General features: G+C 45.5%; 2 protein-coding genes across 2 annotated transcripts; both read right to left on the bottom strand.

Moving 5' to 3' along the window:
- Positions 1 to 25,078: 25,078 nt before the first annotated feature.
- LOC109751644 (serine/threonine-protein kinase-like protein CCR4) lies at positions 25,079 to 29,601 on the bottom strand. Its single transcript, XM_020310525.4, has one exon. The coding sequence runs from the start codon at positions 27,690 to 27,692 to the stop codon at positions 25,302 to 25,304; it is 2,391 nt and encodes a 796-aa protein (XP_020166114.3). The 5' UTR covers positions 27,693 to 29,601; the 3' UTR covers positions 25,079 to 25,301.
- A 7,290-nt stretch (positions 29,602 to 36,891) lies between these two features.
- Positions 36,892 to 41,022, bottom strand: LOC109751639 (splicing factor YJU2). The gene is made up of 8 exons (XM_020310519.4): positions 40,642 to 41,022; positions 39,389 to 39,538; positions 39,160 to 39,294; positions 39,016 to 39,081; positions 38,792 to 38,857; positions 38,613 to 38,702; positions 37,711 to 37,792; positions 36,892 to 37,403 (listed from the first exon to the last, which is right to left on the bottom strand). Exons 1-8 carry the CDS (start codon positions 40,837 to 40,839, stop codon positions 37,192 to 37,194), a joined length of 999 nt encoding a protein of 332 aa, XP_020166108.1. The 5' UTR covers positions 40,840 to 41,022; the 3' UTR covers positions 36,892 to 37,191.
- Between the last annotated feature and the right edge of the window lie 31,067 nt (positions 41,023 to 72,089).

Genomic DNA, 72,089 nt, shown 5'->3' with positions numbered 1-72,089 from the left:
TATTCTCCGGTCGTTTTCTTATCCCAACGCAGCCAACACAAATGCACCAACAAAAAGCACAACAAAAGTGTACTAGTATGTTTCTTTGGGTACATGTACTACGGAGTACTATAAGTCTATAACATAGTATATAGCGATAAATTATGAGTGGATATGCAGCCACACGAGGTCGATATCATGCCCATTCATTCCCATGTGATTCGTGCAACTTTTGTACTACGAGCATGTATAGCGATTTATGCACAGGGTGTCAACGTGGTATAGTTTTAGTATTCCACAATCAATAAGTGAGTATGCCCACCACACAATAACTACACTCATCCCATGCTATTGATTAGAGGAGAGAATATCTTATTTATTTGCAGCATACATCCAGGAGCGACCAACACCATCACATGCATCTTCTCCCCATTTCTTGTCCATTGCATAGCTCCTCTCTCACTCTGCTTCTCTAGTTCTTGCTCTCTATTCATGCCATTGCTAGCCAGAAGAAATACATGAAGATGAAGAGTTTCTTTTTTTTGAGATAGGGCATTGTTGATGTATCGTCCATCTCTCTCTCTCTCTCTCTCTCTCTCTCTCTCCCCTCCAGCGACACCCATTGCAATGAGGTTGCTCTACTCGTAGTAGTCACCATAAGTTGAGGTTCATGTGGATCCTCTACATCCTCAAGTGTTGTTTTCAATGTTTCCCTTCCATGGCGATCCTCTTTATTATTATTTTTCAAATGGATTTATTTGGAACCCTTTATTGTGAAATACTATCTTTGAAACATGTACGGTGGGATTGGGTGAGCATGTACCAGTTGCAAAAACTATTAGTGTGATTCAGTTGGATCGCCATCCAAAGAAAACTAAGATAAGTTGCTTTGATTCAGAGAACCTTGATATTGTTATAATGTTGTTGCTGATGAAATTTCAGCAACAGGTTGAGGAGCATTCATTATTTGGAACCTGCTCCGAGAGAATTAGTCTCCAGCCAATATGATGATAAGATTTAGCGCCGTTCAAATCATCTCCTGGGCACAGATATCACAAGTTCAGAACCAACTCCTGCTAGCAGAACAAATTCGGAACCAATATGATTTGTCCAGCCCATCTGATGTCGGATACATCTTTTGCTAGCACTAGTTCTTCTTGCCCTGGAGAACAAGTCTCCAGCCAATCTGTGTTTAAAATGCCGGCTTCGCACACCCCATTCCATTAACTAGTACAGGCTGCGTTTAATTCACTGCAAAGACCGACATGCAGGCCATCAAATTACCCAGCACCAATTTAATTCAACACATCAACGAATGTACAGGGTGCCAGAACTCAACTAGCAGGCAATGTTGTACCACACGAATTTAAAGCGTCATTGCTGAAGGAAATATGCCCTAGAGGCAATAATAAAGTTGTTATTTATATTTCCTTATATCATGATAAATGTTTATTATTCATGCTAAAATTGTATTTAACGGAAACTTAGTACATGTGTGAATACATAGACAAACAGAGTGTCACTAGTATGCCTCTACTTGACTAGCTCGTTGAATCAAAGATGGTTAAGTTTCCTAGCCATAGACATGAGTTGTCATTTGATTAACGGGATCACATCATTACAGAATGATGTGATTGACTTGACCCATTCCGTTAGCTTAGCACTTGATCGTTTAGTTTGTTGCTATTGCTTTCTTCATGACTTATACATGTTCCTATGACTATGAGATTATGCAACTCACGAATACCGGACGAACACTTAGTGTGCTATCAAACGTCACAACGCAACTGGGTGATTATAAAGATGCTCTACAGGTGTCTCCGATGGTGTTTGTTGGGTTGGCATAGATCGAGATTAGGATTTGTCACTCCGTGTTTCGGAGAGGTATCTCTGGGCCCTCTCGGTAATGCACATCACTATAAGCCTTGCAAGCAATGTGACTAATGAGTTAGTTGCAGGATGATGCATTACGGAATGAGTAAAGAGACTTGCCGGTAATGAGATTGAACTAGGTATTGAGATACCGACGATCGTATCTCGGGCAAGTAACATACCGATGACAAAGGGAACAGCGTATGTTGTTATGCGGTTTGACCGATAAAGATCTTCATAGAATATGTAGGAACCAATATGAGCATCCAGGTTCTGCTATTGGTTATTGACCGGAGATGAGTCTCGGTCATGTCTACATAGTTCTCGAACCCGTAGGGTCCGCACGCTTAACGTTTGGTGACGATCGGTATTATGAGTTTATGTGTTTTGATGTGTCGAAGGTTGTTCGGAGTCCCGGATGTGATCACGGACATGACGAGGAGTCTCGAAATGGTTGAGAAATAAAGATTGATATATTGGACGACTATGTTTGGACTTTGGAATGGTTCCGGGTGAGTTCGGGCAATTACCAGAGTACCGGGGGGTTACCGGAACCCCCGGGGGAGTCTAATGGGCCATATGGGCCTTAGTGGAGAGAGAGAGGGGCGACCAAGGCAGGCCGCGCCCCCCTCCCCCTTGGGTCCGAATTGGACTAGGGAAGGGGGCGGCGCCCCCCTTTCCTTCTCCCTCTCTCCTCCTTCCTTCCTCTCCTACTCCAACTAGGGAAGGGGGGAATCCTACTCCCGGTGGGAGTAGGACTCCCCTTGGGGCGCGCCATGAGAGGGCCGGCCCTCCCCCTCCTCCACTCGTTTATATACGGGAGAGGGGGCACCCCATGGACACACACGTTGACAGTTGTCTTAGTCGTGTGCGGTGCCCCCTCCACAGATTCCACCTCGGTCATATCGTTGTAGTGCTTAGGCGAAGCCCTGCATCAGTAACTGCATCATCACCGTCATCATTCCATCGTGCTGACAAAGCTCTCCCTCGACACTCAGCTGGATCGAGAGTTCGTGGGACGTCACCGAGCCGAACGTGTGCAGATCGCGGAGGTGTCGTACTTTCGATACTAGGATTGGTCGGATCGTGAAGACGTACGACTACACCAACCGTGTTGTCATAACGCTTCCGCTTTCGTTCTAAGAGGGTACGTGGACAACACTCTCCCCTCTCGTTGCTATGCATCACCTAGATGGATCTTGCGTGTGCGTCGGATTTTTTTTGAAATTACTGCGTTCCCCAACAGTGGCATCCGAGCCAGGTCTATGCGTAGATGTTATATGCACGAGTAGAACACAAAGAGTTGTGGGCGATAATAGTCATACTGCTTACCAGCATGTCATACTTTGATTCGGCGGTATTGTTGGATGAAGCGGCCCGGACCGACATTACGCGTACGCTTACGCAAAACTGGTTCTACCGACGTGCTTTGCACACAGGTGGCTAGCGGGTGTCAGTTTCTCCAACTTTAGTTGAATCGAGTGTGACTACGCCCGGTCCTTGTTGAAGGTTAAAACAACACACTTGACGAAAAATCGTTGTGGTTTTGATGCGTAGGTAAGAACGGTTCTTGCTCAGCCCGTAGCAGCCACGTAAAACTTGCAACAACAAAGTAGAGGGCGTCTAACTTGTTTTTGCAGGGCATGTTGTGATGTGATATGGTCAAGACATGATGCTAAATTTTATTGTATGAGATGATCATATTTTGTAACACAGTTATCGGCAACTGGCAGGAGCCATATGGTTGTCGCTTTATTATATGAAATGCAATCGCCATGTAATTGCTTTACTTTATCACTAAGCGGTAGCGATAGTAGTAGAAGCAATAGTTGGCGAGACGACAACGATGCTACGATGGAGATCAAGGTGTCGCGCCGGTGACGATGGTGATCATGAAGGTGCTTTAGAGATGGAGATCAAAGGCACAAGATGATGATGGCCATATCATATCACTTATATTGATTGCATGTGATGTTTATCCTTTATGCATCTTATTTTGCTTAGTTCGGTTGTAGCATTATAATATGATCTCTCACTAAATTTCAAGGTACAAGTGTTCTCCCTGAGTATGCACCGTTGCGAAAGTTCGTCGTGCTGAGACACCACGTGATGATCGGGTGTGATAAGCTCTATGTTCACATACAACGGGTGCAAGCCAGTTTTGCACACGCAGAATACTCGGGTTAAACTTGACGAGCCTAGCATATGCAGATATGGCCTCGGAACACCGAAACCGAAAGGTCGAGCGTGAATCATATAGTAGATATGATCAACATAGTGATGTTCACCATTGAAAACTACTCCATCTCTCGTGATGGTCGGACATGGTTTAGTTGATTTGGATCACGTGATCACTTAGATGATTAGAGGGATGTCTATCTAAGTGGCAGTTCTTAAGTAATATGATTAATTTAACTTTAATTTATCATGAACTTAGTACCTGATAGTATTTTGCATGTCTATGTTGTTGTAGATCAATGGCCCGTGCTACTGTTCCTTTGAATTTTAATGCGTTCCTAGAGAAAGCTAAGTTGAAAGATGATGGTAGCAACTACACGGACTGGGTCCGTAACTTGAGGATTATCCTCACTGCTGCACAGAAGAATTAAGTCCTGGAAGCACCGCTAGGTGCAAGAACCGTTGCAGGAGCAACGTCGGACGTTGTGAACGCCTGGCAGAGCAAAGCTGCTGACTGGTACGTCTCCAACGTATCTGTAATTTTTGATTGTTCCATGCTATATTATATTCTGTTTTAGATGTTTATTGGGCTTTATTATACACTTTTATATTATTTTTGGGACTAACCTATTAACTGGAGGCCCAGCCCAAATTTTTGTTTTTTTGCCTATTCCAGTGTTTCGAAGGATCACATCTGGTGACTTTTCGTAGTGGCCAACACTCTAGCCAGATTGATTTCATCCTCTCGAGAAGAGAAGATAGGCGTGCGTGCCTAGACTGTAAGGTGATACCTGGAGAGAATGTTGTACCCCAGCATAAGCTGGTGGTTGCTGACTTCCGCTTTCGGATCCGTGTCCAGCGGGATAAGCGTGCCAAAGTTGCTAGAACGAAGTGGTGGAAGCTCAAGGGGGAGGGAGCTCAGGTGTTCAAGGAGAGGGTCATTAAGGAGGGCCCTTGGGAGGAAGGAGGGGATGTGGACAATGTGTGGATGAAGATGGCGACTTGCATTCGTAAGGTGGCCTCGGAGGAGTTTGGAGTGTCCAGGGGAAGGAGAAGCGAAGATAAGGATACCTGGTGGTGGAATGATGATGTCCAGAAGGCGATTAAAGAGAAGAAAGATTGCTTCAGACGCCTATACCTGGATAGGAGTGCAGACAACATAGAGAAGTACAAGATGGCGAAGAAGGCCGCAAAGCGAGCTGTTGGTGAAGCAAGGGGTCGGGCATATGAGGACCTCTACCAACGGTTAGGCACGAAGGAAGGTGAAAGGGACATCTATAAGATGGCCAAGATCCGAGAGAGGAAGACGAGGGATATTGGCCAAGTCAAATGCATCAAGGACGGAGCAGGCCAACTCTTGGTGAAGGACGAGGAGATTAAGCATAGATGGCGGGAGTACTTCGACAAGCTGTTCAATGGGGAGAATGAGAGTTCTACCATTGAACTGGACGACTCCTTTGATGAGACCAGCATGCGTTTTGTGCGGCGAATCCAGGAGTCCGGGGTGAAGGAGGCTTTAAAAAGGATTAAAGGAGGCAAGGCGATGGGCCCTGATTGTATCCCCATTGAGGTGTGGAAAGGTCTCGGGGACATAGCGATAGTATGGCTAACCAAGCTTTTCAACCTCATTTTTCGGGCAAACAAGATGCCAGAAGAATGGAGACGGAGTATATTAGTACCAATCTTCAAGAACAAGGGAGATGTTCAGAGTTGTACTAATTACCGTGGAATTAAGCTGATGAGCCATATAATGAAGCTATGGGAGACAGTCATTGAGCACCGCTTAAGAAGAATGACAAGCGTGACCAAAAATCAGTTTGGTTTCATGCCTGGGAGGTCGACCATGGAAGCCATTTTCTTGGTACGACAACTTATGGAGAGATATAGGGAGCAAAAGAGGGACTTGCATATGGTGTTCATTGACTTGGAGAAGGCCTATGATAAGATACCGCGGAATTTCATGTGGTGGGCCTTGGAGAAACACAAAGTCCCAGCAAAGTACATTACCCTCATCAAGGACATGTACGATAATGTTGTGACAAGTGTTCGAACAAGTGATGTCGACACCGATGACTTCCCGATTAAGATAGGACTACATCAGGGGCCAGCTTTGAGCCCTTATCTTTTTGCATTGGTGATGGATGAGGTCACAAGGGATATACAAGGAGATATCCCATGGTGTATGCTCTTTGCAGATGATGTGGTGCTAGTTGACGATAGTCGGACAGGGGTAAATAGGAAGTTAGAGTTATGGAGACAAACCTTGGAATCGAAAGGGTTTAGGCTTAGTAGAACTAAAACCGAGTACATGATGTGCGGTTTCAGTACTACTAGGTGTGAGGAGGAGGAGGTTAGCCTTGATGGCCGGGTGGTACCTCGGAAGGACACCTTTCGGTATTTGGGGTCAATGTTGCAGGAGGATGGGGGTATTGATGAAGATGTGAACCATCGAATCAAAGCCGGGTGGATGAAGTGGCGCCAAGCTTCTGGCATTCTCTGTGACAAGAGAGTGCCACAAAAGCTAAAAGGCAAGTTCTACAGGACGGCGGTTCGACCCACAATGTTGTATGGCGTGGAGTGTTGGCCGACTAAAAGGCGACATGTTCAACAGTTAGGTGTGGCGGAGATGCGTATGTTGAGATGGATGTGTGGCCACATGAGGAAGGATCGAGTCCGGAATGATGATATACGAGATAGAGTTGGGGTAGCACCAATTGAGGAGAAGCTTGTCCAACATCGTCTGAGATGGTTTGGGCATATTCAGCGCAGGCCTCCAGAAGCTCCAGTGCATAGCGGACGGCTAAAGCGTGCGGAGAATGTCAAGAGAGGGTGGGGTAGACCGAATTTGACATGGGAGGAGTCCGTTAAGAGAGACCTGAAGGATTGGAGTATCACCAAAGAGCTAGCTATGGACAGGGGTGCGTGGAAGCTTGCTATCCATGTGCCAGAGCCATGAGTTGGTTGCGAGATCTTATGGGTTTCACCTCTAGCCTACCCCAACTTGTTTGGGACTAAAGGCTTTGTTGTTGTTGTTGTTGTCAGTGTTTCGAAGGAAAACGATATCAAACGGAGTCCAAACGGAATGAAACCTTCGGGAACGTGATCTTCGGAACAAACATGATCCAGAGGACTTGGAGTCTACTTAAAGTAATCAACGAGGAAGGCATGAGGCAGGGGGCGCGCCTACCCCCCTGGGCGCGCCCTCCACCCTCGTGGGCCCCTCGTTGCTCCACCGATGTACTTCTTCCTCCTATATATACCCATATACCCTGGAAACATCATATACGGAGCCAAAACCCTATTTCCACCACCGCAACCTTCTGTACCGTGAGGTCCCATCTTGGGGCCTTTTCTGGCGCTCCGCCGGAGGGGGCATCGATCACGGAGGGCTTCTACATCAACACCATAGCCTCTCCGATGATGTGTGAGTAGTTTACCTCAGACCTTCGGGTCCATAGTTATTAGCTAGATGGCTTCTTCTCTCTCTTTGGATCTCAATACAAAGTTCTCCTTGATATTCTTGGAGATCTATTCGATGTAATCTTCTTTTGTGGTGTGTTTGTTGAGATCCGATGAATTGTGGGTTTATGATCAAGTTTATCTATGAACAATATTTGAATCTCCTCTGAATTCTTTTACGTATGATTGGTTATCTTTGCAAGTCTCTTCGAGTTATCAGTTTGGTTTGGCCTACTAGATTGATCTTTCTTGCAATGGGAGAAGTGTTTAGCTTTGGGTTCAATCTTGCGGTGCTCGATCCCAGTGACAGTAGGGGAAACGACACGTATTGTATTGTTGCCATCGAGGATAAAAAGATGGGGTTTATATCATATTGCATGAGTTTATCCCTCTACATCATGTCATCTTGCTTAAAGCATTACTCTGTTCTTATGAACTCAATACTCTAGATGCATGCTGGATAGCGGTCGATGTGTGGAGTAATAGTAGTAGATGCAGAATCGTTTCGGTCTACTTGTCTCAGACGTGATGCCTATATACATGATCATACCTAGATATTCTCATAACTATGCTCAATTCTATCAATTGCTCGACAGTAATTTGTTTACCCACCGTAATACTTATGCTATCTTGAGAGAAGCCACTAGTGAAACCTATGGCCCTGGGTCTATTATCCATCATATTTATCTCCCAACAACTAGCTATTTCTGGCGTCGTTTATTTTGCTTTCTTTACTTTTAGTCTTTATCATAAAAATACCAAAAAAATTATCTTATCATCTCTATCAGATCTCACTCTTGTAAGTGACCGTGAAGGGATTGACAACCCCTTTATCACGTTGGTTGCGAGGTTCTTATTTGTTTGTGTAGGTGCGTGGGACTCGAGCGTGGCCTCCTACTGGATTGATACATTGGTTCTCAAAAACTGAGGGAAATACTTACGCTACTTTACTGCATCACCCTTTCCTCTTCAAGGGAAAACCAACGCAGTGCTCAAGAGCTAGCAAGAAGGATTTCTGGCGCCGTTGCCGGGGAGTCTACGCACAAGTCAAGACATACCAAGTACCCATCACAAACTCTTATCCCTCGCATTACATTATTTGCCATTTGCCTCTCGTTTTCCTCTTCCCCACTTCACCCTTGCCGTTTTATTCGCCCTCTTTTTTCCGTTCGCCTCTTTTTTGCTTGCTTCTTGTTTGCTTGTGTGTTGGATTGCTTGCTTGTCACGATGGCTCAAGATAATACTAAATTGTGTGAATTTACCAATACCAACAACAATGATTTTCTTAGCACTCTGATTGCTCCTCTTACCGATGCTGAATCTTGTGAAATTAATGCTGCTTTGTTGAATCTTGTCATGAAAGATCAATTTGCCGGCCTTCCTAGTGAAGATGCCGCTACCCATCTAAATAGCTTCGTTGATTTGTGTGATATGCAAAAGAAGAAAGATGTGGACAATGATATTTTTAAATTGAAGCTATTTCCTTTTTCGCTTAGAGATCGTGCTAAAGCTTGGTTTTCGTCTTTGCCTAAAAATATTATTGATTCATGGAATAAGTGCAAAGATGCTTTTATCTCTAAGTATTTTCCTCCCGCTAAAATCATCTCTCTTAGAAACGATATCATGAATTTTAAGCAACTTGATCATGAACATGTTGCACAAGCTTGGGAGAGGATGAAATTAATGATACGTAATTTCCCTACACATGGTTTGAATCTTTGGATGATTATACAAAAAAATTATGCCGGATTGAATTTTGCTTCTAAAAATCTTTTAGATTCGTCCGCGGGAGGCACTTTTATGGAAATCACTTTAGGAGAAGCTACTAAACTCCTAGATAATATTATGGTTAATTATTCTCAGTGGCACACCGAAAGATCTACTCATAAAAAAGTGCATGCGATAGAAGAAATTAATGTTTTGAGTGGAAAGATGTATGAACTTATGAAATTATTTGCTACGAAAAGTGTTTCTTCTGATCATAATGATATGCCTTTGTCTACTTTTATTGAGAATAATAATGAATCTATGGATGTGAATTTTGTTGGTAGGAATAATTTTGGTGACAACGCGTATAGAGGAAACTTTAATCCTAGGCCGTTCCCTAGTAATTCCTCTAATAATTATGGTAATTCCTACAACAATTCTTATGGATATTTTAATAAGATGCCCTATGAATTTGAGACTAGTGTTAAGGAGTTTATGAATTCGCAAAAGAATTTCAATGCTTTGCTTGAAGAAAAATTGCTTAAGGTTGATGAATTGGCTAAGAACGTTGATAGAATTTCTCTTGATGTTGATTCTTTGAAACTTAGATCTATCCCACCTAAGCATGATATCAATGAGTCTCTCAAAGCCATGAGAATTTCCATTGATGAGTGCAAAGAAAGAACCTCTAGGATGCGTGCTAAGATAGATTGCTTTGTGAAAGCGTGTTCTTCTAGTTTTTATAAGAATAAAGATGAAGATCTAAAAGTTATTGATGTGTCTCCTATCAAATCTTTGTTTTGCAATATGAATCTTGGTAATGATGGGACTGGAGATGAGTCACCTTTACCTAGAAGGCGTCCCAAAAATTCGGAGTTTTTAGATCTTGATGCAAAAATTGATAAAAGTGGGATTGAACAAATTAAAACTTTAGATATCAATGAACCCACTATCTTGGATTTTAAGGAATTTAATCATGATAATTGCTCTTTGATAGATTGTATTTCCTTGTTACAATCGGTGCCAAATTCTCCTCATGCTTATAGTCAAAATAAAGCTTTTACTAAACATATCGTTGATGCTTTGATGCAATCTTATGAAGAAAAACTTGAGTTGGAAGTTTCTATCCCTAGAAAACTTTATGATGAGTGGGAACCTACTATTAAAATTAGAATTAAAGATCATGAATGCTATGCTTTGTGTGATTTGGGTGCTAGTGTTTCCACGATCCCAAAAACTTTGTGTGATTTGCTAGGATTCCGTGAATTTGATGATTGTTCCTTAAACTTGCACCTTGCGGATTCCACTATTAAGAAACCTATGGGAAGAATTAATGATGTTCTTATTGTTGCATATAGGAACTATGTGCCCGTAGATTTTATCGTTCTTGATATAGATTGCAATCCTTCATGCCCTATTATTCTTGGTAGGCCTTTCCTTAGAACGATTATTGATATGAAGGAAGCGAATATTAGATTCCATTTTCCGTTAAGGAAAGGCATGGAACACTTTCCTAGAAACAAAATAAAATTACCTTATGAATCTATTATGAGAGCCACTTATGGATTGCCCACCAAAGATGGCAATACTTAGATCTATCCTTGTTTTTATGCCTAGCTAAGGGCGTTAAACGATAGCGCTAGTTGGGAGGCAACCCAATTTTATTTTTATTTTTTTATTTTTTCTTCTGTTTAGGAATAAATATTTGATCTAGCCTCTGGTTAGATTTTTTTTATTTTTTAATTAGTGTTTGTGCCAAGTGAAACCTATAGGATCTTCTTGGATGATAGTTATTTGATCTTGCTGAAAATTCCAGAAACTTTCTGTTCACAAAAATAATTGTTAAAAATCACCAGAACGTGATAAAATACTGATTCCAATTGCAGTAGATCAAAAAAAATTGTACATGTCTTCCTATTTTGGTAGAATTTTTTTAGTTACAGAAGTTTGCGTTAGTTACAGATTACTACAGACTATTCTGTTTTTGACAGATTCTGTTTTTTGCGTGTTGCTTGCTTATTTTGATGAATCTTTGGCTAGTAAAATAGTTTATAAACCATAGAGAAGTTGGAATACAGTAAGTTTAACACCAATATAAATAAAGAATGAGTTCAATACAGTACCCTGAAGTGGTGTTTTGTTTTCTTTCGCTAACGGAGCTCACGAGATTTTCTGTTATGTTCTGTGTTGTGAAGTTTTCAAGTTTTGGGGTAAAGATTTGATGGATTATGGAACAAGGACTGGAAAGAGCCTAAGCTTGGGGATGCCCATGACACCCCAAGATAATCTAAGGACACCAAAAATCCAAAGCTTGGGGATGCCCCAGAAGGCATCCCCTCTTTCGTCTTCGTCCATCGGTAACTTTACTTAGAGCTATATTTTTATTCACCACATGATATGTGTTTTGCTTGGAGCGTCTTGTATGATTTGAGTCTTTGCTTTTTAGTTTACCACAATCATCCTAGCTGAATACACTTTTGAGAGAGACACACATGATTCGGAATTTATTAGAATACTCTATGTGCTTCACTTATATCTTTTGAGCTATATAGTTTTTGCTCTAGTGCTTCACTTATATCTTTTAGAGCACGGTGGTGGATTCGTTTTATAGAAATTATTGTTCTCTCATGCTTCACTTATATTATTTTAAGAGTCCTACAAAACAGCATGGTAATTTGCTTTAATTGTGAAATTAGTCCTAATATGCTAGGTATCCAAGATTAGTAAAACTTTCTTATGAGTGTGTTGAATACTAAGAGAAGTTTGATGCTTGATAATTGTTTTGAGATATGGAGGTAGTGATATTAAAGTTGTGCTAGTTGAGTAGTTGTGAATTTGATAAATACTTGTGTTGAAGTTTGCAAATCCCGTAGCATGCACGTATGGTAAACGTTATGTAACAAATTTGTAACATGAGGTGTTCTTTGATTGTCCTCCTTATGAGTGGCGGTCGGAGACGAGCGATGGTCTTTTCCTACCAATCAATCCCCCTAGGAGCATGCGCGTAGTGCTTGGTTTTTGATGACTTGTAGATTTTTGCAATAAGTATGTGAGTTCTTTACGACTAATGTTGAGTCCATGGATTATACGCACTCTTAACCTTCCATCATTGCTAGCCTCTTCGGTACCGTGCATTGCCCTTTCTCACCTTGAGAGTTGGTGCAAACTTCGCCGGTGCATCCAAACCCCGTGATACGATACGCTCTATCACACATAAGCCTCCTTATATCTTCCTCAAAACAGCCACCATACCTACCTATTATGGCATTTCCATAGCCATTCCGAGATATATTGCCATGCAACTTTCCACCGTTCCGTTTATCATGACACGTTCATCATTGTCATATTGCCTTGCATGATCATGTAGTTGACATCGTATTTGTGGCAAAGCCACCATGCATATTGTTTCATAGATGTCACTCTTGATTCATTGCCCATCCCAGTACACCGCCGGAGGCATTCATATAGAGTCATACTTTGTTCTAGTATCGAGTTGTAATCATTGAGTTGTAAATGAATAGAAGTATGATGATCATCATTCATAGAGCATTGTCCCAAAAAAAAGAGAAAGTCCAAAAAAATAAAAAATAAAGGCCCCCAAAAAAAGAAAGAAAATAAAAAGGGGCAATGCTACTATCCTTTTTTTCATACTTGTGCTTCAAAGTAGCACCATGATCTTTATGATAGATAGTCTCTTGTTTTGTCACTTTCATATACTAGTGGGAATTTTTCGTTATAGAACTTGGGTTGTATATTCCAACAATGGGCTTCCTAAAATGCCCTAGGTCTTCGTGAGCAAGCAAGTTGGATGCACACCCACTTAGTTTTTTTTGTTGAGCTTTCGTACATTTATAGCTCTAGTGCATCCGTTGCATGGCAATCCCTACTCCTCACATTAACATCAATTGATGGGCATCTCCATAGCCCGTTGATTAGCCACGTTGATGTGAGACTTTCTCATTTTTTGTCTTCTCCACATAACCCCCATCATTATATTCTATTCCACCCATAGTGCTATATCCATGGCTAACGCTCATGTATTGCGTGAAAGTTGAAAAAGTTTGAGATTACTTAAGTATGAAACAATTGCTTGGCTTGTCATCGGGGTTGTGCATGATGAGAGCATTCTTGTGTGACGAAAATGGAGCATGACCAAACTATATGATTTTGTAGGGATAAACTTTCTTTGGCCATGTTATTTTGAGAAGACATAATTGCTTAGTTAGTATGCTTGAAGTATTATTACTTTTATGTCAATATTAAACTTTTATCTTGAATCTTTTGGATCTGAATATTCATACCACAATTAAGAGGGTTACATTGAAAATTATGCCAAGTAGCATTCCACATCAAAAATTCTGTTTTTATCATTTACCTACTCGAGGACGAGCAGGAATTAAGCTTGGGAATGCTTGATACGTCTCCAACATATCTATAATTTTTTATTGTTCCATGCTATATTATATGCTGTTTTAGATGTTTACTGGGCTTTATTATACACTTTTATATTATTTTTGGGACTACCTATTGACCGGAGGCCCAGCCCAAATTGTTGTTTTTTTGCCTATTTCAGTGTTTCGAAGGAAAAGGATATCAAACGGAGTCCAAACGGAATGAAACCTTTGGGAACGTGATTTTCGGAACAAACGTGATCCAGAGGACTTGGAGTCTACGTAAAGAAATCAACGAGGAAGGCACGAGGCAGGGGGCGCGCCTACCCCCCTGGGCGCGCCCCCCACCCTCGTGGGCCCCTCGTTGCTCCACCGACGTACTTCTTCCTCCTATATATACCCATATACCCTGGAAACATCATATACGGAGCCAAAACCCTATTTCCACCGCCGCAACCTTCTGTACCCGTGAGATCCCATCTTGGGGCCTTTTCCGGTGCTCCGCCGGAGGGGGCATCGATCATGGAGGGCTTCTACATCAACACCATAGCCTCTCCGATGATGTGTGAGTAGTTTACCTCAGACCTTCGGGTCCGTAGTTATTAGCTAGATGGCTTCTTCTCTCTCTTTGGATCTCAATACAAAGTTCTCCTCGGTCTTCTTGGAGATCTATTCGATGTAATCTTCTTTTGCGGTGTCTTTGTCAAGATCCGATGAATTGTGGGTTTATGATCAAGTTTATCTATGAACAATATTTGAATCTCCTCTGAATTCTTTTACGTATGATTGGTTATCTTTGCAAGTCTCTTCGAATTATCAGTTTGGTTTGGCCTACTAGATTGATCTTTCTTGCAATGGGAGAAGTGTTTAGCTTTGGGTTCAATCTTGCGGTGCTCGATCCCAGTGACAGTAGGGGAAACGGCACGTATTGTATTGTTGCCATCGAGGATAAAAAGATGGGGTTTATATCATATTGCATGAGTTTATCCCTCTACATCATGTCATCTTGCTTAAAGCATTACTCTGTTCTTATGAACTTAATACTCTAGATGCATGCTGGATAGCGGTCGATGTGTCGAGTAATAGTAGTAGATGCAAAATCGTTTCGGTCTACTTGTCTCGGACGTGGTGCCTATATACATGATCATACCTAGATATTCTCATAAGTATGCTCAATTCTATCAATTGCTCGGCAGTAATTTGTTTACCCACCGTAATACTTATGCTATCTTGAGAGAAGCCACTAGTGAAACCTATGGCCCCCGGGTCTATTCTCCATCATATTTATCTCCCAACAACTAGCTATTTCTGGCACCGTTTATTTTGCTTTCTTTACTTTTAGTCTTTATCATAAAAATACCAAAAATATTATCTTATCATCTCTATCAGATCTCACTCTCGTAAGTGACCGTGAAGGGATTGACAACCCCTTTATCGCGTTGGTTGCGAGGTTCTTATTTGTTTGTGTAGGTGCTTGGGACTCGAGCGTGGCCTCCTACTGGATTGATACCTTGGTTCTCAAAAACTGAGGGAAATACTTACACTAATTTACTGCATCACCCTTTCCTCTTCAAGGGAAAACCAACGCAGTGCTCAAGAGGTAGCAATGACTACTCGATAGTTCAGTGTGCCATGCTTTACGGCTGAGAACCGGGACTTCAACGACGTTTCGAACGTCATGGAGCATATGAGATGTTCCAGGAGTTGAAGTTAATATTTCAAGCAAATGCCCGGATTGAGAGATATGAAGTCTCCATTAAGTTCTATAGCTGCAAAATGGAGGAGAATAGTTCTGTCAGTGAACATATACTCAAAATGTCTGTGTATCATAATCACTTGACTCAGCTGGGAGTTAATCTTCCGGTTGATAGTGTCATTGACAGAGTTCTTCAATCACTGCCACCAAGCTACAAAAGCTTCATGATGAACTATAACATGCAAGGGATGGATAAGATGATTCCCGAGCTCTTCGCAATGCTAAAGGCTGCGGAGGTAGAAATCAAGAAGGAGCATCAAGTGTTGATGGTCAACAAGACCACCAGTTTCAAGAAAAAGGGTAAAGGGAAGAAGGGGAACTTCAAAAAGAACAGCAAGCAAGTTGTTGCTCAAGTGAAGAAGCCCAAGTCTGGACCTAAGCCTGAGACTGAGTGCTTCTACTGCAAAGGGACTGGTCACTGGAAGCGGAACTGCCCCATGTATTTGGCGGATAAGAAGGATGGCAAGGTGAACAAAGGTATATGTGATATACATGTTATTGGTGTGTACCTTACTAATACTCGCAGTAGTACCTGGGTATTTGATACTGGTTTTGTTGCTAATATTTACAACTCGAAACAGGAACTACGGATTAAGCGAAGAATGGCTAAGGACGAGGTGACGATGCGCGTGGGAAATGGTTCCAAAGTCGACGTGATCGCCGTCGGCACGCTACCTCTACATCTACCTTTGGGATTAGTTTTAGACCTGAATAATTGTTATTTGGTGCTAGTGTTAAGCATGAACATTATATCTATATCTTCTTTGATGCAAGACGGTTATTCATTTAAATCCGAGAATAATGGTAGTTCTATTTATATGAGTAATATCTTTTATGGTCATGCACCCTTGAAGAGTGGTCTATTTTTGTTGAATCTCGATAGTGTTGGGGAACGTAACAGAAATTCAAAATTTTCCTACGTGTCACCAAGATCAATCTAGGAGATGCTAGCAACGAGAGAGAGGGAGTGCATATTCATACCCTTGAAGATCGCTAAGCGGAAGCATTACAAGAACGCGGTTGATGGAGTCGTACTCGCGGCGATTCAAATCGCGGAAGATCCGATCTAGCGCCGAACGGACGGCGCCTCCGCGTTCAACACACGTACAGCCCGGGGACCTCTCCTCCTTCTTGATCCAGCAAGGGGAGAGGAGAAGTTGAGGGAGAGCTCCGACAGCACGACGGCGTGTTGGTGGAGCTTGCAGTTCTTCGGCAGGGCTTCGCCAAGCACTACTGAGGAGGAGGTGGAGTTGGAGAGGGGGAGGGCTGCGCCAGGGGCAAGGGGGTACAGCTCCCATGCGCCTCTCCACTATATATAGGGGTGGAGGGGACTGGTTTCTTGCCCTCCAAGTCCATTGGGGCGTTGGCAAAGGTGGGAGGAAAGAAATCCCATCATTTCCCTTCCCCACCGATTGTTATCCCCCCTTTTTAGGGATCTTGATCTTATCCCTTCGGGATATGATCTTATTCCTTCTAAGGGGGGATCTTGGTGCACCTTGACCAGGGGTGTGGGGCCTTGCCCCCACTACCCACGTTCATGTGGGTCCCCCCATGCAGGTGGGCCCCACTCCGGAACCTTCTAGAACCTTCCCGGTACAATACCGAAAAATCCCAAACATTTTTCGGTGGCCAAAATAGGACTTCCCATATATAAATCTTTACCTCCGGAACTCCTCGTGACGTCCGGGATCTCATCCGGGACTCCGAACAACATTCGGTAACTGCACACTAATTCCCATAACAACTCTAGCGTCGCCGAACCTTAAGTGTGTAGACCCTACGGGTTCGGGAATCATGCAGACATGACCGAGACAGCTCTCTAGCCAATAACCAATAGCGGGATCTGGATACCCATGTTGGCTCCCACATGTTCCACGATGATCTCATCGGATGAACCATGAAGTCGGGGATTCAAGCAATCCTGTATACAATTCCCTTTGTCAATCGGTACGGTACTTGCCCGAGATTCGATCGTCGGTATCCCAATACCTCGTTCAATCTCGTTACCGGCAAGTCACTTTACTCGTTCCGTAATGCATGATCCCGTGACTAACTACTTAGTCACATTGAGCTCATTATGATGATGCACTACCGAGTGGGCCCAGAGATACCTCTCCGTCATACGGAGTGACAAATCCCAGTCTCGATTCGTGTCAACCCAACAGACACTTTCGGAGATACCTGTAGTGCACCTTTATAGCCACCCAGTTACGTTGTGACGTTTGGTACACCCAAAGCACTCCTACGGTATCCGGGAGTTACACAATCTCATGGTCTAAGGAAATGATACTTGACATTAGAAAAGCTTTTAGCAAACGAACTACACGATCTTGTGCTATGCTTAGGATTGGGTCTTGTCCATCACATCATTCTCCTAATGATGTGATCCCGTTATCAATGACATCCAATGTCCATGGTCAGGAAACCATAACCATCTATTGATCAACGAGCTAGTCAACTAGAGGCTCACTAGGGACATGTTGTGGTCTATGTATTCACACATGTATTACGGTTTCCAGTTAATACAATTATAGCATGAACAATATACAATTATCATGAACAAGGAAATATAATAATAACCATTTTATTATTGCCTCTAGGGCATATTTCCAGCAGTCTCCCACTTGCACTAGAGTCAATAATCTAGTTCACATCACTATGTGATTGTAATGAATCCAACACCCATTGGGTTTGATCATATCTCGCTTGTGAGAGAGGTTATTAGTCAACGGGTCTGAATCTTTCAGATCCGTGTGTGCTTTACAAATCTCTATGTCATCGCCTAGATGCAGCTACCACGTGCTATTTGGAACTATTCCAAATAACTGCTCTACTATACGAATCCGGTCTACTACTTAGAGTCATCCAGATTAGTGTCAAAGTTTGCATCGGCGTAACCCTTTACGACGAACTCTTTTACCACCTCCATAATCGAGAAAATTCCTTAGTCCACTAGTTACTAAGGATAACCTTGACCGCTGTCCTGTGATCCATTCCTGGATCACACTTGTACCCCTTGACTGACTCATGGCAAGGCACACTTCAGGTGCGGTACACAGCATAGCATACTGTGGAGCCTACGTCTAAAGCATAGGGGACGACCTTCGTCCTTTCTCTCTCTTCTGCCGTGGTCAGGTCTTGAGTCTTACTCAATACTCACACCTTATAACACAGCCAGGAACTCCTTCTTTGCCGATCTATTTTGAACTCCTTCAAAATCTTGTCACGGTATGTGTTCATTTGAAAGTACTATTAAGCGTTTTTGATCTATCCTTATAGATCTTGATGCTCAATGTTCAAGTAGCTTAATCCAGGTTTTCCATTGAAAAACACTTTTCAAATAACCCTATATGCTTTCCAGAAATTCTACATCATTTCTGATCAACAATATGTTAACAACATATACTCATCAGAAATTCTATAGCGCTCCCACTCACTTCTTTGGAAATACAAGTTTCTCATAAACTTTGTATAAACCCAAAATCTTTGATCATCTCATCAAAGCGTATATTCCAACTCCGAGATGCTTACTCCAGTCCTTAGAAGGATTGCTGGAGCTTTGCATACTTGTTAACATCTTTCAGGATTGACAAAACCTTCTGGTTGTATCACATACAACCTTTCCTCAAGTTCAAGGAGTTGACTACGATGAGACCTTCTCACCCGTAGCGATGCTTAAGTCCGTCCGAATCATGTTAGCAATTGCTGCATTTTATGATTATTAAATTTGGCAAATGGATGTAAAGAGTGCATTCCTGAATGGATTTCTGGAAGAAGAGTTGTATATGATGCAACCCGAAGGTTTTATCAATCCAAAGGATGCTAACAAAGTGTGTAAGCTCCAGCGATCCATTTATGGACTGGTGCAAGCATCTCGGAGTTGGAATAAACGTTTTGATAGTGTGATCAAAGCATATGGTTTTATACAGACTTTTGGAGAAGCCTGTATTTACAAGAAAGTGAGTGGGAGCTCTGTAGCATTTCTAATATTATATGTGGATGACATATTGTTGATTGGAAATGATATAGAATTTCTGGATAGCATAAAAGGATACTTAAATAAGAGTTTTTCAATGAAAGACCTCGGTGAAGCTGCTTATATATTGGACATCAAGATCTATAGAGATAGATCAAGACGCTTAATTGGATTTTCACAAAGCACATACCTTGATAAAGTTTTGAAGAAGTTCAAAATGGATCAAGCAAAGAAAGGGTTCTTGCCTGAGCAAAGAAAGGATATGTTTCTCGTTTATGGAGGTGACAAAGAGCTCGTTATAAATGGTTACGTCGATGCAAGCTTTGACACTGATCCGGATGACTCTAAGTCACAAACCGGATACATATTTATATTAAACGGTGGAGCTGTCAGTTGGTGCAGTTCTAAGCAAAGCGTCGTGGCAGGATCTACGTGTGAAGCAGAGTACATAGCTGCTTCGGAAGCAGCAAATGAAGGAGTCTGGATGGAGTTCATATCCGATCTAGGTGTCATACCTAGTGCATCGGGTTCAATGAAAATCTTTTGTGACAATACTGGTGCAATTGCCTTGGCAAAGGAAACCAGATTTCACAAGAGAACCAAGCACATCAAGAGACGCTTCAATTCCATCCGCGATCCAGTCAAAGAGGGAGACATAGAGATTTGCAAGATACATACGGATCTGAATGTTGCAGACCCGTTGACTAAACCTCTCTCACGAGCAAAACATGATCAACACCAAGACTCCATCGGTGTTAGAATCATTACTGTGTAATCTAGATTATTGACTCTAGTGCAAGTGGGAGACTGAAGGAAATATGCCCTAGAGGCAATAATAAAGTTGTTATTTATATTTCCTTATATATGATAAATGTTTATTATTCATGCTAGAATTGTATTAAACGGAAACTTAGTACATGTGTGAATACATAGACAAACAGAGTGTCACTAGTATGTCTCTACTTGACTAGCTCGTTGAATCAAAGATGGTTAAGTTTCCTAGCCATAGACATGAGTTGTTATTTGATTAACGGGATCACATCATTACAGAATGATGTGATTGACTTGACCCATTCCGTTAGCTTAGCACTTGATCGTTTAGTTTGTTGCTATTGCTTTCTTCATGACTTATACATGTTCCTATGACTATGAGATTATGCAACTCACGAATACCGGACGAACACTTAGTGTGCTATCAAACGTCACAACGCAACTGGGTGATTATAAAGATGCTCTACAGGTGTCTCCGATGGTGTTTGTTGGGTTGGCATAGATCGAGATTAGGATTTCTCACTCCGTGTTTCGGAGAGGTATCTCTGGGCCCTCTCGGTAATGCACATCACTATAAGCCTTGCAAGCAATGTGACTAATGAGTTAGTTGCGGGATGATGCATTACGGAACGAGTAAAGAGACTTGCCGGTAATGAGATTGAACTAGGTATTGAGATACCGACGATCGAATCTCGGGCAAGTAACATACCGATGACAAAGGGAACAGCGTATGTTGTTATGCGGTTTGACCGATAAAGATCTTCATAGAATATGTAGGAACCAATATGAGCATCCAAGTTCTGCTATTGGTTATTGACCGGAGATGAGTCTCCGTCATGTCTACATAGTTCTCGAACCCGTAGGGTCCGCACGCTTAACGTTTGGTGACGATCGGTATTATGAGTTTATGTGTTTTGATGTGCCGAAGGTTGTTCGGAGTCCCGGATGTGATCACGGACATGACGAGGAGTCTCGAAATGGTTGAGAAATAAAGATTGATATATTGGACGACTATGTTTGGACTTCGGAATGGTTTCGGGTGAGTTCGGGCAATTACCGGAGTACCGGGGGGTTACCGGAACCCCCCGGGGAGTCTAATGGGCCATATGGGCCTTAGTGGAGAGAGAGAGGGGCGGCCAGGGCAGGCCGCGCGCCCCCTCCCCCTTGGGTCCGAATTGGACTAGGGAAGAGGGGGCGGCGCCCCCCTTTCCTTCTCCCTCTCTCCTCCTTCCTTCCTCTCCTACTCCAACTAGGGAAGGGGGGAATCCTACTCCCGGTGGGAGTAGGACTCCCCTTGGGGCGCGCCATGAGAGGGCCGACCCTCCCCCTCCTCCACTCCTTTATATACGGGGGAAGGAGGCACCCCATGGACACACAAGTTGACAGTTGTCTTAGCCGCGTGCGGTGCCCCCTCCACAGATTCCACCTCGGTCATATCGTTGTAGTGCTTAGGCGAAGCCCTGCATCGGTAACTTCATCATCACCGTCATCACGCCGTCGTGCTGATGAAGCTCTCACTTGACACTCAGCTAGATCGAGAGTTCGTGGGACGTCACCGAGCCGAACGTGTGCAGATCGCGGAGGTGACGTACTTTCGGTACTAGGATCGGTCAGATCGTGAAGACGTACGACTACATCAACCGCGTTGTCATAACGCTTCCGCTTTCGGTCTACGAGGGTACGTGGACAACACTCTCCTCTCTCGTTGCTATGCATCACCTAGATGGATCTTGCGTGTGCGTAGGAATTTTTTTGAAATTACTGCGTTCCCCAACAATTCCCACCCACGGCTGTATATTCCTATGTATCATTGAGTTACTGCCATCGTATTGCAAAAAGCCCTATATCATGCGGACGCCTAGGACTACGGCATCGCGTGCCACCATGTCCCAAAAATTCACGTCCAGTATATAGTACCAAATTACAGATAGAGAATATAGTACCATGTCAACGTGTGGGGCTGTGGGGTATCCCACCCAGGCAATAATCAAGGAGCCACCCCGCAAAAAAATCAAGGAGCCGATAGAAATGTGCAACATGCATGATTCTTGTTGCAAACATTCCATTAAGCAACCATAACAACTTACCCCTTTTTGGATAGGATCTTTCTCCCGTCCATATCCCCTCTGCCTCCCGTCCACCTCCCCTCCGCCTCCCGTCCACCTCCCCTCCGGATCCCGTCCACCTCCCTCCCGATCCCCTCCGCCTCCCGTCCGCCTCCCCTCCCGCCATCGCCGGATCCCGGCTGGGTAAAGCCCGTGTAGGGGGATGATGGCGGTGGCGGGGCGTCCCTCCGTCGCGGCTTGGAGGTGTGACTGTGATGGTGGATCTTCAGTTGGCGCCTCGGGACGACGTGTGTGTGGCCATGGCGCCGGTGACGCAGCGTTGAGACCTCCTCTACCTTTGGTTGTCTTCATCGTCGGTCCAAAGAGATCTGGTCAGTGGGTGTTGCCTCGCGGTGGCTTCCCGGCGACGGATCAAGTGGAGGAGGAGATGGTGGCCTAGCTGCTGAAGCGGGTGAGGACGCCGCCATCATCGGCGACGCCCGCGGGTGTCGTTTTCCTCGTTGGAGGTGATGGTGGGGGCGTCCCTCGCTCCATTATTTTTAGGGGAAACCTCGGATCTGGAGGAGTCTACCATTGACAGCGGCGCCCGTGGGCGTCGTAGCCCTCGTTGGAGGCGTTGAGGGGCCTCCTGGATCAAATGATGGGGACGTCTTCGTCGTCACCCCATGGGGGCATCATCTTTGGAGACATTCAAGGGTTGGACGGACATGTGGACGGCTTGGTGGTTGGGCGTCAGTAGGTGGTGGAGGGTGGATCTCGGCGTCCGATGGGTGGCGATGGACTCGTGCAGGAGGACGACGTTGTTTGGCGTCGTGGTGGCATCGATGGCAGAGAGGCCTGGCAAGGTCGATGCGTCAGAATCTGATCTGATGATGGATCGGTGGGTGAAGGAGGTGACGGCCATTGCAGCGTGCGCATGTGGTGCCCACTGAAAGTGCGCCGGACCGACGTGTAACCCAGTCCACGTATATGGCTTGGATGGGGCATCAGACACTAGATGTTAGGTCTTGGTGCGATGTCTGTTTGGTATTAGGCTCGGACATTCGGCACCCCTTCATCACGGGGATAGGAGTAGCGACAGGTGTTGTCAAGATGATGGCTTCAGCTTTACTGATGTATTAGCTTTGTATAAGGACTTTATGAATAATTAATAAAATAGCTGCATGCATCGCCCAGATGCAGAGGCCGGGGTACATCCTCCTTTAAAAAAAAAACTGACCCCTTTTCATTTTTGCTTCCAATGACACGATTTTGCCGTCTCAACATGTATCCTAGGGTTATCAATCTACAGTTCAACAAGTCATGAGCCGAGTCTCCAGTGTGCATTTTAACCCTCCCTAGCCTAGCTACGTACCTGTGTTCGGCTGTCTAGGTCCAAAAGGAAAGGAGGGAGATCCACTCGAAATCTCCATCTCCCACACGCAAATGAGCTACCAAAACCTGGCCACCGGCCGGATCTTTATCCTCACCTATCAAATCGGTAAATAAGACACAGCACGGAGCTTGCCCACGTGATGGATGGATGGATCGCTTGCCTTTCCTTGTGTCATTGCGTCGTGTGTGATGGACGGGTGGAGACGTGCACCATGAGGTGAGGTGTGATGGCCGGCCGGTCCGGTCCGTCAGGCGTTGGTTGGCGGCTACTTCCGTGGTGCTTCGCTGCCTAAAAGAAAGAAAATAATGCTATGGAATGGAAACGGGGAGGAGTTTGCTGAGGAGATGGCGAGGGAATGCACGGTTGGTACAACTCCACTATGCTGCTCGCCCTCGCCTCGCCAAGGAGTAGTGTAGTACTCCTACGAGAGAGACGCGCTGACTTGATCGTCGGTTAAATTGCTTGGATGGAAACGAAAGGCCTCTCAACAACAACTGCGCACCAACTGGTACAGTAGTGGTACTAGAATCACACCAGGTTGCAGTTTAACAAGTGTAGGATAGCGGAGGGGAACTTTTGGTCTATGGGGACATATGCATCCTATATGGAAAAAAAATTAGTAATTCAACAAAAAGTCAAAAATTCCTGAAAATATTTTTGAAATAAACTTGACCTTCTATCGTACTCGTGAGAAATAAAATCCACAAAAAAATATCCTTTTGACTTCTTTTCAAAAAAGACAAATTTTTGGCTAAAATAGTGTGAATAGTGACCTATAATAGCAAATAAATTTTGCCTTTTTTGCTGTGAGGTCAACTTTTGTTTTTTTTTCATCGGCATTTATATATCAGTGCAAAAGTAAGTCAAGTGTTTTGTCAAAATAGTTCTTACATATTTTGACTTTTTATTAAAATATTAAAAAAATCCCCATATAGGATGCATATACAACCAGAAACCAAAGTGTATTTTCCATAGGATAGCGTACTATTACATTTGTAGTACTGGCTGCAGGCCTGCAACTGCAAGGAATGCTCTCACATAATGAATGATTGGTATTTCTTTTGATACGAGTTTAAGGTGCGCTATGCAAACTTCCAACAGATGACAACACACCCACCGTCAAAATGGAATTTGCAAATCTCGCCAAAAAAAATTGGAATTTGCAGCTGACGTCTTATCTACTTAGTCAGTTTTGACATTGCAAAAATCCAACTGAGCCCAAGCTCATATGCTCCCTTTATGAACAATAAATTCAAATAAAATTTAAAAAAACTAGAATTTTTACACATGAAGATGAAAGACTCTTCTAGGTGCTTGCAAATTTGAGCTCATATGGTTTTTTTACCGAGCTCCTCGGATGTCATCTCGGTGCGAAAATTTGCAAACACCTAACAGAGTCGCTCACCTTTGGTGTGTATCTTTTTTAATTTTTTGAATCTGGTCGATATTATTGTGAGTTTACTGTTCACTCGGGTACTGATGCGAAACGCTGACATTGCACGTATAGCTATTTAATAACACTTGGAGCTCCAAAATAGTAGTAGCAAATTCTCAGACAACATAGGAATATATACATTTCTTTTCTTGCCATCCAATTAGGCAAAGCAAAAATGTTTTCACTAAATGATCTACTCTACACGCATATAACTACAAAGAGAATAGAGAAAAGTAAACAAACAAACAAAACCTCAAGAAACTCCATGTGTTCTTGCCACCGGGGGAGGCGAGGGACGAGCCATGCAATGCCTGATGGCATGCCATGCATGCCACGTCACATGGTGGTGGACCCATCGGTGCACGACCGCGACAGGGCCGCCTCGCCGCCGTCCGGGCTATCCTCGTGCTCCTCGCATGCCGCAACGGCCCGCTCGAGCACGCCGACCACCTCGCTCATGGAGGGCCGCTCGCGCCCGGGCAGCCGGACGCAGTCCGCGGCCAGGTACCCGACGTAGGCGACGGCCTCCATCTCCCCCGGCGTCGGCAGCGGAAGTCGGATGTCGAGCACCCGGTGCACGCGGTCCGACTCGATGTACGGCACGGCCATGTCCACCACGTTCCTCGGCGTGCCGCTCCCCTCGTACCTCTGTATCACCTTGCACCCGGACAGCAGCTCCAGCAGCAGCACCCCGAAGCTGTACACGTCGCTCTTGTCCGTCAGGTGCTGCAGCCGGTAGTACTCCGGGTCCATGTACCCCACCGTCCCGGCCGTCACGCACGGCTCCTCGCCGCCGGCATTGTCTCCGGTGCCCAGGTTCTTGAGCAGCGAGAGGCCGAAGTCGGACACCTTGGCGGACCAGGAGGCGTCGAGGAGGATGTTGGACGACTTGATGTCGCGGTGGATGATGGGCGGCACGGCGTAGGTGTGCAGGTACTCGATGCCGCGCGCCGCGCCGAGGGCGAGGCGGAGGCGGGACGGCCAGGAGGCGAGCGGCGGCGAGAGCGGGGCGGGGCGCTTGTGGAGGTGGTCGTGGAGGGTGCCGTTGTGCATGAACTCGTACACCAGGATGTGCTCGCCGCCGTCGGCGCAGAATCCCAGCAGCCGGACAAGGTTCTTGTGGTTCAGGCGGGAGAGCAGCGAGAGCTCTGAGACGAAGGCCGACTCGTGGTTGACGCGACGCGCCGCCGCAGCGGCGGCGGAGGATGAGGCGCCCGAGTCACGCCGCTCCGCGCGCTTGATGGCGACCTCGCGGCCGTCGGGGAGGGACGCGCGGTAGACGGCGCCGAAGCTGCCGGAGCCGATGCGGTGGGACGGCGAGAAGACGTCCGTGGCGGCCCGGAGCGCTGCCAGGGGGAACTGCTCCACCGTCGTGTTCGGGCCCTTGGAGAGCAGCATGCTGAGCCGCCGCGGCACGCGCGGCACCGGAGTTGTCATCGGCTCGGCGTGGATGCGCCCGGAGTCATGGGAGCAGCTGCTGCGGCTGCGGCTGCGCCGGCGCAGGCAGTAAGCGACCAAGAGCGCGCCGACGAGGACCACGAGTCCTGAACCAGCTCCAAAGCTTATCATTGCGATCACAAGATCGCTCGGCCGCCGCTTCTTCCTCGTGTGAGAGGTCGACGCCCGCGGGTTGGACGTAGGCGCCTGCGCATTCATGGGAGGAGTGTAGCCGCAGGGGTAGCAGATGGCCGCGCCACCGCTGTCACAGAGCATCGCGGAGCCTGACCAGACGCCGCACGGGCACGACCTTGCCGGCGCGCACGGCCCCGGCAGGACCTTGTCGAACACCTTCCTCACCCCGCCGGCAACATCTCCGCCCCAGCACACCAGCGAGTAGTCGGACATGAGCACCCCGCACACCACCTTCCCCCTCGCTTCCAGAGCGACGAACTGCTCCTGCGATATCTCCGGCGGCACAGCCGCATCCTCCTCCGGCCAGCAGGAGACCGTCCAGTTCCCCCACAGCACGCACGTGAGAGCGTCGCCCACCGCCACCGTGGACACAGCGCGAATCAGCTTCGGCGGCGCCGCGGCCGCAACAGCGGCCGCCTCTCCCCAGCACCCCAGCATGCCTCTGTGGTCCACCGCGCAGGCGTGCCTCTCACCGGCGGCGAGCAACATGTACCTGCCCCTCGGCTCCCGCCCCACCGCGTCCCCATTGCCATAGCACTTCAGCTCCCCTGTCCCGGCCACCAGCCCGCAGACGAACCCGCCGCCCACCGCCAGCGCCGAGAACCCCACCTCTTCCGGCACGGCCCCCCATTCCCACCTCCAGCACTTTATCCTCTTCTCCACTAGTCCGCACACGTACTCCCCGCCGCCGGCCACCGCAGACAGCGCCTCGCCCCTGTACACCCTCTTGGACGGTTCCTCGCCGTCGTTCAAGTCCCACCAGCGCATGGACACGGGCGGCGAGGAGATCGGGTCGACGGAGCAGAGGTACCCATCACCGGCGACGAGGGCGGAGAAGGGCGTGGTACTGCCGCCGCCATACCCGTACTTGCGGGGGCTAGCGGAGCGGTTGGTGACGCTGGCGCAGGAGAGCTGGTAGCCTGTGCCGTTGGACACGAGGCCGCAGGCGAGGTGGTGTGGGGAGGCGGTGTTGGTGCCGGCGGCGGCGATGGCGATGGTGGGAAGCGGGAAGGAGGAGGAGGAGGCAGCGAGGGGTGGGAGGGCGAGGAGGAGAGCGAGCAGGGTTAGAGGTGAGCGGGAAAAAATGGGAGACATTGGGTTGGGGGCGAGGTGGGGGATGGAGGAGGAGAAGGGGGGGAGATTGTGTAGACCATTGTCGCGTGGGGCGAGCGGGTGGAAGGAGAGCAGGAGAGGAGAGGAGAGAACGGGAGCGAGGGAAGGAAGGAGGTTTAAAGGTTGGTGTCCTTTTCATTGCCCTTTTTCTTTTTCTTTTTCTTATTTTAATAATATAGTCTTACACCCATATTGGTAATGGAAAACTGCTTGATTTTGGGGTTAAAATATAAACTGCTTCATTTTAATAATATAGTCTTACACCAATAATAGTTAAATCATGCTTGATTCACAGTTTGATCAGTTTTTTTTTCCTATTTCATATCCAGAATTCAGCTAATAATTAAGGAAATTACAATACATTATTTACTACTCCCTCTGTCCCATAATGTAAGACGTTTTTTGACACTACACTAGAGTCAAAAAAACGTCTTACATTACCTCCATCCTGATTTATTGCTAGTGACAAAATGTTAGTGCATGTCAACAAAAATTATATCGTTGGACTCATATTTAAACATAGTTTTCAATGATAATTTTTGGTGACATGCATGACATTTCGTCACTTAAATTTATGGTCAAAATTTGACACATATTACAATAAGGACCAATAAACCAAGATGGAGGTAGTAATAGTTATTTCTTCTCAGCGCACCTTTCTCCCTTCTTAGCGAGGAAGACAAATTCGTCGACGACGGGTGAAGATATATAGGGTTAGGTTAAGGTTCGATATCCACAGGGGTCACTCACCGGTGCTCAGGAATAGAAGTATAGCCAACGGAGGTGGATGACAAAATGGTAGTGCAACCATGGGTGACACCTAGAGTACCTTCAGTTGGGATGAGATTGAATAGGGAGAAAGATCGATACTGAGAAATTGAGAGGAGATGTATACGAGTGGTTATGGACATGACAATGTGATCAGTTGGATGGATGGAATGGTGGAAAGACTCAACATTCTGAAAAACACAATACAGTCAGAGCATGTTTAGGTCTAGGGTGTCAATTTGAAGAAATTGGCCAACACTAGCTAGTTAGATTATGATTCTAGAAAATTCTCACTGAATGTGTCCTTGGTGACCCCTTAACTTTAGTATGGTGATCCCTTAGCTTAGTATGGTGATCACATAATATGTCAACAACACAAAATACTTAGGAGTTAGAACTAGCGGGACAGCCACAACACATAGCCATTGTTTTTTGGGAGCATGTGGATACACGGTTACCCAGGGGTTTCTTTGGTCTTGTTCCATTTATAAGCAAACACCTACCAATTTCATGACCAATTTATAGAATAGGCAATCTCATATTCCCAAGAAAAATAGCATTTGAGCATTTAAGCCATTTTTCATCACCATGATCATTGTATTTTTCTTATTTTATTAATAAAGTCTTAGACCCATATTTGTAATGGAAAACTGTTAGATTTTGGGGTGCCTGTGGTTCTTTTTTAATGCTTGATTCACTGTATGATCAGGATTTTTTTTATTTCATATCCAGCTAATAATTGATGGAATTACAATACATGTATTAATAGTTACTATTTCTTCTCAGCCCGTCTTTGACGACAAATTCTTTGACGATGGGTGAAGATATATAGGGTTAGGTTAAGGTTTGATATCCAAAGGGGTTCATTCAACAGTGCCCAGGAATAGAAGAATAGCCAAAGGAGGTGGATGATAAAATTGTAGTGCAACTATGGGTGACAGCTAGAGTACTTTAATTGGGATGAGATTGAGTGAGGATGAAAAGTCGACACTGAGCATTGAGGAGGAGATGAAGGTGAGTGATCATGGACATGAAAATGTGATTGGTTAGATGGATGGAATGGTGGAAAGGAAGTTTTTTTCATTGATATAGAAAAGTATGTACAAATTCAAAACAAAAACAAACAAACCAGAAAATCTTCTTGTCTTTGGGCTCAACTGATTTTAGATAGACGCAGTACAGTCAGAGCATGTTTAGGTCTAGGGTGTCCACGTGAAGAAATTGGCCACCACTAGCTAGTTAGATTACGATTCAAGGAAATTCTCATTGAATGTGTTTTGGATGATCCCTTATATTAGCTTTAGTATGGTGATCGCATACTATGTTAAGAATACAAAAGACTTAGGAGTTAGGACTAGCAGGACAGCCACATCACATTACCATTGTTTTTTAGAGCAGACGGATACGCGGGTACCCAAGGGTTTCTTTGGTCATGTTCCCTTTATAAACAAGCACCTACCAATTTGTAGAATAGGCAATGCTGAGCCTCCCAAGAAAAATATTTGAGCATGTATGCCATATCTCATCACCATGATCATTGTATCTTGTTTTTTGGAAACAGAGGCAATTGAAGTGCCTCATTGATTAATTAAGGAGAAAAGAAATAGCAAGTTAATTAATGAAAAATCATGCAAAACCGACATAGACAGACCACACATGTGAATTACTCACGAAGCATGAAGCCCCATGGTCGGTCAGACGATCAATCCGACAAGCATACCCAACGCAGAACGATCACAAATATCCACACTTGTACACCTCAATGAAACCCTTAACAAGGTCACCTGGACTAAAGATGACAAGCATCATCAAATCCACGGAGACAGACCAATCCACGAAGACGGCCCGGGATACCGAGGACCATCCATTAAGCAACAACAGGTGCCTTTTGTAAGGCGCCACTCCCCTTCCCTTTGCTCCAGAGAGTCTTCTTCGGCTTCTTCATTCTATCCTTTGTAGCATTCCCTGTCAGGAAGCAACCAATTGCCTTGCCAGATCCAGGGCTAGCCACCGCCAGGCAAGTGAGGAAGTCTCAAAGCTCTTCACAGAGAGAGTCTTGGAATAAGATGCCAGCTCACCTACCCCATTAACCTTATCACACACTGACACCACCTATCCTAAGGTCACATGCAAGTGAGTGCCAATAGCATCGCAACTTTCATGGTCCACAAAGGCGAGCGAACTATTGATCAGTTAGCCCGTATGTGTATGAAACAATTGTGCCAACCCCCCCCCCCCCCCTAAAATCATGGTTGACTTTGTCCAGTCCTTGGATTTTACGGGTACCTTTTTCTTCGACCTCTCTTCCGCGATTCCCTCAACCATCGTCGGTGTCATGTTCCGCACCCTGAAACCATCCCTCTAAATCTGCGTTGGTGACACCTCCTACATACTGTAACTTATAACCCCCGCCCCAAATTCGCTTGACCTCTGTCATCACCATTGCAACCTCCATGACATCGTCACCTCTGACTCAAACTTCGCCTTGCCTCCTTCATTGTCGCTGCCACTACGTCGGTCCAAGATCGCTTTTGGCAATGTCGTCGCCGTGCAGGGTTGTCGCCGCTTCCATCTTGAGGAATCATGGATGACGAAGAAACCATATGATTAGAAGACTGAATTGAGAACTGCAAAGATTTCATGAACGTAAGCTATACACCTATATCGTTGCGCTATATTATTAGGTCTTCGATGCATGCGTCATGCATGCATAAGAATATGATCATAACTTATATTGACTGTTGTACATGATTACGTAGGAAAAGGAAGATAATTCTCTCACGAGCTTTCCTTCCTAATTTGTGAAACAACTCCATTCAATTCTTCACGTGTGACATTTGTAGTGTACCTCCAGGAGTGTCCAGAGACCAAATTCGGTCCAACGTCCCCTGAAGTGGGAGAAAATGATGTGCATTGTGCTCGTCTGAGTCGTCTCACTCGGTACATAAAAATAGACAAGAAAAAGTCGGCTAAATTGTTTTCAAGAAAGCGAAACCACATGTAAGAACACGAGTTACTTCCAGATATAGAAGCAAAACTTGTACTCTATAATCATGACTCGCTAGGAGGTACGGTTCATCCGTAAGGTGGATGATTTGTGCCACGCAGAAACTATTCTAGGCGGCTTTGCGCATATTCTTGAAGGTTTTGTGCCCACAGACATATGTGCCACCAGAAACCTTAATCATCATCAGTAGTGCAAGTCACGTGATCTGTCATATTTGTAATAGCATGGCAATTGCAACCCATAATTCTTTTGAGTCATACGCCGCCGTATAAGACATGGATGAAGATTTCATGGGACAGCAGGGAGCTTGAGACTAATCCATACGCGGTTTCAGCCTTCCAGGAATGAGGACTCGCTGACCATCAACTTAGTGCGTACTCTCTGACTGAATAGCCGAAACAAAGGTCGCTCACGCGTTCCTTCATGCGGCGACGTCCAAACTGGGGTGGATGAAAAGGATGCAACAGTCCCTTTCCGGCCCCCCTTGGAGATGCTCGATCAGACCTCCGGTGAAACAGAGATGTACATGTACGCCAGTTTGTACAGCCACTCGTTCCGAGATCGGCTGGATTGCGTTTGGATTTTACACGCCGCTAGTACGTGTCACCAGAATCAGCCCTCCTAAGGCCAACTCCAGCGTGCGACCCCATCTGGTCCGGCTTCGTCTGTTTGGGACAAAATATACAGACCACACGGCCCAGCACGCGATGGCCTGAACCCATCTGATCCGTTTTGTGTTCCGGTCGACCCATTTCGAGCGTAAACATGCACCGGGTTTGGGTCGCCGCACACAGCAAACGGACGCGTCGCTCGTCCGCTTCGAGGCCGCGTGGCAGGCGGCCACCTACCTCCCACCGACCAACATTAATGTGCACGCGTGGTCGGCCCCTCCTGTCATCCGCCTAGGCAAACGGTCACCGTCCTTCTTAAATGGGAAGCCGTGGACCGGTCGTCGTCCACACTCCCCACTCGAGCCCGTGCTGCCTCCTCAAAACCCGACACGCCCCAAACCCTAGCTCTCCCTCTCCCCGTCCTCGATCTCGTCAGCCGGCCGCCTCGTGGCCATGGGGTTCTGGAACACCGACCGCAAGGGGAAGCACGACCGTGAGGCTGGCTCGTCCTCGGGCCGCGGCCGCGGCTCCGTGAAAGAGGAGCCCGCATCACCACCGCCACCGCGTCGGGCCCCCGCGCCTGCCCCATTCACCATCGGCCCTACGGCCGGCGGCGAGCGTGACCGGCAGTACATCAACGCGGATGTATATCGGCGTTATTGGGAGACGCACCTCCCCGATAACTGGCACCTCTCCGCCGATCGGGTGCCGATCGCGCCGGTCCCGACGAGCGGCCGTGCGCGCCGCAAGGAGATCCATCGCCGCCGCCGCCACCTCCTGCCGGACGACCTGTATTACGACCCCATGTGCGCCCCCGACTCCGACCTATGGGACACGTTGTTCCGGGACGAGCACGACACGCGGCGCGCCTCTTTCTTCGCCGGCACCTCGTCGGGGCCGCGGCGGCCACATCAAGAGCGTGCAGCGGCTGCTCCCCAGGTGCGTGGTCGTACGCGGGTGCGTGGGCGTACGCGGGTGCGCGTCCTCACGCCCACGCCGTCGCCTTCACCATCTCTGCCGCCACCACCACCTCCTCGCATGACAGTGGAGGAGGAGGCCCGGCTCATGCAACGTGTCATGGAGGACTCCATGACAGGGCCGTACCTGGGACAACGGAGGCCCGGTGCGATTAAAATTTTAGGCCTCAGGTGTAGTCGTCACATAAATGGATAAAAATGATATATCTGTAAGTAAAATACGTTTAGATACATCCATTTTTCCGACAAGTAATTTCGACGGAAGGTGTATATGATTAATCATATCACCAATACAATTTCCATGGGTAATTACACCAGCCACAAGGCTTTACTTAGAAACTAGAACAGGTAGATAAAAGTACTGCCACAACCTTTGGATTGAGCAGAGTTGTAGTTAATTTTGCTGAAATTTTGTTGGGGCTTGTGAAAGTGGTTCTATTTGACCGAAGTACCGATTGAGGACGATACAGGGAGAAAGGTACGTGGTGCCTCGGAGAAATTGATGGATCGACGGGTGGATAGAGAGACGTATACGAGATGGCTAGGCGTGAGATATTTGCAGGAGTTTTTTATTCTAATAATATTTAACTAATAATGATGCACTTAATACTCTGATTAGCTAACAATTTGGGGCCCTCCGGTTTTGGGGGCCCTGTTCGATCGCTCCGATTGCACCGGCAGATATACGGCCCTGCTCCATGAACATGCACGATAAGCGTTAATGAGATGGTCTCGAGGAGATGATGGCCCTCTCTGTGGTTGGCGACGTCGCCGTCCCCGGACTGGAGATGGTCAGGACGCTCCTAGTTCCACCCTATGCTAGTTTTATTTTCCTTGATGAAGATTTGGGTTGCTCTCGCCTACCTGTTCTGCTTGGCCCAACCGCTCAGTGTTGTCTATGTTGTTGAATAGCTAGGTTGGTGCAGGAGATCAGATATTGTACTGCCGTTTGTTTAACCCAGCTGCTTTACACTGAAGATCGACGAGTGCAGGTGTGTAATGATCTGAACACGAAATGCTGCACTGTTGCCATCCTTTCCTGTTTGAATTTTTGCGTGCAAGTGGACAAAGTGGTCGTATGTCAATCTCCACTTTTGGACCAAAACCGGCTTTTACCTGGTCATTTCTTTACACAAAGGTTCAGAGCTTCCCCGGAGAAAAATTTCCCACCTGAACTTTTTAGCTTTCCACATGTGTAATCACTTGCTGATTCTTCCTCCATGATCAGTTTTTCTTCTGAATTCGTAGGATTTTAGACTTTTCTTATTTCAGATTTTATCAGGTCTCAAGTTATGAACAGGAAAACAGAACAAAAATAGTCCCGTCTTGTGCTCAAAATATTACAGGCCTGAACTTTCTTACATTTGATTACCTACCAATGTCAGTGTGAGAGCAAAGTTTTCTTCAGACCACTCTGAATCTGTAAATGGTAATTTGAATTCTTAATACATCTATGCCATCCGTTGACTATATTTCTTATTCTATTACTGATACTTCTTATTGTATTACTGATACACGCATTGTCAAATTCGTCGGGTCTATGATTTACGAAAGCAGCCACCACTGAATTTTTTGCAGACTGATGCAGCACTAGCTAAATCCAAATTATTTGCATTCGGCAGTTCACACTTACTTTACAGGTTTTAGAAACCACAAAGCATCTAATAAGTCTTTGGCTACGAATGTGACAAAGCAGAGAGACGTTCCACCGTACTTTAATCCTACCAATAATCATTAGCAGAATCCATTAAAAACAGCAAAGGGGGATCAAGTAGTACTAGTGTAGTACTGCCATAGTACTGTAAGAGTTGGTGGATCTTGAAGGGAACATCTTAACAGCAGAAAACTTTGTATGCCTCTTTTCTGCATACAGCTAAAGCTAACTCTACAAATATATACGAACTGAAATGTACACAAGTTGTAGTTGAAAAAACAGACCACTGCGAAGAGAGAAGACTTTCAAACAACTGTGTTCACTGTATTTGGAACGGCTCGTCCACATCAGAAACCTATGATACCAGAGAGAGAAAACAATGCAAGCATATTTATTTATTTATTTATTCATTATGCTTGTACCCTGTTATTCTTTTCATTGGGTTTCAATTTGGGTTTTTCTTATAAATTGGATCAATCTCTTTCTTTTGAAATGAGATCATATTCAGGTGGGAGCCACTCCCCTGTGAAAGTTTTTTGTTATTTTTCACAACTGGATTGCTCGTACACATATATAAAATGTCCTACCAAAAACCTGCCATTCTTTTTTTGAAGAATCTCATCGTGAGGGCAAGGGGTTCCTGCTGTTTATTATGAAGAATAGAGATAATCCAGTTTACAAGGAAAACCGAACCCAAAAACTTAACAGTTCCTTGTTAATTAGTGAAAACGTACAAAACGTCCTATCAATAACCTCCCATTCTTTCTTGGAAGAACCTCATCGCGAGGGCAGGGGGTTCCTGCAGTTCATTAAGAAGAATAAAGATAGTCCAGTTTACAAGGAAGACCAAACCCAAAAACCTAACATTTCCTTGTTAATTAGGGAAACCGAGTGAAAGCCAAAAAAACACTGGAGCTTGGTGCCAAGTAGTAGGACGAGCTTGAAAAGAAAACAGAAAAGAGCATCGTATTCTGGTGCTGAACAGAATGCCAACCTTCGGAATTGCTTTGTGCATAACTTTTTTTTTTGAATAATAATAACTCTACTTTTTATTTTGTTTTGACCAATAAAGGGAAATTACCTTGCATTTGCATGTAAGTTGGTCTTTTCCTTTTCTTTTCTTTTGTGAAACACTTGATCGTGATCACCTAGAATTTCAACATAATGGGTTTGCCGGCTCGCGAAAGAACTGGATTCGGCAGGCCTAGCGGAGCTATATACTCCCTCCGTTCCTAAATATAAGCCTTTGTAGAGATTCTACGATGAACCACATACGGATGTATATAGATGCGTTTTAAGTGTAGATTCATCTATTTTACTCCGTATTTAGTCCACCTAATAGAATCTCTATAAAGACTTATATTTAAGAACGGAGGGAGTAGAACCAAGACTCCGGGAGCTGCTGGAAGTTGTTGTGTGTGTGTGACGAATAATCAATCGGTCGTTCTTGGACCTTGATCGTTGCAGGCGCACTCCAGGCAGTTTCCGATGAAGACCCGTACGTACGTACGTCGCGTGAGTGCGTGCGCGCGTTCTCATGCCTGCTTCCGAAAAAGCTCCCTTGCCGGGACGACGGGCTCCTGCGCGGCGGTGGGCTGCGCTCGGAGGAGGAACGAACGGGTCGTGCTTCCCCCGTACCGTACGTATCCGCGGACGGCGGTCCGGCATCGTAGGCGTCCAGTCGTTCTGGCTCTGACCAACCCCGTTTTAGGTAACCGCTGAAGCGTCTTCCACCGGGCCGGAAAATGGTTGGCGCGTTGCACGGAGATGGGAGGGCATTGGAAGCCTACACGATGAGTGCGGAGGTGAGCAGGCCTGATGACACGTACGAGCAGGAAGCTGCCCGGGACCGGGCCGCGGACGGTAGTCGGTAGACCTTGACCCTGTGCGACCGAGCCAGAGGCGCCCAAGCCCGACGCGGTGCGCTGGTCGTGCCTCGACGTGGTGCCTTGGCGTCGGGCGCCAGGCTGGAACTTGGGTTGGACCGGGCTAGAGCGGCGCCGGAGCTCAATCTCTCACAGCTGACTAAGGCCTTCTACAATGCTAGATGCTTAGGGAGGTGCTTAAAAAAACAAACCTGATTTTTCTTAAACATCAATGCTTATTTCTACAAAAGAAACATCAATGCTAAGGAAAAGAATACGTCCAATGCACGCCGTGGCAATATCGTCAGACACAGATGAATGATTAATGAATGCTCCATGATTTACATAAACTGTACAGAAGACATGAATACAACAATAATCTCAATGCTGCTTCTGGGAACCAAGCCTTCAAATTGTCAACAGATCTGGAGTCTCTGGACTAAATTAGCTGGCACGGATTTTCAGCACGACGGACTTACATTTGCCAGCAGAGACTTTGCGGGAGGAGACAATTCACAAGCTTGGGTTACACGATCGTGTTCCAGGCAGGGGCTTGTATACTCCAGCGCAGTTATGACTCCAAGAAGAGTTGTCTTCAGTCAATCACTTTCGTCGCTATCATACTGGCAGAGGGACTGAAGAACATTGGTCTTCTTCCCTTCTGAAGCTTCATTTTTTTCCTCGGCAGCCGGTGCTTTGCCCTTATCTTGGACAGCTGTGGATTCAGTCTTCTGTTTCTTCTGAGGATTTGCAGCACCGGGCTTTGGTTTTACTATGAATTTGGGCATCTTAGATGCAAAGCTCGTGTTTCCTGTAGGGGCAATGTTCGACTGTAAGGACCCATTTGTTTTCAAAATGGAACCCTATTTAACCACATAACAAGAAAATGACACAGGTAACACTAGAGGCAAATAGCAACATAAACAGGGTTGACATTGGAAGGCAATCCATGATAAAATATAGTGATGTCCAAAAAGCTATATGTTGGATCAGGCACAGTGCATACTAAAACAGCAAATTATCGAATGTTTGGTTCTGCATGTGCAGTCATAGCTAGAGTAGAACTTAACAATATTAGTGATACTGTGAAAAAATGATGAACGCATATGAGGGCCTACCTTCTTTACTGGCATTCTCAGGTCCATTAGCTTTGGTCAATACATCTGTTGGATTTAACACTGATTCAGAAGATCCATTGATCTGCAGAAAAAAATGAACCGTCAGCTGCCCAAATAAAAAAGTTCAATAGACGTCGAACTGAAAACAAATACAAGAAAATATTCATCGTAACAAGAAAAGCAAGCAATATCCACCCCTCATATAAAAACTGCACAATATCTTCAATAGAAATTGCTACAATGAGAGCTACTCCATAAGACATAAACACCATGAGATTTATGAGAGTGTTTGATATATCTTCTATGCTACATATTGTTTAATGACCAGCATTTTACTCTTATCAGTGAATTAATATCTTCCTCCATTAAGCTCTAACAGTTGCTATAATTAATGCAAACTGAAAGCATCCTAGAGAAAGTACAAGAAATATTTCACACAAGACAATTATTATGGTATTTCAAGTTTACTTATTAGCTAGCTTACATATTGAACAAATATACCTACTACTATAACACAGAGTTTCGTCTCCCGTCCCGCCCAAAGAACAGCCATAGTCTAGACGGGGAATAAAATCCACACACGCACGATGCCGAAAAAAACAAAGCCCACGCACGCCCAAGCACGCCAGCCTCCGATGGAATGTACACCAGGACATGTTTTTTTTAGGGAATGTACACCAGGACATGTTTTTTTTAGGGACGACAGATGATAAAATGGCATATTTTTAAGTTGTAACTGATGGCTGCTTTGTCAGGTCACCTAGTTTGGGAATATGGAATTAAATTCAAGCTAATTGTCTACAGTGATCTTTCTACAATTGATTCTTCAGAGCATAGAACCTACAATATGAAATAGAAACAGAAAAGAAAAGGAAAAATACACAATACAGTGAGACAAGTACCTTTGACATGACACTTGGCTGTCCTGGTATACCAAAATCTTCATCATCGTCATCATCGTCTTCGATCCGTTTAACATAATCTTTCGAGTTCTGCAATAACCAACAGTATGAGAGGGTTAGAAAGAATTCAAATAAAAGTTATCACATGCAGGTACATATGAAAATTGACAGAGGATTACTCGAAAAGTGATTGATTTGATAAGTTCTTCGTCTTCTTCATCTAGTTCTGCTACGGTTTTTTCCTCCTGTAAGCGCACACAAAATGACCAATATTAGAGACAAAAGATTTTAGGTAAGAAAATGATACCATGCCATACGCTAATCTACATAATACCCAAAATATGACACACTACATGTGAACATTTTATCAAATATACAGAAAACAAAATCTGTGAGATCTTGCCTTCTGATGAGCGGAATGTTTCAAAATTTCAAGCATCTGGTCAACGGAGACTCCAGCATGTCTAGACTGTAAACAGCAAAAGAAAACAGTGTCAGTACTTTGCATATACAAGTACAGAAGAATGGGAAGATGCCGAGGTCGTACCTTCATAGACCGCATTTCTTCTAAAGCAGCAAGTATGTCCATGTCCTGCTTTGAATCCATTGCTCTGTTCTCCAGTGCTTTCATTGCATCGCCCATCTCCTCCGCTTCTCGTTTTCTCTTCTCTTTGTCCACGACCTGAACAACAGAAAATACATCACCATGATTAAATTGAAACTCAAGTTGGTCGACACATAGAAGCTGTGCTTAGAATTTGCCCTATATCAGTCACCTCATCCTCTTTACGCCAAGGTTCAAAATTGCGACTAGCCCCAGATTCCACCGTGTAATCTGAATTCTGAGGGTCTGTTTTGAAGGTCATCTCAGCTGAGCACCTAGTACACTTGAAGTAAAACCTAAATAGTTGTATGCCCAAGTATGTCTGCGCATAGAAGAAAAATAATCACATTAGCATGGATTTGCATTGTATCAACGATATCAGTAACCAAAATACGCATTGTCAACATGGATACAAAATTCAAGAATTCCAAGCAATGGAAGGTTATGCTTCCCCATGTAGTGATAAACACTGGAAAAATAGGGGTTGTAAATTGGACTCAGCACTCTCAGAATAACAGTTAAAATGCATTATAGCTAGAAGATAGTGCAGGGTGCTTTGAGATTAAATGTGAGTTAGAGCATCTCCAGCAGATCACTAGAGAACCCCCCCCCCCCCCCCCCATAAGTTGTTATAGGGGCTCTACCCATAGATTTATTGCTATTCGCATGTGTCATGTGTGCTGCTGTTGCAGATCACCAATAAACTCATCCCCAATTTACTTTCGGCATGTGGGGCCAACATGTCGGTGAGCTAAAAAAATCTTCCTCTCTCTCTCTCTCTCTCTCTCTTCTTCACGAATTCTCTCATGGCACAAGGCGGGGAGGTGTGCCGGCAGCCGTGGGGGCGGCGACAGAGGCAAGGAGGCTCGCCGGCAGCCGGGGCGGTGATGGTGGTGGTGAGGAGCGCGCCGGCGGCGCGGTGGGATTTAATGGTGGCTCGGTGATGTGGCATTTATAGGGTGGGTTGCACCTTCCCCCTCTATATAGGGCGAGTTGGGGTGGGTTTTTTGGTGATCACCAAGAAGTTTTGAGGGAAAGGGGATCTGCACCCAACTCACTGAGTTTTTTGGGCAAAGGGGATCTGCTGGAGATGCTCTTATTGACTTTGTGTGCCCCACTTTTGATATAGTACTTCATATAAACATGAACTTTGTGTTGCATGCCAATGAAGATTGTGAAAAATCAAAGCAGACAATATGATTTGAATAGCTTCTTTGACTAGCCTATACAACTTGGATCACTGAGTTATAGCTTTTCGATTTTGCGCAGACCGGAACAAGCATCAATGGGCAAACGCCACACCATGGCAAAACTGACACTACCGCTTAGTAATCGGAGCATGAATCGACTCAAATTGTGCAATTAGAACCCCCTGGGGCGCTAGGGCTAAATAACCAAGCCTAGGTATCACGACAATCGGCGTACCTCGCCGATGCAGTCCTCCTTGCGCGAGTTGAACTTGGTGCCCTTGTAGATGTAGGTCCCGCAAGTGCCACAGCGGATGCTCATGGGAAGCATCATGCGCACGGTGATCTGCTTGTTCTTGGGCTGCTTCCGCCGCGGGATCTTCGCCGGGTCGAAATCCGGCGGGTAGTACTTGTTCAGCACCTTCCGCTCACCCATCGCTCCTCCGCCGGCAAGCTCGCCGGAGCACTAGGTTGGAGGCGGCGGAGAGAGGGTCTGGTGGGTCGTTGCGACGGCGGCGCCTGAGGGTCGCAACTCGCAAAGGCAGTAGGCGGTCGTGGTAGGAATTTGGGTTGCGTCGGCAGGTTTTCTTTTTCGAGAAAAGAGTATGTTTTGATCCCGAACCTGCTATACACACGACGATAACCACACGATTTGAGGACGATGCAGAACATCACACCATCCAATACACATCAGCAGCGCCGGTCCACCGTAGGATACCAGCGTCGGCTGCATGTCGTCCCCAGTTTCGTTTGATCCCTTAAAGCATCTCCAGCCACGCCCCCAAAGGCCTTTTTTAGCGCCGGCGTCTAAAAACCAGGCCAGTCGCGTCTCAGGAGCTCATTTTTCACCGGTTTGGCTCGAAACTGGCGCCGGTGGACCCAGGCTGAACCCGGCGCGTTGGGGGCGCCCCGGGACGCCGGGGCAATCGGTTTTGGCGCGAACGAACGGCGAGCCCGCCGAGTCAGCAACACCCGCCTCATCGTCCTCACAACGCCTCGTTTCCCGCGGGGAAAATCAATGCCAAGGCTGTCGTCGGTCAGCCTTTCATTCATTCCTCACGGGCGGCACGGTGTGGCGACGCGCCCACTCCCGCCACGCGTACACACAACCCACCCTTCCTCCCCGACCGCTATATAAAGCAGCACCTCCCTCGTCGGGGACGCACCCGCCCGCAGTCCTCCTTCTCCCCGTGCACAGCCGCCGCCGACGAACTCTTTCTGCCACCACGGACGATGGGCGAGAGGTTCCCCGGCGACGGGGCGGCGGCCAATGGCTTCGGTCGCCGCTCGCTGCACGAGTGGGAAGCCCACCTCCTGCATGAAGCAAGCATCCCGGCGCCTCCCGACATGCGCGCGCCGGGGCGGTGGAGGCTCGGTGCTGGGTGTAGGAGATATGCCCTAGAGGCAATAATAAATGATATTATTTATCTCCGAGTTCATATTATGTTTATGTTCCATGCTATAACTGCTGTGGTTCCCGAGCCCGTATATCCATAAAGGCTCTGGGGAGAACCCATATGCACGTGTGGAATAATAAACCATAAATTGTATTCCTAGTCGTGCCTCTAAGACTAGCTCAAGTGTTGCATGATGATTATGTTTTCCCAATCATGGGCATGTCTATGCCAAGCAACTTTGAGGGCACAATGTCAGGAAGGACATTTGTGTTGAATCGACCCGAATTGATGTTATGCTATGAGATACATTCGTCACAAGTTAATGGTTTATAACACAGAGATAGTTAATGTTTGCATAATTCCTTAGACCATGAGAGTATCGAGTTTCTTCATGCTTGCTTCATGAACTTTGGGGTTTGTTAAACGTCATCCGTAACTGGATGGCTATTACGGCGGCTTACGGGTTCATGGGAAAGTGTTAAGTAACTTGATAGCTCGAGATTGGGATTTGCTCCTCCGACGATGGAGAGATATACTCGGGCCCTCTCGGTGTTACGGTATCCATCATCGTCTGGCCAGACACTTTGTGATTTGATCACGGGGATGCCAGAACACGATAACGAGAAAAGAGAACAATACCGGTAACGAGGTAACTAGCATAGTGGACAAGTTGTTGATCCACGGGAATGCCAACATGTCTCACCTCGGGTATTTGTAACATATCGCGAAGCAACAGGAATAGCTCACTTCAACTGGAGGTTCACTCGAATATTCATTCGTGTGGGTATAGGGGTCAATATGGGTGTCCACGGCTCCGATGTTGATCATTGATCGGAAGGGGTTCCGGGTCATGTCTATACTTCACCGAACCTACAGGGTCACACGCTTAAGGGTCATCTATCTGCTGAATACTAGACAAGGAGTCTGAGAGAAAATCACCAAAAAAGTTTCGGACACCGAAAAATTTCGGACAGCGGAAAAGTTCCGCATAGAGAGGTCACCGGATGAGTTTCGGTGAAACCGAAAACGTTGTTTAGGGTATGCCATTAAGTCAAAATGGTTTCGGCACATGCCTGATAATTCTTGGAGGGTGCCAGAATCATTCTGGAAACTTTTTGGAATTTTCAGAAATAAAAACCGAAAATGTTTCGGAGCTGCCGGTACCGCTTTGGCTGTTTTTCGCAGATGAAATTCACTAATCTGAAATTGTTTCAGAACGAATCCAAAATCATTTTAGTGGGTACTGGAATTATTCTAAGACCCACAGAAATATTTTCGGATTTAGTGGACGCGAAAAATTGTCTTCATGAATAGTGAAAACGCATTCTTGTTTGCTTTTCGCAGATGAAAATCACTAAACCGAAATTGTTTCGGAACGCGTTGAAAATTATTTTAGTGGGTACTGGAAATGTTCTGAGCCCACATAAATATTTTCAGTTCAAACGGACGCTGAAAAATGTCGTCATGAATAGTGAAAGTGCTTTTTGCTTGGCTTCTTTGAGAAGCCACCTTGAGGGCCTTTTTGGTATTTCCCCCTTGGCTTCTTGGAGAAGCCACCCTTGGGCTTGGCCTATAAATAGGGGTGGAGGGGGCTGCCTAAAGGATCATCCCTTCTCACATACAAGTGCCATGCATGATATGGCTTCTCTCTCCCTCCCAGCGAAATAGTTTCGTAGAGCCGAAAGGCTGTCTGGGTTCCGGTGGGAACTAGTTCTGGACGGCGAAGCCCTGCCGGATAGATGACACCGTATGTGTGCAACTCTGTAGAGAGATCGTAGTTTCGGTCTTAGTTCGTGAGTGCCTCCCGAAGGGCTGTCCGTGTGACCGTCCGAGTTTCGAAGGTCCTCCCGAAGGGCTGTCCGAGTGACCGTTCGAGTTTCGAAGGTCCTCCCGAAGGGCTGTCCGCGACACCGTCCGGGGGACTGTTCGACCGCCTCCCGGAGGGCTGTCTGAGGAGCAGATGAGGGTATACATCCTCGCGGTTGGGAGGTTGTAAATCCTAGCTGCGGGGATCTGCACCGTCGATCGTCATCGACTCTACTTCCCGCTGCGCTACGAGTCGGTAACGAAAAAGATCAAACCTTGTATGCAGTCTCCATAGTGGTCCTGGGCTGGTGCGTAGGTCAGAATTTTTTTGTTTTCTGCTGCGTTACCCTTTAGTGGCATCATGAGCCGTGTTATGCGTAGATGCAGGTTGCGATCTAGAATACATAGAGATGTATGGGTATTGCATAATATAATTAGGTAGTAGATGAGATCTATTGCTGAAAATTATTTATGCGGGTGACAGATGAAATCTGTTACCCGATGTTCTTGTTGCTTCCCTAGAATTTGCGTTTGCTCAATCTCGAGACAGCATGGTGGAATTTGACAAAGTTCTGGCAATCCGTGATCCTGATTGATCATGGAAGTGCTATCAGTTCTTTGGGTTCTGCCGTAGTCAAAAGAAAGATGAAATTCGCAGACGACAGGGCAATGCAGATATGATCTGCACGGGGGTCATGCGTATGACGAAGTTTAGTATGGGTTCGAGATTTTATAGTCTCGTGCTTCATACACCCTGCAAAGTTAATCTAGCGACATGAACTATCATACTTGATGATGAACGTTGGTCGCTGCGGTTTAAGTCAAAACCTTAGAAGCCACGTAAAATAAATTTTGCATAAACCGATTAAAGGCGTCTAACTTGGTTTTGCAGGATGTGCATGTGATGTGGTATAGCAGTGCTCATACTAATTCGATTATGTATGAGATGACTATATGATGTAATTTGATTAACATGACCTGCGTGTCATGATTCGGCATGATGGCTGGAGCCATATGATTGCACTTTAATGACCTGCGTGTCAACCTTAAGTAATGCATTAATTTTATACGCTATGGAGATAGCAATATTATCTGGTGCATCGACAAGGTGGTGGCAATCTTCGCGAAGGTGAACACCAACACGAATGCCGAAGACGAAGAAATGAAATACTTCTCCGTCAGAAAGGGCTATACCATATCATGCTATTATGAATTGCCTGAGATGTTTATCCCTTATGATGCACCCTTCTTGATTGCGCGGTAGTCGCTTTTTATTAGGGTGATCTCTCACAAAAATACCAAGTAGTTAGTGTTCTCCCAAGTGTAGCACTGTCACGGCACCTATCTTTTCGGGGTGCGCCGTGTCACACAGGTACGAACGATTAGAGAAGTGTGAGGCGGGTGAGTTGAGACCTCGCAGCGAGATCACTTGGTTGTCTTGACGTTCAGGCATGACCGTCATGAGCTCGGAACACACGCATCGAAAGATGAACAAGAGTCACATAGAGATGTGATTGGCAAGTTGGCCTACCGGTTGAGATTTTTCGTCATCAGTGGTGTTACACCAATGGCGAATAATTGAAATGTGGGTCTTGTATCACTCACAATCAATTTTGAGAGATATTGATTTGAGTGGGAGCGCACTGTTGAATTAACATGTTTAATTCTCAATGCAATCAATTTTGAACACTGTCTAAGTGTGGTTTGCATAATAGTTGTAGAATAATGGCTCGCATTTCCACCTTACCTATTAAAATTGAATAGCTGTTAAATATCTGGTTAAAACTTTACGATTGGTAACGTAATATGAGGATTGTCCTCAAAAGTGCCGAGAAGGACTTTGTCCTATCGCATGCTTTCCGTATCCTCCCGCTAATGCTATGGATCATGTGACTCTCGTCCTTCAATCCAAAAGCTAGAATTCTGTTACGGTCAAGTGAAATATGTTTGCTTCCATGAAACCCAAACTTCGAAAGTTGGGATAGTTATATGATATTCATGGAACTGAAAATTATTTTCAGATACAAACAAAGCAATGTTTGTTTGCAAGTATTAGTAAAAGTGTTTACCATGCATTTGACTATTGGGAAAGGGATCCAGAAGAACGCCTGTCATATAATGAAAGGTGAATAAAACAACAACTTAAAGAGAAAGGAAGTGTCCAAAGGGTGTTAGTATGACTTACACGCCTAGGAAGTCCGGGGCTAATGCCACTCTTAAGTTGGGTGCTTCTTCTGAGAGTAGGAGAAATACTAAAAGTTAAACTGTTAGAAGTATAAAGGCAAAAGGAAAGAAGACTGGAATATCCAGCTCATGTATGAATGTCATACAAGTTTTTGATGTATAGAAGGCTGGTCAAAGATATAGTTCTTGCGAATTATGGTTAAACATGTTAATCACTAATTCTTGGGTATTGTGAGTTCATCACAAAAATGCCCGCTCGATTGCATTCTGTTGCAACTTGATGTAAGAACTAGTATGGCCTGAAAGACTAGCTAGAAATGAGGTTAAGGTATACACAGGGAACATAGTAAATGTTACTATACCTTCCATCGGTGTATTGCCATCTGTATTTATTTTCATAATTCATTTAGAGTTTTACAAACTCTATCCCATTGCATAAGGTATCTTGCAAGAAGGTTGTTCATAAGAGAACTTCTTATGTTCGATGTTATGAATAACACAAGGGCCATACTTTCATTATGAATGAGATGTATGTTATGAATATTGATAATAATACAATACCTCTGGGTTTACTTTCATAATTCATTTTAGAGTTTCATAAACTCTAGCCCGTTGCACAATGTTTGTTGCAAAAGAGTTGTTCATAAAAACAACAATTGTTGTTAAGTATTATGAATAACATGAAGGGCCATGCTTCCATCCAAGATGGATGTATGTTATGAATATTGATGGTAATATAATACATCCATAACACTGACGCTAAATGTCGCAAGACTATGAGAATACCACACATGTGTGGCACTGTATTTGGTCACATTGGAGAAACCCGCATGGAAAAATTCCATTATGATGGATTTTGAAGTCGTTTGATTTTGAATCATCTGACACTTGCAACTTTTCTCCGAAAAGTGAAGTGACTGAAATACCGTTCACAGGCCATAAGGAACGAGCAACAAACTTATTGGTGATCATACATTTTGATGTGTGTAGTTCAATAAATGTTGTTGCAAGTAGTGGATTTATATATCTTCAGAAATGACTCAAGTAGATATATGGATATTTGCTTGATGAGACATAAGTCTGGATCTTTTGAAATCATTTGAAAGGTTTTCAAAAATGAAGTAGAAGTTATTGTAACAAGAAAATTATGTTTCTGCAATTTGATTGCACAAAGGAATATTTGAGTTACATGTTTAGCGAATGTCTGATGAGTTGTGAAAGGGGTTTCATAACTTGCACCTCCCGGAACACCACTGCAAGTGAAAAGTCCGTGGAGATGTAATCTAACCATTTATGACATGGTAAGGTCAAAGATGACATAAATAAATTTGCCATTATCCTTTTTAAAGTGATGCTTTAGAGACTGCGGCTTTTACACTGAAAAGAGCTACATCGGGTCTGTTGAAATGAAGCCATGGTATGGTACGCCCAACCATGTTATATCTTTTCTTAACATTTGGAATATGGGGCTTGTGTAAAAGGTTACAAACCTATTCCAAATCAGACAAGTGCTACTTTGTAGGTTATACCAAAATGTAGGGTATTCCTCCCTCACTATACGAGGCAAACAGTTTTGCCGCGAAACGGCGTGCTTTTAAAGAGAATGGTTCTTTCAAAAAGGTGAGTGGGAGAATAGTGCAACTCGACGAGATAAACAGTATCTTCGTCATCAGATCAAAGGAAAGAGACCTTGGAAGTAATTCCAGAGTTTCCTACTGCGACTGATACGGAAGTCTCTACAATAAAATGTATGAACTTCGGTCGAACTTGCAGCTGAACCACGTAGGCAAGGCTCGTGCAAACCTCTCAGGTGCGCAAACGAGATATTGTTGTTAGACAACATTATACCTACGATACACAAGGAAGCGTTGATGGGCCCTGACTCCAGAATTGGCTAAATGCCAATACAACCCGAGTTAGTTTCCATATAAGTGATTCAAGATTAAAACCTTGATACACCTTTCGGAAGACTTAGAGTCTAACGGATATTTATGGAACTTAAAACTGATACGGATAAAAATGTTTTATCCATAAAGCTCGACTTGTTGAAATAACAAGTTCAAGAGTTGACTACAATGAGGTTGTTTTCATCGTAGCGATGCTTAAAGTCGGTTCGGGTTGAACTAGCAATTAATACATATTTCAATCATGAGATATGAAACATGGATGACAATAGGATTTCCATCTGATGGAAATGAAACCAAGGACTTGCATGTGTTACAGTCCACGGCATTTTGTCTATCCAGAGGATGCTAGTAAGGGTGCAAACTTCAGAGTTCCAGCGATGGACAGAAGAGAGCAAAATGGAGTTGGAATCTTCGTGCTTTGATGAAATGGTCAAAGGGGTTTGACTTCATCAATGGGTAACGAAGATGCTTGTAATTCAAGAAAGTAAGTGGGAGCATAATAATATTTCTAAAAACCTTATGTGCTTGGCACATTGGTAATTGGAAATAAATTTCTTGACACGAATTAGGACTTCATTTGAAAATAGTTTTTTGATGAAGTGCTTAGGCTAAATAGCCTCAATATTAGGCATGATGATCTATGGAGATAGATTTACCTAATGGGGCTAAGCAATGGATACATATTGACAAGATGCTAAAACCTTTTAGCATTTAAAACACCAAGGAGTGATTCTTGCCGAAGTCACATGGAAAGAGTTTTTGCAAGACTCGGTGTCCCAAAACACTGATGAGTAAAATACATGATGGAGATTCCACACACTCTTGTGTTTGGATTAATCATGTATTCCATGGTATGTAAAACAACCAGATATGTCTGATACTCCCAAGGTGTTGCGGGTATGGATACCAAAGTGATCAAATTACTGATCATGGGACAACAGTGAAAGATGTTATTGAGTACTAGAGTAAGTACTGGTGATATGTTTTCTCGCAAGCGGAGATCATGAAGAGTTCGTTGTAAAATGTTACATCGATACAGTCTTCATCTTTTCTCCATGCGATTTTCGATTTAAGTTAAGGGTTTTGTGTAATACACAATATGGTGGCACATTAGTTGGAAATTGTTCCAAACAAGTTACTGTGGCGAATTCTATAACAGAGGCGAAGTATGTTGCCGCTTTAGAAGCGACAAAGACAAAGATGTTGAATCATATAGTTCATTCATGAACATAGTATGGTTCCAAGAAGGCTTTGGTCAATGGACACTATTGCAGATAGTTGCTCCATAACTCAGTCTGAGGAATCAGGTTTCGACCAATGATTCACATATATACAAAGCCAAGTCCACACAAAATATGAATTTTGTGAAAGCATGAAAATGTGAGGATATGCAGAGATACACATGGAGCTGAAATTGTCAGATCCGATGGACATCAGGCTATACCACATGCGAAGCATTTTTTACACCAGTATGCCATAGGTGTAAAGTGCATTAGCATTAACTAGATTATTGAGTCTAGTGCAAGTGGGAGTCTGTAGGAGATATGCCCTAGAGGCAATAATAAATGATATTATTTATCTCCGAGTTCATATTATGTTTATGTTCCATGCTATAACTGCTGTGGTTCCCGAGCCCGTATATCCATAAAGGCTCTGGGGAGAACCCATATGCACGTGTGGAATAATAAACGATAAATTGTATTCCTAGTCGTGCCTCTAAGACTAGCTCAAGTGTTGCATGATGATTATGTTTTCCCAATCATGGGCATGTCTATGCCAAGCAACTTTGAGGGCACAATGTCAGGAAGGACATTTGTGTTGAATCGACCCGAATTGATGTTATGCTATGAGATACATTCGTCACAAGTTAATGGTTTATAACACAGAGATAGTTAATGTTTGCATAATTCCTTAGACCATGAGAGTATCGAGTTTCTTCATGCTTGCTTCATGAACTTTGGGGTTTGTTAAACGTCATCCGTAACTGGATGGCTATTACGGCGGCTTACGGGTTCATGGGAAAGTGTTAAGTAACTTGATAGCTCGAGATTGGGATTTGCTCCTCCGACGATGGAGAGATATACTCGGGCCCTCTCGGTGTTACGGTATCCATCATCGTCTGGCCAGACACTTTGTGATTTGATCACGGGGATGCCGGAACACGATAACGAGAAAAGAGAACAATACCGGTAACGAGGTAACTAGCATAGTGGACAAGTTGTTGATCCACGGGAATGCCAACATGTCTCACCTCGGGTATTTGTAACATATCGCGAAGCAACAGGAATAGCTCACTGCAACTGGAGGTTCACTCGAATATTCATTCGTGTGGGTATAGGGGTCAATATGGGTGTCCACGGCTCCGATGTTGATCATTGATCGGAAGGGGTTCCGGGTCATGTCTATACTTCACCGAACCTATAGGGTCACACGCTTAAGGGTCATCTATCTGCTGAATACTAGACAAGGAGTCTGAGAGAAAATCACCAAAAAAGTTTCGGACAGCGGAAAAGTTCCGCAGAGAGAGGTCACCGGATGAGTTTCGGTGAAACCGAAAAAGTTGTTTCGGGGTATGCCATTAAGTCAAAATGGTTTCGGCACATGCCTGATAATTCTTGGAGGGTGCCAGAATCATTCTGGAAACTTTTTGGAATTTTCAGAAATAAAAACCGAAAATGTTTCGGAGCTGCCGGTACCGCTTTGGCTGTTTTTCGCAGATGAAATTAACTAATCTGAAATTGTTTCAGAACGAATCCAAAATCATTTTAGTGGGTACTGGAATTATTCTAAGACCCACAGAAATATTTTCGGATTTAGTGGACGCGAAAAATTGTCTTCATGAATAGTGAAAACGCATTCTTGTTTGCTTTTCGCAGATGAAAATCACTAAACCGAAATTGTTTCGGAACGCGTTGAAAATTATTTTAGTGGGTACTGGAAATGTTCTGAGCCCACATAAATATTTTCAGTTCGAACGGACGCTGAAAAATGTCGTCATGAATAGTGAAAGTGCTTTTTGCTTGGCTTCTTGGAGAAGCCACCTTGAGGGACTTTTTGGTATTTCCGCCCTTGGCTTCTTGGAGAAGCCACCCTTGGGCTTGGCCTATAAATAGGGGTGGAGGGGGCTGCCTAAAGGATCATCCCTTCTCACATACAAGTGCCATGCATGATCTGGCTTCTCTCTCCCTCCCAGCGAAATAGTTTCGTAGAGCCGAAAGGCTGTCTGGGTTCCGGTGGGAACTAGTTCTGGACGGCGAAGCCCTGCCGGATAGATGACACCGTATGTGTGCAACTCTGTAGAGAGATCGTAGTTTCGGTCTTAGTTTGTGAGTGCCTCCCGAAGGGCTGTCCGTGTGACCGTCCGAGTTTCGAAGGTCCTCCCGAAGGGCTGTCCGAGTGACCGTTCGAGTTTCGAAGGTCCTCCCGAAGGGCTGTCCGCGACACCGTCCGGGGGACTGTTCGACCGCCTCCCGGAGGGCTGTCTGAGGAGCAGATGAGGGTATACATCCTCGCAGTTGGGAGGTTGTAAATCCTAGCTGCGGGGATCTGCACCGCCGATCGTCATCGACTCTACTTCCCGCTGCGCTACGAGTCGGTAACGAAAAAGATCAAACCTTGTATGCAGTCTCCATAGTGGTCCTGGGCTGGTGCGTAGGTTAGAAAATTTTGTTTTCTGCTGCATTACCCTTCAGGCGTGCCCGTGCCCCCGCTGCCCGACGTCACGCGCTCCGACTACTTCAACACCAAGGTCGAGCATGCGCGGGCGTCGCTGACGGAGGAGTAGCGGGCCTGCCCGGAGTACGCCGCCGGCAACCACCAGGCGTGGGCGGCCTTCTTTGAACGTCGGCAAGCGGAGCAGCTGGCCTCAACCAACAACGCACCAGTGGTGCGGGGGACCAAGAATAGCGACGGCCGTCGCCTGTGGTGGGGCGCCCCCGGCCGCACGCTCCACGTCGTCCTCGAGCACCTCGAGGGCGGCAACGAGCCGCCGTTCACGTACCCTGCCGCCCCGGCCCCCCGTCGGAGCGGCGGTCAATGGATGCCGAGGAGGATCGGCTCCTCTTCCTCCTCCTCCCACTCCTCCGGGGCGCCGGTGCTCTAAAGCGTCAAGGCTGAGCCCGCGGAGACGCCGCTCGGCCGGCGCACCCGCAGCGCCGGCATCGTCATCAACGAGGGCGGGCGTGCCTCCTCCTCAGCTCCTCCCCGCCTCGCCAAGCTGAAGATGAAGCCGGGGCTCGCCGTCGTCAAGACGGAGCCGGGGCTCGCCGCCATCAAGACGGAGCCAGGGCTCGCCGGCATGAAGACGGAGGTGGGGTTCGACGACGCGGCGGCCATGAAGTGGGCGCAGGAGGACTGGGCGCGGCTGGAGTTGGAGCGCCAGCGCCGCGCCCTAGAGGAGATCGCCGCTCGGCGCCGTGGCCGCGACGAGGGAGGCGTCATCGTTCTCTATGACAGCGATGACGACGCGCCGCCACCGGTCCGCCAGGGCGACTCCGGGCAGGGGTCCAGCAGGGGCGGCCACGTGAAGGAGGAGAAGGACGGCGGCGACTTCGCCGAGTTCAGCGAGTTCTTCCTGTAGTCGCGGCCTTTGTTTTTTCAAGTTTGCTATGTAAAAAAATGTTTAAGTCGCCGAAGTTTATGCCCGTTTTCCGAATTATAGCCGAATTTCTTCTAAAAGAAATTAAAAAACCTTCTAAGGACGATCCTGGGGCCAGTGACTGGAACCCCGATCGGCCCCAAGCCAATTTTAGCAACGGGTCGCCCCGAGGCGGTGATTTTTCGAGCCCCCTGAGGGGCCAATGGCTGAAGATGCTCTTAGAGGGCATGTACAATGGTGCTGCCCCAATGAATCCAGCGAGATGAGACGACCGTGCAACAATTTTTGTCCAACCCAAATTCACAAGCCATCACCTTTAAGTGGGTCCCCTTCTCATTGTTTTTCACAAAGTTATTCACGGATTGCTTTTACTTTTCCATCGCTCTCTCTCTCCTTCTGTTCTCTCTCCTGCTTTTGTCGGTGAAGAGACCGCTTCTTCTGCAGGAAGTAGGTTTGATCTGCAAACACTAACTTTTCTCTGCAGTCCTACGTGGATAGTTGTGGCAGTTGTCCACGATGGAGCATTGGCCATGCCCTAAGGCCAACTCCAATGCAGACCCCCACATGATCCGACCGCGTCCATTTGGATCCAAACGGACAGACGAGCCAGCCCAACGCAACCCCACCCTCAAATCCCGTCTGTATTTTGTCCCGGTCGCCCCATTCCTGGCGCAAAGTTGAGCGAGCTTTGCGGCCGCGCGGAAAATGAGCGGACGGGCACGCGGCGTCTCGGCGTCCGCCTCGGGCCTGTGTGTCGGCCGTCCAACTACTTCACACCTACCCTAGTCAATGCGCATGGGTGGTTGGGCCCACAAGTCAGCCACCCAGACGGCCCCCGACAACATCCTTTTTAATGTCGAAGCCCTGGACTTCCACTTCCCCGCCCCCATCTGCTTCCCCACCACTGCCCCCTCCATTGAAGACCGCAAACCCTAGCCGCCATCCACCTCGCTCATCATCGGCCATGGGGTTCTGGAAGTGGCACCCCGGTAAAAGGAGCAAGCACGACCACGAGGCGGGTCATCGTCCGCCTCGTCTGGAAGCGCAGCCAGCCACTCCACCTCCCCAACCTCATTCTCCATCTCCCCACCGGCGGTTGCGCCACGCTTCCTGTTGGGGAACGTAGTAATTTCAAAAAAATTCCTACGCACACACAGGATCATGGTGATGCATAGCAACAAGAGGGGAGAGTGTGTCCACGTACCCTCGTAGACCGAAAGCGGAAGCGTTAGCACAACGCGGTTGATGTAGTCGTACGTCTTCACAATCCGACCGATCCAAGTACCGAACGTACGGCACCTCCGAGTTCAGCACACGTTCAGCTCGATGACGTCCCGCGAACTCCGATCCAGCAGAGCTTCACGGGAGAGTTCTATCAGCACGACGGCGTGATGACAGTGATGATGTTGCTACCGACGCAGGGCTTCGCCTAAGCACCGCTACCATATGATCGAGGTGGAATATGGTGGAGAGGGGCACATCACACGGCTAAGAGATCAAGAGATCAATTGTTGTGTCTCTAGGGGGTGCCTCCCTCCCTGTATATAAAGGAGTGGAGGAGGGGGAGGGGGCCTGTCACCCTTGGCGTGCCCCATGAGGAGTCCTACTCCCACCGGGAGTAGGACTCCCCCCCCTTCCATGTTGGAGTAGGAGAGGAGAGGGAAGGAGAGAGAAGGGGAAAGGAAAGGGGGGGCGCCCCCCTCCTTGTCCAATTCGGACTTGCGGGGGGGGGGGGGGAAGGGGCGCGCGGCTGCCCCTTGGACGCCTCTCCTCTTCCACCACTTGGGCCCATGAGGCCCAATAACCTCCGGGGGGTTCCGGTAACCCCCCGGTACTCCGGTATATATCCGATAACCCCCGGAACCATTCCGGTGTCCGAATATAGTCGTCCAATATATCAATCTTTATGTCTCGACCATTTCGAGACTCCTCGTTATGTCTGTGATCACATCCGGGACTCCGAACTACCTTCGGTACATCAAAACACATAAACTCATAATATAACCGTCATCGAACTTTAAGCGTGCGGACCCTACGGGTTCGAGAACTATGTAGACATGACCGAGACACATCTCCGGTCAATAACCAATAGCGGAACCTGGATGCTCATATTGGCTCCCACATATTCTATGAAGATCTTTATCGGTCAAACCGCATAACAACATACGTTGCTCCCTTTGTCATCGGTATGTTACTTGCCCGAGATTCGATCGTCGGTATCTCAATACCTAGTTCAATCTCGTTACCGGCAAGTCTCTTTACTCGTTCCGTAATACATCATCCCACAACTAACTCATTAGTTGTAATGCTTGCAAGGCTTATGATGATGTGCATTACCGAGTGGGCCCAGAGATACCTCTCCGACAATCGGAGTGACAAATCGTAATCTCGAAATACGCCAACCCAACAAGTACCTTCGGAGACACCTGTAGAGCACCTTTATAATCACCCAGTTACGTTGTGACGTTTGGTAGCACACAAAGTGTTCCTCCGGTAAACGGGAGTTGCATAATCTCATAGTCATAGGAACATGTATAAGTCATGAAGAAAGCAATAGCAACATACTAAAACGATCAAGTGCTAAGCTAACGGAATCGGTCAAGTCAATCACATCATTCTCCTAATGATGTGATCCGTTAATCAAATGACAACTCATGTCTGTGGTTAGGAAACTTAACCATCTTTGATTAACGAGCTAGTCAAGTAGAGGCATACTAGTGACACTATGTTTGTCTATGTATTCACACATGTATTATGTTTCCGGTTAATACAATTCTAGAATGAATAATAAACATTTATCATGAAATAAGGAAATAAATAATAACTTTATTATTGCCTCTAGGGCATATTTCCGGTTAATACAATTCTAGCATGAATAATAAACATTTATCATGAAATAAGGAAATAAATAATAACTTTATTATTGCCTCTAGGGCATATTTCCTTCAGTCTCCCACTTGCACTAGACTCAATAATCTAGTTCACATCGCCATGTGATTTAACATCAATAGTTCACATCGATATGTGACCAACACCCAAAGGGTTTACTAGAGTCAGTAATCTAGTTCACGTCGCTATGTGATTAACACCCGAAGAGTACTAAGGTGTGATCATGTTTTGCTTGTGAGATAATTTTAGTCAACGGGTCTGTCACATTCAGATCCGTAAGTATTTTGCAAATTTCTATGTCTACAATGCTCTGCATGGAGCTACTCTAGCTAATAGCTCCCACTTTCAATATGTATCCAGAGACTTAGAGTCATCTGGATCAGTGTCAAAACTTGCATCGACGTAACCCTTTACGACGAACCTTTTATCACTTCCATAATCGAGAAACATATCCTTATTCCACTAAGGATAATTTTGACCGCTGTCCAGTGATCTACTCCTAGATCACTATTGTACTCCCTTGCCAAACTCAGTAGTAGGGTATACAATAGATCTGGTACACATCATGGCATACTTTATAGAACCTATGGCTGAGGCATAGGGAATGACTTTCATTCTCTTTCTATCTTCTGCCGTGGTCGGGCTTTGAGTCTTACTCAATTTCACACCTTGTAACACAGGCAAGAACTCTTTCTTTGACTGTTCCATTTTGAACTATTTCAAAATCTTGTCAAGGTATGTACTCATTAAAAAAACTTATCAAGCGTCTTGATCTATCTCTATAGATCTTGATGCTCAATATGTAAGCAGCTTTACCGAAGTCTTTCTTTGAAAAACTCCTTTCAAATACTCCTTTATGCTTTCCAGAAAATTCTACATTATTTCCGATCAAGAATATGTCATTCACATATATTTATCAGAAATGTTGTAGTGCCCCCACTCACTTTCTTGTAAATACAGGCTTCACCGCAAGTCTGTATAAAACTATATGCTTTGATCAACTCATCAAAGCGTATATTCCAACTCCGAGATGCTTTCACAAGTCCATAGATGGATCGCTGGAGCTTCCACATTTTGTTAGCACCTTTAGGATCGACAAAACCTTCTGGTTGCATCATATACAACTCTTCTTTAAGAAATCCATTAAGCAATGTAGTTTTGGCATCCATTTGCCAGATTTCATAAAATGTGGCAATTTGCTAACATGATTCGGACAGACTTAAGCATCGCTGCGAGTGAGAAAATCTCATCGTAGTCAACACCTTGAACTTTGTCAAAAACCTTTTTTTCGACAAGTCTAGCTTTGTAGATAGTAACACTACTATCAGCGTTCGTCTTCCTCTTGAAGATCCATTTATTTTCTATGGCTTGCCGATCATCGGGCTAGTCAACCAAAGTCCACACTTTGTTCTCATACATGGATCCCATCTCAGATTTCATGGCCTCAAGCCATTTTGCGGAATCTGGGCTCATCATCGCTTCCTCATAGTTCGTAGGTTCGTCATGATCAAGTAACATGACCTCCAGAATAGGATTACCGTACCACTCTAGTTTACCTACGAGGTTCGGTAGTAACTTGATCTGAAGTTACATGATCATCATCATTAGCTTCCTCACTAGTTGGTGTAGTAGTCACAGGAACAAATTTCTGTGATGAACTACTTTTCAATAAGGGAGCAGGTACAGTTACCTCATCAAGTTCTACTTTCCTCCCACTCACTTCTTTTGAGAGAAACTCCTTCTCTAGAAAGGATCCATTCTTAGCAACGAATATCTTGCCTTCAGATCTGTGATAGAAGATGTACCCAATTGTCTCCTTTGGTTATCCTATGAAGACACATTTCTCCGATTTGGGTTTGAGCTTATCAGGATGAAACTTTTTATTATAAGCATCGCAACCCCAAACTTTAAGAAACGACAACTTTGGTTTCTTGCCAAACCACAGTTCATACGGTGTCGTCTCAACGGATTTAGATGGTGCGCCTTTATACGTGAATGCAGCTGTCTCTAATGCATAACCCCAAAACCATAGTGGTAAATCGGTAAGAAACATCATAGATTGCACTATATCCAATAAAGTACGGTTATGACATTCGGACACACCATTATGCTGTGGTGTTCCAGGTGGCATGAGTTTGTGAAACTATTCCACATTGTTTTAATTGAAGGCCAAACTTGTAACTCAAATATTCGTCTCCGCGATCAAATCGTAGAAAAACTTTTATTTTCTTGTTACAATGGTTCTCCACTTCACTCTGAAATTCTTTGAACTTTTCAACTATTTCAGTTTCATTAAGTAGATATACCCATATCTGCTCAAATCATCTGTGAAGGTCAGGAAATAACGATACCCGCCGCGAGCCTCAACACTCATCGGACCGCATACATCGGTATGTATTATTTCCAATATGTCAGTAGCTCGCTCCATTGTTCCGGAGAATGGAGTCTTAGTCATCTTGCCCATGAGGCATGGTTCGCAAGCATCAACTGATTCATAATCAAGTGATTCCAAAAGCCCATCAGCATGAATTTTCTTCATGCGCTTTACACCAATATGACCTAAACGGCAGTGCCACAAATAAGTTGCACTATCATTATTAACTTTGCATCTTTTGGCTTCAATACTATGAATATGTGTATCACTACGACCGAGATCCACTACAAAAAAAAATACACTTCCGTGATGATACGTGTTTGTCACAGTAGGTCGCGTTTTTTGTCATGCATGTACATCCATGACAAATTTATGACAGAATCAAGATAGTCATACATGTGCTGTCGTAGAAGTGTTCCATGACATTACCAAAATTATCATCACGGAAGTGTCCACTTCCATGACGATAAATCGCGCGTCAAAAAAGTGCTCTCGTCAAGGGTGACCGACACGTGGCATCCACCGTAACGGAACGCCGTTAAGCTATCGGGTCGGGTTTTGGATCCGATAACCCGTTAATAGCCCCGACCAATGGGGATTTTCCACATGTAAAATCATCATTGGCTGGAGGAAACACGTGTCGGCTCATCGTTGGGACAGATGTCATCCACTCATTGGACAAAAGGCGCCTATGATACGTCGACACGTGGCACGGCCCAACAGAGGCTCATTCCTGTGAAAAGGCCGGCCCGTTTGACTTGGTCAAAAGGTGGCGGGCCGGCCCATGGAAAGCCTGTTAACGGCCTGTTTGCATATAGCCCATTTACAGCCCGCTAACCCAAGGCCCGTTACGCCCTATCCAAATTAGGCCCAGTAGCGTCATCTGGGCCATCCAATATGATTCCAGCCCATTTTCACTTCTGGCCCATGTATGGCCCATGACGTCTTTCGGCCCATATGAGGACCTATGTAACTCTTGGCCTATTAATGGCCCGTGGTGAAACTGGCCCGTAATGAACAGTGTATCACTTTACACCCATTAACGGCTCGTGGTGAAACTGGCCTGTAATGAACAGTGTATCACTTTATACCCATTAACGGCTCGTTATTCCGTTAGGCCGTTTCCGGCCCATGTTTTCTTTCGGCCTTCTCAGAGCCCATTTATTCTTGGGCTCATTTCCAGCATTCGTTTACTTACGACCCATTACTGTCATTTTCTGCTTGTGGGCCAAATTCAGCTCGTGGTTACAGTCGGCTCGTTTGTGGTCCGTTAATACGTTGGGCCGTTTTCATAGCGTCATCAAATACGGCCTATTAACGATGGCCCATTATGGTCGGCCCATGAACGGACGATTCCAACTCTAGCCCGCTTACGGCCATAATGCGGCCTGTTATTGGCCCATGTTTGGCCAATCGATCATACGGCCCGTATAAGGCCCATTGATGATACGGCCCGTAGAAGGCCCATTGTTTCTACGGCCCGTAGAAGTCCTACTGTTTCTACGGCCCGTAGAAGGCCCACTATTTCTACGGCCCGTAGGAGGCCCAGTGTCACTACAGTAAATATTAGCCCATGGTTATTGTGGCCTAGTTTTAAAAAATAGGTTAGTGCAGCCACTAGAAAACCGCGGAAAAAGAACTGCACTGACTACAAGCAAACAAATAAACAAGACAACAAGGAAATAAATAAGCAAGCAACTTATGCTAGGCTATCACGGCTATTACACATATTACATCCACTAGGCATCGAAGTTCGCCACCAGTGCAAATATAGGGAACAAAGCAGCATATAAACGCCGCAGCAAAACAAGTCCAGAACTGAAACCACTTAAGAAGAGTTCAAGAAACAATATCCTGGGTACCCATAATGCTGGCAAGATGCTTAGCAAGCTTATTAACTTTCTCTTGTTTGGCGCTTAAATCCTCCAGCGCTTGCTGTTGCACAAGAAAGTACGCATCTGAATTCTGCAGGGACTTCCTCAGTCCTTCGGCTTCTTGCCGCAGCACAACTGACTGATGCCTTTCAGCTTGTAGCTGAGACTGAAGAAGCCGAAGTGATTCAGGCAGCGAGTTCGAAGAGCTTGTGCCAGCGGTACTGGCCAGTAACTCGAACACTACATCAACGCAGGACTGTGGGGTTTTCTCACTGTCTACAAGATCGTTTTTTATCACCTTTCTTGGAGACCAACAGGGTTGTCTCACTATCTTGAACCTTATTTGCATTACTTTCTCTACCATTGCATAATGGGGTGCTCTTATCCAATATTCTGTTTGCATACTACAAGAGAAACAAGCAGACACATCACAGGTTTAGCTTGTAGTATACGAAACTCATTTTGGTAAACCGGTTCAGTAGTAAGGTGGACAGGATAATAGCATGAAACAAACATATATCTGTGTCCTATGGTCACTGTATTGTCCATATCATTCTAGTTTATGTTCCCTAATCAAGATAGAGACACAGTTCAAATCATATATTTTTAAGACACAACAGCATAGACAGAATATAAGTGTGAGAAACTACACAGCATTGGCAGCACTTGTAATGTGCATCACATGAGAACATAACTGTTTATACAACTTAAACTGAAATCAACATAGAGCAACAAGTTAGAACAGCAATCCAGTTAAAGAAATAGGTTTAAAACATACATGTTGCTCCATTGGAGTTTCAATTGGATCCTTCAAATTCGAAAGTAGTTGGTATGAGTAAATACAGTGATGCAACAACAAAGGAGTATGGACCATAGCTACGGAATCTGACCTGAGAACAGTTGCTCTTCTGCTTTAAACGTGGAGTTTGGGTTAGCTGTGGTGGTCTTCGTGCTTTGGGCACTGCAGTAGCTTTACAAACTGCTCGTGTGGGGGTACTCTGTGGTGGACATGGTGCTTTGTCAACTATAAGTGGGTTACTATCCGCTGGGGTTGCGGTTAGATGGGTTGTAGCTGGTTATCTGCCCAACGGTGTAAGTGTGCAATCTGGAAGAGTCTCGATTATGTGTGGTGGGGCTAGTTTGTGGGCTAGTACAACCATGGTTCTATCTGCATCGACGGGTAGCACTGTCTTTTGTGAAGAACGGGTTTTTGCTCCCTTAGATACTGCCATCACCCCCTCCAATTCAAATGGCTGATAAACAAGAAAAGAAATTGAACGTACAGACATTGTATGATAGACAGATGTGGTAATTCACATATATGTTGTCTAACCAAACAGGACAGCATGACACAATTTCACATATATGATGCCTAACTAAACAGGATAGCATGACACAGTTTCAGATATATGATGGATAACTTAACAGGATATAATGGCATAATTCAACATATGATGAGTACCTAAACAGGATGACATGACAAAACTATATGATGTCTTTCTAAAATAGGTTGGGATGAAATAATTCACATACATGTTGTCTAAGTATACAGGATGGCATGATATAATTGACATAATTGATTCATATAATAAGCAGCTGGCACTCGCATGTATGATCTCTAAACTAAGCAGATAAAATTCAATATTGTGCATATGATGTCTAAACTAAGCAATGCAAGACACCATATGCATCATATGAGAAATATAAACATTGCAACTTAGAGCATACACCTCAGGTGGGATATAGGACTGGTCATCTGTCTCTGAATCCTCCTCTGAGGAGCTCCCTGTAACCATCGAGATATATGCTTCAACAGGTACCATTGCCTGCTCTGAAGACCTTGTTTTCACTCCAGATTTTTCCATAACTGGCTCAAATGGCTGATACACATGAAGAGTAGTTCAATATACACAGATTGTCGACAAATGGAATACGTAATAAAAAAAAGATGGCATGAGATAATTCACATATATGATGCCTGGCTCCATGGCGGTGCATAATTCACATATATGATAACTGGCTGAAAAACATGGCATTGCATAATTCACATATCTGATATAGAAAGCAAATAGGAGGCATTCACACAAAGCATGTCTAATCTAAGCAGATGGCATGGCAATGCAAGACACCATTTGCATGATATGAGAAATATAACCCAGCCAAGTTAGAGCATGCACCTTGGGGGGGGGATACGACTGGTCATCTCTCTCTGAATCCTCCTCTGAGGAGCTATCTGTAAGCACAAGAAATCTGCATCGACAGGTAGCACTGACTGCTCAGAAGACCTTGTTTTCACTCCAGATTTTCCCATGACCGACTCAAATGGCTGATGCACAGGAAGAGTAGATGAATGTATAAACATTGTTGACAAATGGAATACATTATGGAAAAAAATATGGCACAATACAATTCACATATACGATGACTGGCTAAACAGGATGGCATTGCATGATTCACGTATATGATGCCTGGCTAAAGAAGATGGCATTGCATAATTCCCATATACTCCCTCCGTTCCTAAATATTTGTCTTTTTAGATGTTTCAAATGGACTACCACATACGGATGTATATAGACATATTTTAGAGTGTAGATTCACTCATTTTGTTCCGTATGTAGTCACTTGTTGAAATCTCTAAAAAGACAAATATTTAGGAATGGTGGGAGTATGATATAGAAACCAAACAGGTGGCATTCACACAAAGCAAATCTAAACTAAGCTGATGACATATAAGATGTATAATGTAAGCAATGCAAGGCGCCATATGCATGATATGACCAACATCACCATGCCAGGTTAGAGCAAACACCTCAGGTGGTAAACAGGCGTGGTCGGCTCCTTCTGAATCTCCATCTGAATAGTTATCTTTCTCTGGAATACAATCTGGAAATGCAGGAGGGGGGCACTTCGCCCACCATGGAGCGGCGTCTGCATGACATTATATTCGCACGCAACGGTCTTCTCTTTTTCTCTACATGTTCAGTACGATTGTGTACAATATCTGACATGCATAATAAAAAAATAGTTAGATTTTGTAAGGCCTAAGGGGTGCATGCAAAAATCAAGACTGATGGTAGCAAACAAGTGGATGGATCCAAAACCAATGATAGCATGTAGATTATAGCTTCAGTTTAAAAAGATAGACAATGGATCATCTATTGTTTGTTGCCCACCCAACATGAACCACATAGAAGACCCCAGATGAACCAGATAGTAGACAGATACTATTCGTTGCTGGCTCGATACGAGACCCATGGGCAATTCAAAACTCAAGATTGAACGATAAAGTAGCAGGTAATAATAACCGATGTATAACGTAAGCAAACACGAACGACTGCGACCTCTCTTCCGGAACTGTGTAGTCCTCAGGTTCATCTGCTCAGTCGATGATGGTAATGCAGTTGGCGTGGCTGCCAGCAACGGGGAAGATGATCTGAGGCGGCGAAAGGAAGTCTGCAGGGGGGATCTCTGCTGCAGTGAACGCTTCTGTCGATGGTGCACCTCAGGTGGGGTGGATGACGGCACGGCAGGAGCAGGACATAACACACAGAGTTTTCTTTGACGCCTATCTGAAAATGAAGTAAATCTGTAAGGGCTCCTTAGAATTGGAGGATTCTATAAATGCAGGGACAGGAAAAACACAGGAATAGGATAGGAATGCATGTGCAAAACAGAGCATTTGGAAACATAGGATTTCAGTCAACCTGGGTGTTTGGCTCACATAAATTGGAAGAACAGAGGAATGGAGAAACAAAGTGATGCGATGAGTGTACAACCTCTTTGGCATAGCCTTGTGGACCTCAGCATCATTGGGTTGGACGTGGAGGATGGTGATGATGCTGGTGTGACTGTCGGAGGCGGGGAAGAAGATCCGAGGCCTCTAGAAACGGCGCCGAGGGTACTGCTCTGCTGTGATGGATGGTTCCGTCGTTGGAGCAGCTTCACTAAGGTGTACGGCGACGAGGCTGAAGCATGACAAGACAGACAACGTTAATCTGAAGTGGGACCCTAATATCATCTGCAATAGATGATGTAAAATACATCACCAAAAAGTGCTAGATGTAAAACACATCAACCGCGCCACGGCCGCTCCGACAGATGTTGTAAGTACTGTTCACTCTAAACTTAACTGAAGAAAATGAACTTCACAGTCGAAACTGAATTTTACTGTCGAAACTGATTAAACTAGTAACAGAGCATTGCAATAGATGTTTAGGGCGTTCGAGCACTAGTAGCAGAGAAGCAGTGATCTAAATCAGCAGACGCTCGAGCAGGGAACGCACTAGCAGAGAGCAAGTCGTGCAGTAGCACCGCGAGCGAGTGCTAAAGCAGCAACTCCTGTAGCTGCCGGAGGTCGTGCAGCAGCAGCAGCGCAAGCGAGAGCAAGAGCAGAGCAGCAGCACGAACGAAAGCAGGAGCAGTGCAGCAGCGCGACCGACAGCAAGAACAGAGCCGCAGCGCGAGCGAGAGCCGGAGCAGCTGCAGCTAGTGCCGTTGTGGAAGTCGCCGCCGAGGAAGCAACGACATGGGGGAGAGACGCCGTGGATGATGTGGCCGGCGACGGCGCCGTCGATGAAGACACGCCATGTCTGCTCGGTATCGAGCACCGGCAGCCCCGTGAGATCGAATAAAAGATAAAATGCAGCGGTGAGTGCAGAACCTCCTTGGTGGCGCCGAGTTGGCCTCGGCTTCATCGGAGGAATTGGTGAGGGTGCTGCGGTTCCGGTGGGGCAGGTCAAGACGGCGCTGTGGGGATTGAGGTGGCGCGATAGACGAGGCGAATGTTGGGGCAGCTCCTTGGAGGTGGAGGACGGGGCGGCTGATCCGGCGGGACGACGAGATCGACAACAGATCCTCATCCGGTGCGGTGGATGAGGGACGACAAGCTATTGCGGTGGACGACGTAGTCGGGGAAGAGTCTCCGGCTGGGCGGCGGTCGGGAGGCCGATGGAGGAGCATGGGGTTTCGCAGGTTTTGGCGGCCTCGGTGTATGAATGGGGGGCGAAGGGGGAGGGGGGAGCCAAGCTTAGGGACGCGCTTGTCCGAAATGTAGGGTAAGTTACCAGCGTACCCCCACCGGTTTTGACACCGCAACATGGAGCTTCATTTCCGGCTGAGGGGTAGAAGGGGGATTTCACGTGTCTGGGCTGCGGGAGCGATTTCGGATGAGGAGGGAGTTCTCGCGCGCGTCCAAATTTCGGGATAACAGGGCGCGGCGCGGGTTGAAGAAGCGGGAGTTTCAAAGCAGGTGAGACAAAAGATACTCGAGCTTGAAAATTTCGGGATAACAAGGTGCGGATTCCTTGTTCGGCAGAACAAACTTAACGTGTAAAAAAACAATTCATACAAGACACAAGAGAGTTATGTCCCCTTTTACTATATTGCTATAGATGCCATTGAAAAAACTACAAGAAAAATGTAAAAACAATCGGGAGAACAAGATTACCCTGCACAGTACCAAATCGATTCGCACTTCCCTCAACAACAACAAAAAACAAATCAATTCCCACCAAAGAAAGAGTAATGTCCTTTTTTATATGATTACAGATGCCATGATCTCTAATTTCAATTTTTGAATCCACGTTATGTTGAATTCAAATATATCGTTAGGTGACCTTGCGGTTTATAATTGATGTAGTCGTACATTTTGATCTTCCATCATATATGAACATTTTACTCCACCATGTGAACATATATATTGTCGTCTACCATATGGACTAAATTTGAATCAATTTTCCTTATTTGAATACGATTGTTGTCAAGTTATACAATAATTTAAATATTATCTTGATAACAAAAAACATACATATAGCAGTAATCATATTTCACTATGAACTACATGTACCATACGCTCTCCAGTTCAAATATTTGTATCCATTTTATGTTGAATTCAAATCATAGTACATTATTGGTCTAGGTAGCGAGATGTTTGGGATAATCTAAACTCTGTTTTCATACGTATAATTTTTGGCTGAATTGGGACAAGTTTTGGTATAAGCCTCTTGCAAAACCGGAGATTCTTTCAACAAGCCTTGTGGTTCCGAGAGGGAACGTGTCACCTTTGTGTGCGAAACGATATACGCTGCCTCCCCCCTGATTTTATTTATAGAGGCAACACAGAACTATATGAGTGCCCTGTTAAATTTTGGAATTATTTCGGGTTCATTTGGCCTTTTTATACATTAATTGAGTTTCTGGACTTTTAATGTGCATAATCTAAATATGAATTGCATGCACATGCTCCGGTGCACCAAAGTGGGTTGAAAAATCACATGTGTGTCCTTGGTTGAATTTCTAGGTCCCATGAAAGAAATGAGAATGAAATTCAAACATCTGGGCGTGATGACTCGGCCGAGAACATCGAGAAACTTTGATTTTAAATTCATGTAAATCCAAAACTCGCCTGGAAATCATGAAACTTGGCATGGTGTCATGTCATGGCACTAACATGTTGTGGTAAAAATTGGGCCGATTTGGAAGTTCGTGGTTCTAAGAGGGAACGTGCCACCTTTGAGTGTGAAACGATATACGTGCCCCCCCTGAGTTTCTTAACAAAGGCAACATAGAACTACATTAGTGCCCTGTTAAATTTTGGAATTATTCCGGGTTCGTTTGTCGTTTTTTATACATTAATTGAGTTTCTGGTCATTTAATGTGCATAAGTCAAATTTGAACTACAAGCACATGCTGTCGTGCACCAAAGTTGGTTCAAAATTGACATTTGTGTCCTCGGGTGAATTTCTAGGTCCCTTGCAAGAAATGAGAATAAAATTAAAACATCTGGGCATCGTGGCTCGGCCGAGAACATTGAGAAACTTGGGTTTAAAATTCTTGTAAATCCAAAACACGTCTGAAAATCATGAAACTTGGCATGGATGTCATGTCATGGTACTACCATGTTGTGGTAAAAAAATGGGCCGAATAGGAACAGATTTTGGTATAAGCTTCTTGCAAACCGAAGCTTCTCTCGAGAAGGCTCGTGGTTCTGAGAGGGAACGTGCCACCTTTGAGTGCGAAACGATATACGTTGTCCCCCTTGAGTTTATTTACAAAGGCAACATAGAACTACATGAGTGCCCTGTTAAATTTTGGAATTATTCCGGCTTCGTTTGGCCTTATTTACACATTAATTGAGTTTTTGGTCATTTAATGTGCATAATTCAAATTTGAACTACAAGCACATGCTCCCGTGCACCAAAGTTGGTTGAAAATGACATTTGTGTCCTCGGGTGAATTTCTACTCCCTCCTTCCATCTATATAGGTCCTAATGTGTTTTTCGAGGCTAACTTTGACCAAACGTTAGAGCAATAATATATGACATGCAACTTACACAAAGCATACCTTCAAATTTGTATGTCAAAGGAGCTTCCAATAATATAATTTTCATAGTATACTTCTCATGTGCTATTAATCTTGTCAATAGTCAAAGGCTGTCTTGAAAAACACATTAGGCCCTATATAGATGGAAGGAGGGAGTAGGTCCCATGCAAAAAATGAGAATAAAATTCAAACATCTGGGCATCATGGCTCGGTCGAGAACATTGAGAAACTTGGTTTTAAAATCATGAAACTTGGCATGGTGTCATGTCATGGTAGTACCATGCCGTGGTAAAAAAATTAGCCGAATAGGAACAAATTTTGGTATAAGCTTCTTGCAAATCGGAGCTTCTCTCAAGAAGGCTCGTGGTTCTGGGAGGGAAGGTGTCACCTTTGTGTGCATAATTCAAATTTGAAATACAAGCACATGTTCCAGTGCACCAAAGTTGGTTGAAAAATCACATGTGTGTCCTCGGGTAAATTTCTAGGTTCCATGCAAGAAATGGGAATGAAATTCAAAATTCTGGGCGTCGTGGCTGGGTTGGAAACATTGAGAAACTTAGTTTTTTAATTCCTGTAAATCCAAAACACGCATGAAAATAATGAAACTTGGCTTGGTGCCATGACATGGCACCAACATGTTGTGGTAAATTTGCAGTCCGATTTGCGAAGGCGCACACATTAACAATCAACAAAGTCATTTTGGAACAAGTGATGTCACGTTACAATCGGAAACACAAGTATTATTGAAACCGTGGGCGTTCTACTTACTAGTACCATTTACGTGCCGCCACGCGTCCCCATTTTTTATTAGCTAGGAGGCGCCGTGCAGGGTAGCTATTTGAGTACGAGAGGCGTGCGATCAGACCCCTGCGCGTGCTTATCGGGAGGAGAGCCCTTTGACCTCCATCTGCCGTCCACCTCTCTCCCAAGGTCTCCATTAATGGCGCCCGAGCCTCTGTTTAATGGCATGGCTATGTCTCACTCGACTGAGATTTAAGAGAGAAAAAGGAAAATCTGAAAGCACGGATCTTGATGTAAGATCCGACGGACCTATATAGCATCTACTGCGACTTATAGCAAGACTGATGAATATATAAGGACGATTAATTTTTTTTTATCAAAGAAGGGCTTGCCCCTTCCGATTTTCATTACTGAAAACCACCACAATTCACAAGAAGTTCAGCACAACTCGTTGAGAAACCACAATTCAAGGGGCGGAGGCACAAGGGGCAATGGAGCACAGTGAGGTCCATCGAGACCTTAGAGAGCTCCATCGTCGGGTCCTGTTCGGTCTGCATGATCTCGCCCTCCTCGTGCACAACCATCTCTCGGCTTGGGCCGGGGTATTACAAAGCTTTACCATCACATATTTTATACTACTTCAAGGTGCATTAAATCAACACATGCAAGTATCAAAAGGAGAGTCACGGCATGCATGCATGCGTTGTAATTAATGCATCGGTAAACGCAAATTATTGAAATATATCGAGTGCAGTGCTTTGATGTGTCGCGTCAACTCGTACATCAACGAGAAGTTTGATTATCCTCTCCCTCGTGGACTTAACTGCACCTGCCTTTGGCTGTATGACAGGTTGGCCACACACCTGTCGGGCCCACCTGTCATACACGCAAAGGCAGGAGCGTCCCTCCCTCGTCCATGAGCGTGGTGGCTGGCAAGACTAGGAGAAGCTTTCGCTACACGCTCTCCCTCCCGCACGCGGTGGACATGCAGCAGTTCAATCGGTGTCAGATGGCCAGAAGCGTACTGTAGTACTCCATCATTGTTCAACTTCCCGAAGAGGCGAAGAGCCAAGCGCAACCCGGACGCTCGTGTGTCAGTTTCATGTGTAGAGTAGTCTAGGATACCGTGTACTGTGCCTGTAAGCTTAAAATCGTTGGGGTCAGCTCCATGCTATGTGGCCGTCTCGAAGTTTTAAAAAAATTAAAATAGTCTTCTGGCCCTACCTGACACCCTGGTGATTGTAGTTTGCACGCTCATCTGGTCAAGACAGGAATATATATTTTAATTTGTTTTTTCGAAAAGGGGGGACTCCCCGGCCTCTGCATCAGAATGATGCATACGGCCACATATATTTTAATTTGTGGTGGGTAAATGTTAGAGGTTGCAGCAAATATATTGTACACTGCGGGTCTTTCAGCAAAGTTTAGAGGCAAGCATGTGGGGCCAGTGCTATGATGTGTCGCGTCAACTCGTACAACGAGGAGAAGCTTGATTTTACTACATGCCTTCTCCCTCACCCATGCGCGCGGTTGCTCGCAAACGAGGATAGGCTTTTGCTTAGTAGTACTTCTACAACAAGCTATCCGTCCCGCTCGCGGTGGACGGACATGCAGCAGTGGATTCGACACTGTAGAAGTAGCAGTAGTAACATCATTGTTCGTCTTCTCGAAGAGGCGAAGAGCCAAGCGCAAACCGAACGTTGCAGTTGCGAACATTGGAGCACGCATATAGCCAGACTCTTGCATGAGACAAAATTGCTATGTGAGCCCACTACTGTACTAGTACGTACAACTACTTGCTAGTATAGCCCTGTAAACCAGAAAGGAGTATTTGCCCTTCTAGAGATTTCAACAAGTGACTAGACTACACCGAGATGGAGTACATATGGAGCAAAATGAGTGAATCTGCACCGTAAATAAATACGTACTAGTTCTATCGTTTTCCTCTCCGAGGTGCACAATATTGAGTATACTGACTAGTCTCTTTTTGACACGCATTTACGTTTTTTACACAGTACAGACGCAAGCGCTCATATACACGCGCATACACTCACCCCTATGAGCGCACACACGCACGGCACTATCATCTTGAAATTTACGAAGTCACCATAGGCACCTCGTCGTCGACAATGTAGGAAAATTATGAGGGGGGTCTCTCCAACAGTGTTCCTTGGCTCGCACCTAGCATCACGGTGGTCGAACTTGGAGTCATTCATCTGGTACACGTGGTATCTCAGATCTGGACACAAGGTGATGCGACCTCTCACTTCCTCCGCCATTTGAAGCGGCGCGCCGGTGGAGGGCTAGCATACTCCAATATTAGGTTGGCTCTATGTGATGTGGCAACTTCATATACTAACCGGATGCTGGCTATACTCCCTCTGTAAATAAATACATGGTGTATTGTTTTATTCCTATCGGCGAGGTAACTTAATGTCTTTTTGCTACTTAATAGGATTACGTGCAATGAACTAACCACCGCATGTGATGTTTGGTAGTCTCAAGTCATTGAAAGCATGCACGGGCACGGAGGGGGACGCAGCTTCATTGACTTACTGCACCTGCCTTTGGGTGTATGACACGTGGGTCCAACGGGTGGCTGGCCAACCTGTCATACAGCCAAAGGCAGGTGCAGTAGAGGGGCGAGGAGTAGATGGCCAACACGCACGTGAATTCAACGCAGTCTGCACTTCTCATAAAAACGCTCCCGCCAGTCCAATCTACGAAATCCTACGCACCTACGCACCTAAGGGCAAGAGTGATCACTCCAATCGCAAGATCAGTTGACTAGAAGCTAGACCCATGGAAGCGATAAGCGCGAGCATCAGCCGGCTGTGCCAGATGGTCCACGACGTTGGCCTGCATCCTGGCACCGAGGAATGTCTCCAGGTAGTGCTTGAGGCCGCCAGGGCGAGGGGCCGCTTGGACGACAGCTTCGTCTCCTTGTTCGACGAGGTCCTCGTCGGCTTCCTCGACAAGTTCACCGTCGTCAAGAAGCTCGCGGACGACCTTGACGTACGCCTCCAGCCCACGCGCCCAGGCTCTGCGATGCCTCCCACCCTCAACAGCCTCTATGGTGACAACCTCTTCGACGCACTGGTGGCCCTGCGACTGCCCGCCGTCGCGCTGGAGAATGTCCACCTCGAGGTCGCGCTCGCCGCGCGGCGCCTGGCACAGCAAGACACCATCGACATAATCACCCACGTCTACGCACAAATCGTCCACAAGGACTACTACATGCAAGAGGAGGACGATAGGACGCTGGCCTAACCGCAGGGCAACCTTGGATGGCATTGTTTATAAGCACGTTGAGCTTGCCGCCAACGCCGCTGCTCCTCACACGTCGGTTGGTGACCCGGTGCACTAGGGCGTGAGGATGTCGTTGATGGATCCGTATGTATCTTTATCTTTCCGTCAAATCCATGTAGTAGTATATGGTACTACTAGTAATTATCTTACCTTTCGCATCAACTTCATAATTTTCCTACGTACTCCATGCATGAACCGTGCCAGAACCAAACTTCTCATTACTCTAGGGAAAATCGTTATTTCTATCTATCGGTTGGCCCATGGAGCAGAACCAAATTTTACAAGTTACAAGTTCAAAAGGAAAAGCCTGCAGTGTTCGCGTCGCACCCCCACACGGTTTGTCCGGCACGCCGCTCAAGGGGGAATGCGTGCTGTGTTGCATTTTCACTTACAAGTGGGACCGTAGTTGAGCAAACCGACTATCGGCAAACCCCTACCCCGCCCACCGCGCGATGGCTGAGAAAACAGGAGGAGAAGAGATGGCTGTAGCTAGCACGGACTCCAAGAAAATTGGTGTCGGATGGGACTCGTGTGGGTGGCGTGTGCCGTACTGCTAGACATGAATGCTAGTTATGGCCCATGCCACCCCACTATATCGAGGTGTTGGTTACTCCACTATATCGAGTATGTAGAACAAATTTTCTGGAGTCCGTGCTCGGCCCTCCTCTATCTCTCTTCTCAGCCAGCCAGCAGACGCGCGGAGCCCATCGTCTGTTTGCTCATATGCGGTCCCACATGTCAGTGAAAACAATAGAGGACCCACTGAACCTGCACATCTTTCACCTCGACGTGCTGGTGATGAAAAACAAATCCAATAAGATCTTCGGTGGCCGCTTTTGGAGTTACTCAAGAGTAGTAAGATTCTATTTACAGTTTAACCCAAGATGCACATCACGTGGCTTCACCTACCACTCTATTTTCTTGCATGACACGACCTGGATGCTGGATGTCCCACGTGTCGGCAAAAGGAGGAAGAACTCGACCAAATCTTCGGTTGTGCTCTCAGATTAGACTAGTTGTGCTAACTTAAAATTTTATTGTGTAGAATGGATGCAAGTTTTGGTATTGGGAAGAAGAGTACAATGATATATTGATAGAGCACAATTTAGTAGATGTTCTAGCACTTTTAGCTAGCATAGAGGCTAGAGATGAGACTAGTGCACTTGTTGATAGAATAGAGGCTAGACACGTCTACTTCTTTACACTCGAAGAACAAAGAAGCACGCAAGATCGAGCCTCCGCAGATCAACAATGAATGCATCGAGAAGGCACTAATCCAACTTACAT

Source organism: Aegilops tauschii, chromosome 2 (genome assembly GCF_002575655.3).
Source record: "Aegilops tauschii subsp. strangulata cultivar AL8/78 chromosome 2, Aet v6.0, whole genome shotgun sequence".
Classification (NCBI taxonomy): Eukaryota; Viridiplantae; Streptophyta; class Magnoliopsida; order Poales; family Poaceae; genus Aegilops; species Aegilops tauschii.
This window is presented reverse-complemented; position numbering and strand designations above follow the sequence as displayed.

Excerpts from the sequence above, each read along its gene's own strand:
- LOC109751639 (XM_020310519.4), bottom strand. The coding sequence starts at position 40,839 with ATGGGTGAGCGGAAGGTGCTGAACAAGTACTACCCGCCGGATTTCGAC. Across the intron at positions 39,295-39,388 it reads CTTGGCGTAAAGAGGATGAG|GTCGTGGACAAAGAGAAGAG; the intron begins GTGACTGATATA and ends TCTGTTGTTCAG. Across the intron at positions 38,858-39,015 it reads AACATTCCGCTCATCAGAAG|GAGGAAAAAACCGTAGCAGA; the intron begins GCAAGATCTCAC and ends GTGCGCTTACAG.
- LOC109751644 (XM_020310525.4), bottom strand. The coding sequence starts at position 27,692 with ATGTCTCCCATTTTTTCCCGCTCACCTCTAACCCTGCTCGCTCTCCTC.